Source organism: Dermochelys coriacea, chromosome 24 (genome assembly GCF_009764565.3).
Source record: "Dermochelys coriacea isolate rDerCor1 chromosome 24, rDerCor1.pri.v4, whole genome shotgun sequence".
Lineage (NCBI taxonomy): Eukaryota > Metazoa > Chordata > Testudines > Dermochelyidae > Dermochelys > Dermochelys coriacea.
This window is the reverse complement of record NC_050091.1, coordinates 15539557-15603125: the sequence shown is the minus strand read 5'-3', so window position 1 is coordinate 15603125 and position 63569 is coordinate 15539557. Positions and strand designations below refer to the sequence as shown.

Below are 63569 nucleotides of genomic sequence, written 5' to 3'. Positions count from 1 at the left end.
TCAGCAAATCAGTAGCCTAACCCTTGAGTGGTTCAAGAGACAGGAGATGGTCTGATTTGGACACATTCCTATTGAACTCAAGGAGCCTCTGGGTTTGGGCTTTGAGCACTCAGCCATCTGGCATGTTGACATCACTGGGAGATGGGGTTAGCTGATAACTGAATAGATGTAAGGCAATGCTGTTGTAGCCTTGTTGGTCCCAGGACATTAGCAAGATAAGGTGGGGGAGGTAATATCTTTTATTGGACCAACTTCTGCTGGTGGGAGCGACAAGCTTTTGAGCCACACAGAGCTCTTCTTCAGACCTAGGAAAGGTACTCCCAGCCTCACAGCTAAATGCAAGGTGGAACAGACTGTTTAGCATAAACAATGAGGAATACTTGTGGCATCATAGAGACTAACAAATTTATTTGAGCATAAGCTTTCGTGGGCTAAAGCCCACTTCATCAGATGCATGCAGTGGAAAATACAGTAGGAAGATATGTATATACAGAGAAAATGAAAAAATGGGGTTGCCATACCAACTCTAATGAGACTAATCGATTAAGGTGGGCTATTATCAGCATGAGTAGTTAGCACGTATTGAAGAGAGCATTCAAGGTAGAGTGGCCCATTAACACCCCTGCAGACATAGGACAAGAAGAGGGAGTTAGTGCAGGGGTTCTCAAACGGGGGGTCGGGACCCCTCAGGTGGTCCCGAGGTTATTACATGGGGGGGTTGTGAGCTATCAGCCTCCACCCCAAATCCCGTTTTGCCCCCAGAATTTATAATGGTGTTAAATATATTAAAAAGTGGTTTTTAATTTATAAGGTGGGGTCACACTCAGAGGCTTGCTGTGTGTGTGGTGGGGGGGGGTCACCAGTACAAAAGTTTGAGAACCACTGGGTTAGTGGGTTACAGATTGTTGGAATCCAGTGTTTCTGTTCAGGCCATGATTTTTAGTGTCTAGCAGAGTTATGAATTTAAGCTCGCAGGCTTGTCTTTTGAATGCATTGTGCAGGTTTCCTTTCAGGATGCGGACTGATGGGTCACATATAGAGTAATTGCTTTGTGAAAAGGGTTCACCCACAGGTAAGGTTGTTTTTGTCTTTTACCATTTTCCTGTGCGAGTTCATTCAAGAGTGTAGTGATTGTCTGGTTTCACTCACCTAGTTGTTATCGGGGCATTTAGTGCACTGGATGGGGTACCCCACATGTTGAGACAGGCAGGTGTAGATCCATGGATCTGGGCAGGTGTGTTGCGGGGGGTGTTGATCATTGTGGCAGTGGAGATATGTCTGCGGGTTTTACATCAGTAGCAAAATAATAAATATTGATAACACAAGAGGGGTGAGTTTTCACACCCAGCCATTGTAGGTGTGAAAAGGGGCCAACTGATGAATTCGCCAGGGTGCCAGTTAGATTTGAAAGCTGATACCGAACAAGGGTTGCCAATCTATGATGGACTCCAATAGGACAGACCCTTTGGATTGAGTCTAGGGCCATGGTTTTCAAACTTTTTTTCTGGGGACCCAGTTGAAGAAAATTGTTAATGGCTGCGACCCAACGGAGCTGGGGGTGAGGGGTTTGGGGTGTGGGAGGAGGTCAGGGCTCTGGATGAGGGGTTTAGGGTATAGGAGGGGCTCCAAATTTGGGGGGGGCTCAGGGCTGGGGCAGGGGATTGGGGTTCGGGGTTGGGGCCTGGACTTACCTCCAGCAGCTCCTGGTGAGCGGCGCAGCCAGGGTGCCCTGGAAGCAGCCAGCAGCGGGTCTGGCTCCAAGGTGGAGGCACGCAATGGGAGTGCGGAGCTGGTGCTCAAAGCAAGGGCAGCACATGGAGCCCCATGGGCCCCCTGCCTAGAAGCCGGATCCGCTGTTGGCTGCTTCTCAGGTGCAGCGCAGTGTCAGAACAGGAAGGCACTCGCCCGCCTTCACTGGGCGGCACCACCGATGGCACTTTTTAACATCCTGGTTGGAGGTGCTGACCAGAGCAAGGCAACCCAGCGCCTTACATGTCGCGACCCAGCACTGGATCGCGACCCACGGTTTGAAAAACACTGGTCTAGGGAGCATTAGTTTACTAGTTTAATGCTGGGTTCTTTTCGGGTCAACTTTTAACTTGAACAGTGTTCCTCAAATCAGGGTTTCCCTGATTGCTTGCTTATTCTTAACCAACCACCAATTTATTAATACACCCAGAGCCACATTAAGATATAATCAACTGTTCACTGCTCAAACGTAGACACAACCAACTGTATGTACTACACACACAATACAGTCTTGCCAGCAATTATCACAGACTAGAGTTGAGGCTCAGCAGTTATAGGAAAGAACAATGCAAATGACCAAGATTTCTGATTACATTTACTTACGATCACCAGTTCTCAATTCTTTAGTATCTAACACATTTATCACACTGCCCAGGGTGCCCTTGTCTCCAAGGCACTTTGAAAAGTGTGATCACTTCTCTTTGACTACATTGGTGCAAAAGGGATAAGTTTAGAATATTAAAAGCAATTTCTTAAAGCAATTCTCATAGGGCAATTTGCTTGGACTTATAAAGAAGTTAATCTAAAATACGGTTACTGAGGTCTCATGAGAGAGTGCGGACGCAGCAAGATAACCTATGGTTATTTGTATTTCCCCTCCTATTCTTTAATATAATCTATGAAATGAAATCTCACCGCTACTTGTTATCCTCTTAGCCCTGGGATGTGGGAGAGTCCTTGGCACATGGCTGGTCTGGGCATAGGTCACACTTAGGATTCTGCAGCTTCTTGTGTTGGGTTCAGTCAACTCACTCTCCTGAGCACCTGGTGACATCAGTTTATATAACCACGTTTCAGGGCTCACTGGAGAGAGCCACCTTCTAATTCTTATTGGACATGTGCCATGTGGGTGCTCGCATTTCAGCTCTCTTTCTCTCTGGCTTCCACTGGTATCCAATTGATAGCAATAGTGAACAGCAAATGTCTTCAATCCTTTTCTGACTGGAGGCTTTTAAGTTTGCTTAATTTCAATGATGGTGTTTCATAATTGTCCCCTTCGATCAGTTGGGATCCTCTCATTTCAAGCAATTTCTCTTAATATACCACAGTTATACCCTGGTTTATATATTTTAACATTTCTCCTTCCTTATGCCAGACAATTCCTATTACTTCTAGAGTGCAACAATTATTTACAATGGAAACCAAGAAAATCCTTATAATCTTCTCAATTTGGAGAACACACTCCATACAGTCTTTGATTATACTGAGCATTAGGGCTTACAACAGAACATGAGACATGTTCCACATATAGCAGGATGCAGATCTGACTCATGAGGCAAACAAATGTGCAGATTCTAATTTAGGGTGAAAAACAGATTATTCACAATATATTTGGTTTAGAAGGAAACAATGTATAGGTTATAATTTGGGGTGAAAGCACGTTGTTTGGATTTCTTGGGGTAACAGTTCACCCAACTGGACCTTCAGCCTTACAGCCACATTTCTAGTTTGTTTAACTTGCAGCTTCCCCACCCACCTCTTCTTGATCCACTCAATGTGCAATGGGCCACTTTGCACAGGAAAGCAGGGTCTGACTCTCTTCTTTAGCAACTTGGAGTTTTTTTAGCTAGGTTGGGTGGGAGCAAGAGGTTTATCCTTATGCAAATTATAAGAGATTCTTGCCTAGGTGATTAACAATATTCTAATTCAGCCATTTTAGTTTCTATAGTTGAGGAGGAGAACACCTGACCTTGGCTGATCTATGGGTCCTTAGACAAAGTGTCTCACATGATGTGAACCATTTTCTTACTGTCTTCATAGATGGATCCTATTTTGGGATAACAGAGATGAGGAGGTTTTCTAATTGTTGAGGGCCAGAAGGAATCATTAGTTATTAATCATTCCAGGCATATGCGGCCTATATATGCCTTATACTGTACACAGAACAAGAAGATAGTCCCTGCCCCAAAGAATTTACATTCTAGTAATTCACCTCCACTGCCATTTAGTGGTCAGACAATATGCCAATAGAACGAAGGCCAGGTGGTGTGGTGTCAGAAGATCAGATCATAGGCAGTCAGGCCTAGTGGTCTGAGTCTGAGTGCGAGAACCAACGGTCGAGAGAATCAGAACCAAGGCTGAAGGTCAAAACCGAGGTCAGAATCCTAAAGACAGAACCAAGAGTCAAGACATAGAACCAGGACCAAAGGTCAGAACCACAGACAGAGTCTGCATGCCAGAGCCAAGGATTGAGACAAAGTCAGACTCAGGAATAAGAACTGAGAATCGGAACCAGATTACCAGGGAAGGCAGGAGCAAGGCTGAGACAGGACTGCATCAAGACTGGGTGCAGAGCAGGATCTGTGCTGGAGTCACAGAGAAGCGAGCAGGGCTTGGAAAGAGACAACCACAGTGAGTTAGAGAGTCCATGGGCATATGCCCTGAGCAACCAGGACGCTGCTATTTCCTCAGCCAATCGGGCAGGATGGGCCATTTGGCAGCCTTGCTGACTTGTTAGGGCGTCCGGAGTATTGAGCTGGTAAAGCTGCAGGGCCTGCCGTATGGTGTGGTCTAGCTGACAGAATGTCATACTAGGCTGCAAGAGAACAGGGTGCTGGTCCCAGCAACTCCAGTGTGATCTGATTCAAGTCTCTTTACTATATCCTCATAGTCACATACTTTAAGATAAACAGGAGACTATCCAATAGGAGTAGGGAGGTTATATTACCTCTGCATGTGGCTCTGGTGTGACTGCTGCCAGGTCCAGTTCTAGAATCCAAAATTCAAGAAGGATGTTGATCAACTGGAGAGGGTTCAGAGAAGACCCATGAGAATGATTAAAGGATTGGAAAGCATGTTGTGTAGTGATAGACTCATGGAGCTCAATTTATTTAGTTTAACAAACAGATGGGTAGAATCATAGAAGATTAGGTTTGGAAGAGACCTCAGAGGTCATCTAGTCCAAGCCCCTGCACAAAGCAGGACCAGCCCCTGGTTTGGCTTGATCACACGGGTGGCTTACGTAGTGGCTTGATCACAGTCTATAAGTACGTACATGGGGAAGAAATATTTAATAATAGGTTCTTCAATCTAGCAAAGGTCTAACAATATCTAATGACTGGAAGTTGAAGCTAGACACATTCAGATTGTAAATCAGGAATACATGTTTAACAGGGAATGTAATTAACCGTTGGAACAACTTATGAAGGCCCAGGGTGGATTTTCCATCACTGGCAATTTTTAAACCAAGATCAGATATTTTTTTTTTTTTTAAAGTCTGCTCTAGTTCAAAGAGGAATTATTCTGGGGAAGTGCTATGGCCTCTCTTATGCAGGAGGTCAGACTAGATGATCACAGTGGTCCCTTCTGGCCTGAGAAACATTGAATATAATATGAAAGTCAAATCAAAATAAATCAAAAAGATAAAGTCAAAATGAAATATTTTTACCTTATTGAAATGATATAGTTCCACATTATCAAATCGAAATGTTTCAGAATGATCCCAAACTGATTTTCTTGAGAATTTCCATTTCACAGGAAATTAATTTGAATTAATTCCCCCCACTTTCCCTGTCCACTCAAAAGGTCGGAATTTCCTGGGGAACAGAAATCCTGTTTTCTGATCAGCTGTACTGGCTGCAGACAGGAGCACCTGTGACATCTTCAGTAACTCCAATCCCCAAAGTTAAAAAATCATGAAACAAACTCTGCCCCAAAGATGATGTGATTAGCCCCAAAATCATCAGGTTTTTTTTTTTAAATTAAGATGATAGTGTGGTTTTTTTATTTTTTTTCATTTTTGACACAAGGGTGTGTGTGTGAGACACTAACAATGCTGCTGGCTCTCACAGGTGTATCGTGACTTATGAGGTTTTGGTCCCTCCTGCAGAACTGCTTGCTGAAGAGCCCGACTGAAAGCAAGGCGTTCAGATCTGTATAAAGTACCACCAGACTGTGCCGAGCTCACAGATTCTCCCTGACCCCTCAAAATGCCCATTAACTAATGCTGTACCCCTCCTTTAGCCCCACATCTGCCATTCCACATCCTGTTTCAACAATTTAACAACAACAAAAATCTGTTTCTTTCATTTCAAAATGACCTTTCATTTTGAAAAGTAAATTAATTTATTCTAAAACTATGTAAAAAAAGAGATAAAAATTGGAACGAAATATTTTGAAATGATCAAATCAAAATATTTCAATTAATCCAAACTGAAATAAAGTCAGAGTTTCAGTCTGCAAAATTTTTCAGAATTTGTACTTTTCATCCCAATTTGGAATGGGAAAATTTTTAGAAATATTGAAAATTCTCATGGGTCAAGAATATCATTTCCTACTCAGCCCTTATCATCAGTAGATCTTGAAGTGCTTTACAAGCAGGTCATTATACCCATTTTACAGTTGGAGAAATTAAGGCACAGAAAGGGGAAGTGCTTTGCCTACAATCACGCAGCAAACCAGGGTCAGACTTGGGAACAGAACCTATGTCTTATGAAGCCCAGTGACTAGCTTTAGCTACTATACTACACTGCCCCTGAGCAGCAGTCAAAGCTGCACAGGTGGTGTCTTCAGAAGGTTTAATAGTCAAACTGGTTTCAGGTTTTTTAAATGGAAAGAATTCTCATTGAAAATGGCCTTTTTAAAATAACTTTTGCGAAACTGATGGATTTTTCCCCCCCTTGAAATTTTCTGGACTTCGAAAAATTTAAATAGAAACTGTAAACAACCTGTTGATTTTTCAGTTTCTTTGATTTTTTTCATCTTATTTTTTTAGCTTTCTTTGTGCTCAGTTATCTCTGTTTGGTCTTCTTCATTCATTCCTTTTTAATTTGATTTGCTTCTTTGTCTGGAATTCTTAATGCTTTTTTGTTCTTGCTCAATCGTCTTCAAGTTTGGATTTTTTCATATTCATTCTTCATCTTGTTCTGTCTTCTTCAGGCTCAGTCTTTTTCTTCCATGTTCTTTGTACTGAATATTCTTCTACAAATTTGGCTTTCTTCATGCTCATTCTTCTTATTCGATTGTCTTCATGCTCAATCTTCTTCAAATCTGCATTTCTTCATGCTCATTCTTCTTTTGTCTTCTTCACATTCAACATTATTCTTTAAGTTTGGATTTCTTCATGCTCATTCTTCTTATTCTGTCCTCTTCATGCTCCATCTTCTTCATGTTTGGATTTCTTTATGCTTCATCTTGTTCTGGCTTCTTTTTGTTCAGTCTTTTCTCTCATTGGTGCTCAGTCATTCTTCTCCATCATTTTCAAATTTCTTCATGTTGGTTCTTGTCCAGGTTCCTTCCCCACTCTGAACTCTAGGGTACAGATGTGGGGACCTGCATGAAAACCTCCTAAGCTTATTTTTACCAGCTTAGGTTAAAACTTCCCCAAGGTATTTTCCTTTTTCCCTTGGACTTTATTGCTGCCACCATCCAGCGTCTAACAAATATAACTGGGAAAGAGCCCACTTGGAAACATCTTTCCCCCAAAAATCCCCCCAAGCCCTACACCCCCTTCCTGGGGAAGGCTTGATAAAAATCCTCACCAATTTGCATAGGTGAACACAGACCCAAACCCTTGGATCTTAAGAACACTGAAAAAGCAATCAGGTTCTTAAAAGAAGAATTTTAATTGAAGAAAAAGTAAAAGAATCACCTCTGTAAAATCAGGATGGTAAATACCTTACAGGGTAATTAGATTCAAAACATAGAGAATCCTTCTAGGCAAAACCTTAAATTACAAAAAGACACAAAAACAGGAATCTACATTCCATTCTGCACAGCTATTTTATCCGCCATTTAAACAAAACAGAATCTAACGCATCTCTAACTAGATTGCTTACTAAGTTCTAAGACTCCATTCTTGTTCTGTTCCCGGCAAAAGCATCACACAGACAGACAGACAGCCTTTGTTTCTCCCCCCTCCAGCTTTGAAAGTATCTCATCTCCTCACTGTTCACTTTGGGTCAGATGCCAGTGAGGTTATCTTAGCTTCTTAACCCTTTACAGGTGAAAGGGTTTTTCCTCTGGCCAGGAGGGATTTTAAAGGTGTTTACCCTTCCCTTTATATTTATGACAGTTCTCATCTCCTTTGTTTTTTGTCTTCCTCACATTTGGTCTTCCTTGTCCCTGTGTTTGGTGGCACTTCTTTGTGTGTAGTCTTCTTTGTGTTCATATTCAGTTGTCCTTGTTTTTCATGTTCAGGGTTCTCTGCGATGGTTGATTTCCTTTCTTCATGTCTGGTCTCTTTTTTATATTTAAGCTTCTTCATATTTTTTTTTTCTTTTATTAAGTCATTCTCCTCATATTTGGTCGTCTTCAAGCTAGGTCTTCTTTTACATGTTCTCCCTTTTCTGGGAGGAGAGTGGCAGTCTAATGGTTAGAGCAGATGGGTCTGGGAGTCAGGCCTCCTTGTTTCTATTTTTAAGTCTGGAAGGAAAGTGGGGTTTAGGGTTGAACTAAGAGGGCCTAGGAGCCAGGACTCCAGCATTCGATTCCCACCTTGGGTAGGTGACTAGTATCTCTTGCTTATAGCAGTGAATCTGGCATTGGGACACTTGAGTTCTAGTCCCAGCTGTGAATTGGTGTGGGTTTTCTGACTCTCTTTCTTAACCCACAATCTGTTACTTTCAGGTCTTTGCAGAGCAAGTTTCCGTGGGAAAGAATTCATTACGGTCTTCATGCAAAACTATGTCCAAAGTGTCAGAGCAGATTGCAAGCTGTTTATCACTGGTTACCATGCCTCCACTACGGTTACTGTGACGGTGAACAAGGGTACGTTCCGGAGAATGACACCTGTTGGAGAAGGACAGACGGTGACCGTGCAGATCCCAGCCTCTGTAGAGATGTTTGGGAGCCAAACATTTGATAGCACCATCCTCATTCAGGCTGATAAAGACATCTCTGTCCTGTCTATTAACTCAAAGCCCAATTCTGTTGCTACCACTGTAGTGTATCCCATTGAGAAGCTGGGTACCATATATTACATTGTAACTCCACCTGGTACACATTTAGGAAGTTATAAAGAGTTTGCTGTCGTAGCAGGGCAGGCTCCTACTACAGTTGATATTAATGTAAAAGGGGCTGTAATGTTCAAACGCTGGATCTATGCTGCTGGGAGTAAACTCACTGTTGCCCTCGCTCCCTACCAAGCCTTGCAACTGCGAAGCTTAGTAGATTTATCTGGCACCAAAATTGAGTCTCGGGAACATGTGGCTGTCCTCACTGGTCACAGCTGTGCTGTCCAACACACCCATTGTGATCACGCTATCGAGCAGCTCCTGCCTGTCTCTAGCTGGGGAAGCACATACATCATCCCTCCTCTGTCCTTCCAAGCCAGGTTTGACATTGCATACATTGTCGCCTCCCAAAATACTCACATTGACTATCAGTCAGGGCCCACACGAGCTTCCCGCAACATATTGGCTGGGCAGGTTGTTGAATTTCAAGTCCGAGTCTCTCACCCACTTTACATCTCTGCTAGCGCCGGCATCCAGGTTCTTCTCTTCTTCACTGGTGCTAAAAAGGGGAAATCTACATATGACCCATTCCTCATCAACATCCCACCCGTCATGAACTACTGCCAGTCCTACCACATTGATGGGGTGAAGGAGTTTGAGAAGCATGTGCTGATCATAGTCAAGAGCTCAGAGTCCAGCAGGATCACGTCTGATCAGAGAGCCATAGGAAATATCCGATGGAGGCAGATTCCTGGCACGGAGTATTCTTGGGGAGAGTACAGCTTCGGCATAGGGATTAGTGCCCATTCCATACAGCACCCGAGCTCTCCCTTCGGTCTGCTGAGCTTTGGAGGGAATGATCACAGTGGATATGGCTCATCAGGTGTTTGTACATACAGTAAGTCAATTTTGGGTGTAAATAAAATCCAGCCCCCCCCCCCAAAATCCTCCATAGAATGGGATATGGAAACAAATATATACAAAGAGACTGCACACAGCTTGAAATCCAGCTTTGTCTCCTTTGTTTACCCATTCCCCTCACCCTGCACAGAGACACCTACTGGGTGAAAAAAGCAGTGCAAACAAACAGATTGTTTCAATGCCTGCCAGTACATGGCATAAGTGAGTTCTTGTATAACTGGCTGGTTGAATCTTTGTAGGTAACCCAACCCCATCCTGCAGCACTGTTCAATGCAGGAAGAAAGAGAGGTGTCAGATTGTAGATGGCAGCCCGGTGTGTGTGGCTGAGTCAGAATCCATCTGCTGGGCTCAGGGAGACCCACATTATCACACTTTCGATGGGTGGAATTTCGACTTCATGGGCACCTGCACCTACACCATCGCCAAGACCTGTGGCTCAGACTCAACTCTCCCGTCATTCAGTGTCAAGGCCAAGAACGACAACAGGGGCAACACGCATGTTTCCTATGTTGGTTATGTGACTGTCGAGGTCTATAATGTCACCATCTCAGTGGTCAGATATGAGACTGGGTTTGTGAGGGTAAGAGAGCAATGTGAATAAATACTGAGACTTTGTTTTCTGCTTATGTTTTAAGGGTACATTTGGTGATGCTAACAAAGTCACATTTGGCAGCTGCTGGAAAGGTTTACTACAGAGTTTTACTTCAGATTTGAACAACAGCTCGCTTGATATTCGAGCCCTGGGTTCCCCCTCTTCCCTCAGCTCTGCCGGTGCCCCTTAATCCTGACCCACAGCTCCCTGCTAGTCCAGCCCTGGGCTCCCCTTTTCCCTTCACCTCTGCCAATGCCCCTTAATCCTGACCTGGGATCCCCTCACCCCCAGCTCTGCCAGTGCCTCTCAATCTAGACTGACAGTCCTCTTGCAACTCCCGCCCTGGGCTCCCCACATACACATAGATGTGCTGGTGACCATCAATCCAGACCCACAGTCTCCCCCCCAACTATCCCAGCCCTAGGTACCCCCTACAGTCCCCACATACACATAGCACCACTAACCCAGCTCTGGAATCCCCCCCCCTTCCCCCAAGTTACTTATGCAATTCTCTACCTCTGTCTTCAGCGGAGCATGTCAAGCTACATGGTGGCTTTGTATAGAACAATCTGTGGCTGAGATTTCCAAGGATGACTTGGGTATGTAGCTACATTGCAATCAATGGAAGTTGTGTGGCTAAATCCCCTAGCTAACCTTGCAAATCTCAACTTATCATTATTTATTATGTATATGCCGTGGCACATAATAGCCTCAGTCCCTCACTGTGCCAGATTCCTTTGGGTAATGCACCCAAAAGAATGACCGTTTCTTGTGGTTCAATTTCCAGGTGAATGACCAGCGCTCCCGCCTCCCCGTTTCTGTTCTCGAGGGGAAGCTGAGGGTGTATCAGAGTGGGGGCTCTGTGGTCATTGAGACTGACTTCTCCCTGAGGGTCTCCTATGACTGGGGCAGCTCCCTGGTGGTGCGGCTCTCCAGCAGCTTCTGGGAGAGCATGTGTGGCCTGTGTGGCAACTACAACGGGGACCCTGGGGATGACTTTGCCACCCTGGCCGGGGTGCTGGCTGCCAGCCCCGTGGAGTTCGGGAAGAGCTGGAAGGTGGAGGACGGGGACAGGTTCTGCTGGGATGACTGCCATGGGGAGTGCAAGAGCTGCTCCCCAGAGCTGTTTGGCAGGTACAAAGCTGAGCCCTTCTGCGGCTGGATCAGCAAAGGGGTGGGCGGCCCCTTCAGCCGCTGTCACTCCATGATCGACCCCAAAATCTACCTGGACAACTGTGTCTACGACCTGTGCATGAACAATGGCCTCAAGGAGATGCTGTGCCAGGCACTGACAAGCTATGCTGATGCTTGCCGGAGAGAGGGCGTGGCCATCTCTGACTGGAGGACACCCACGGGGTGCTGTGAGTATATCCAGGGTGACAAAGAGATCATAAAAAGAAAAGGAGTACTTGTGGCACCTTAGAGACTAACAAATTTATTAGAGCATAAGCTTTCGTGAGCTACAGCTCACTTCATCGGATGCATCGAAAGCTTATGCGCTAATAAATTTGTTAGTCTCTAAGGTGCCAAAAGTACTCCTTTTCTTTTTGCGAATACAGACTAACATGGCTGCTACTCTGAAAAGAGATCATAGAAGATTAGGGTTGGGAGAGACGTCAAGAGGTCAACTAGTCCAACCCCCTGCTCAAAGCCAGACCAACTCCAACTAATTCATCCCATCCAGATGCTGGCTCATGAGCTAAAGGCAGCAGGTTTTAGTATCAGAGTTTGAAGTCATGGCGAAATGTGAATGGGAACAAGTCCTCAAGAGGCCTAAAGAGATTTGTAGAACTTAGTGTAAATATCATGAAGAAAAGGAGTACTTGTGGCACCTTAGAGACTAACAAATTTATTTCTCTAAGTCTCTAAGGTGCCACAAGTATTCCTTTTCTTTTTGCGAATACAGACTAACACAGCTGCTACTCTGAAACCTGTAAATATCATGGAGGCTCTGAGATATCATGGATGTGGTAGGACTGCACAGATAGACATTTAAGTGTCTTTGGAACATCACAATGAGACCCGATCTCTCTGTATCAAACCTCAGTGGTCCCCAGTTGGCTTCTGTTGAATAGCTCTGTCTTCCTTTAACACTTGTGCTGTTTGTTAGGCACCTCTAAACTAACAATAATGAGACAGTTCCTTCCCTGGTAGAAATTGGCATGACTTCTTTGACTTTAGCAGAGGTTCTGGCCTCAACCTTGGCTGTCAGGGGAATTTGAAAAATGGCCAATGCAAATAATTAAAGAGATGGGGTGACTAAATAATAAGGAAACAGTCAATGATCTGTCTGTGCCTAGTTTGGCTAACTGATTACTTAAGCCAGCTCTATACTAGAAATATTTACCAGCATAAGAATGGCAATTAGGGTTGTGATTCCTTGTGACAGTTTTATACTAGCAAACAACCCAAATGTAGACACAATTATACTGGCAACCATAGGAACACAGTACTGGAAGGGACCTCCTGGGTCATTGCATCCAGTCCCTCCAGTTGTAGCCATCCCATCATGCAGTCCCATTCAGAATTTTGTCAGCTCCATCTTCAAATCAGTGAAGTTCTTTACTCAACTGCTCCTATTGCAAATCTGTTTTTGTGACTCACGGTCAGTTTAGCCTCCTTTGTTCTTGTTCCAATGTTTTCCTTTTTTTTAAACATTTCTTTTCTCTCCTTGGTATTCCCCTCGATGTATTTATGGAAAGTAATCACATCCCCTTCTTTGCTAGGTTAAATAAGCAAAGCTCTTTTAGTCTATTCTCTTAAAGTAGGCCCTCCATTCCCCATATCATCCTACTAGCCCTTCTCTGCATCCACTCCACTCTGCTTTGATCTTTCTTCAACATGGGTGACCACAACAGGACACACCGAAGTCCTTTTGCCATCATTGCTTAATTCATCTGGGGAAATGGTATAAGCTATATCAGCATAAGGACTCTTTTGCTGGTATAAGTTCTATCCCCACTAGGAAAGTTTGCTGGTATTGCTATACCAGCATACCCTTTCTCGTGTAGAAGAGGCATAAGCGGTGGACGAAATAACCCTCTAAGAAGATCTGAGGTGAGGAAGTGGGTAGGGGAAATGTTCATGGTAGTCCCAGTGGGTATGTCTAAGAGTAATGGGACAGGATGGAGCAAGGAAAAATATATCAGGAAAAAATATCCTAATGGTGAGGTCTATCAGCCTACAGACATAGAATGGGTGGGAGCCTCATTGCTTCAGTCATTTAAAGCTAGACTGACAAAGCCATGGACTGAAGGTGATGGGGGCCGTGACATCTCTAGCTCTATGGGTCAGAGTTCACTGTAGGTTCAGGAGTATCATTAGGGGCTGCTATGATGCAGAATTTCCAGCTGGGCCCCCTCAGACCTGTGCCAAACTGTTTAATGCTACAGCGGAGCGATATCCTAGTGACCTCAGTGTCCTGTCCTTTTGACAGCTCTGCCCTGCCCGGTGAATAGCCAGTATAAGGCTTGCAGCTCTGCATGTCCTGCCACCTGCAATGATCGAGTGGCCCCTAACAACTGCTCCTTGCCCTGCGTGGAGACCTGCCAGTGCAATGAAGGCTTCGTGCTGGACGCTGGGAAATGTATCCCCAAGACTAGCTGTGGATGTGAGTTCCAGGGGCGTCTGTATGATCTTGGAGAGCAATTCTGGGGGGACAGCACCTGCACCAGACGCTGCCTTTGTGAACTGCAAACCAGGCAAGTGAGCTGTCAGGCCACTGGATGCAGGACTGGGGAGCAGTGCCGGGTAGAGAATGGCATCCAGAACTGCTACCCCATCAGCTACGGAACCTGCTCAGCTTCGGGGGATCCTCACTACATCAGCTTTGACAGGAAGAAGTTTGACTTCCAGGGCACCTGCCTGTATCAGTTTGCTGGGCTGTGCATCAAAAGCCAGGACCTGGTGGATTTCCAGGTCCTAGTTCAGAATGACCATCGGGGCAGCCAAGTCGTGTCCTTCACCAAAGTTGTGCAGGTCAAAGTCTATGAGGTCGACATTGTGATCAGCAGGGAAAACCCTGGCAGAGTCGTGGTGAGTTTATCAAATCTTTCTACCCTTTCCTGGTCAGTCATCAGACCTGTCTTCCTTTTGCCATGTTCAGTCACTGAACCTTTCTTTCTTTCCTGTGGTCAGCCATCATTCTTTTCTTCTTTCCTGAGTTCACTCATTTTACCTTTTTTTTTTTTTTTTTTTTTATTTTTCCTTTCCTTTTTCCAGGACTCTGTGATTAGGTGTTTAATTGAATCACATTTTCAGCACACTTAGGCAGTTGTGTTAATACACTGAAAATTCTGATGGATATCTGGACTTTAGCTGGCTGACAGTTTTCATACAAAACCTTTTTTGGTAAAAAAAAAAAATATGCAGGTTCCGCGACACTAAAATATTTGGCAAATTTGTGTTGGTTTCACCACATTGTTTCAATTAGAAAGAAACCCTAAAAAAACCAAACCCAAATCCAAAACAATCAAATGTTCCATTTTGACATTTAAAAAAAAAATCTGTTTGAAACTACTTTTAATTTCAAAATTTCCTTTAATTTTATTTTCAAAACTATCCAAAACACAAAACATGCTCAATATTCAACCAAAACATTTTGTTTTAGGTCAGATGAAAAGTTTAGTTTCACCCAATATATATGTATACACACACACAATTGATACACAAACACACACACAATTGCCAGCAATCTGAAAAACCCATTATTCAGCAACCTCTAATTTGGAGCTGCCTGGAATTGCATCCACATCTGCTTATGCCTCTCTCTCTGTTTTCCCAGTTCAGATGTAATTTCATGTAGATAATCAGCCAAATCTTACTTTCCACATTGCTGCTCTACAAATAAGGCCTTCTCCGTGCATGTCTGCATGGCAAAAGGAGCCGAGTGAAATATGAACTGCGAACCTCACAGGAAGTTTAGATATTTCCAAATTTTGTTTTCATCCCAAAATGTGGTAAAAAATTGAAATGTGAAAATATTATATTTTAATATGTTCAAGTGAACAAAACACTTCAAGCTGCTCAAACAGAAAGGTTCTGATCCAGCTTGTTGACCCATGTTTCAAGATTAAATCGTATTTCCCATTGCCTGATAGGAGCTGTAGGTCCTGACACCATTTTCTCCTGGGGGACTATATATCCCATAGTACAAACAGAGTCATGTGATACCCATGATGCTCCGAGCAGTAGAAATCTATGATAGGGAACTGTAGTCCTCCCCAGAGTCCAGCTCATAGGAGACAAGGAGACTGGAACTACAACACTTATAAGGCAATGTGCCATAGGGAAAAAACGCTTAATTTCTTTTTAACTGATTCAAAATGAAATGTTGTGGGTCAGCTAAGAAAATGAAATATTACAGTTCAGGTCAAATTGACCCAGAGTAAATATTTCATTTTGATTTTTCTGTCAGGAAAATAGAAAATTTCCAGCAAAATCAAAATTTTCTGCTAGTAAATTTCAAATTTTCAGAAACTGCATTTTCTGCTGCAAAAATCACTCTGATGGAGAATCCCAGCCAGCTCTAAATGCAAGTTATTTCTCCCCAGATTCATTAGCTTGCTTCGTTTTTTGTGTTCATTTGTCACTCTTTGTATGCATTTTCTCTTTTTGTGTTTACTGGCCATAATTTTCTTTCTTTCTTTGGCATTTTATCATTGTACTGCTATCTCTTATTCTTCTGTCTCCAGTCATCGGTCATTGTGCATTGTGTTTCATTTGGGAGGTTTGTATTGGCAATTTGAATCAGTCACCCTGAAGAAAAAATGGTGCGATTTTTTTTATGACTCAAAAACTTTCCCAAATTGAAAAGTTTTGGTTTTGAAATCAATAAAATTTCATTTTCAAAATGGAAACTTAGTTTAAAAACATTTTTAAAAAAGGAAAGTAAAAAATGAACAGAATGAAAATGAATTCAAAATTAACTATTTGGGTTTTCTTTTCAACCGGCTCTACCTGGAAAGTTCTTTAGATGGGCGGGGTTCTGCAGGTTCAAAGTTGCTTGCTCAGTGTCAGACCATTCTCACTGATCCCTTGGCATTGATCCTAGGTGAACAGCGTGCTGATCAACCTTCCATATAGCACCAACGACAGCAAGATCTCCATATACCGGAGGGGGAAGGAAGCCACGATCCAGACTGACTTTGGTCTCACCGTCACCTTTGACTGGCAGGGCCGGATCACTGTCACAGCTCCAAGCATCTATGCTGGAGCCGTGTGCGGTCTCTGTGGGAACTTCAACGGGGACAAGGAGATGAGTTGACCATGAGGGCGGCACATTGGCCCCGAACCCAACGGCCTTTGGGCAGAGCTGGAAGGTGAAGGATATCCCCGGCTGCGTGGAGGTTGCCAAGGACGAATGCTCAGATCTTGAAGCTGTTGAGACACGCCAACGAGGAATGAATGGGGAGTGCGGGATCCTCTTAGATAAGAGTGGCCCCTTCCGAGAGTGTCACAGCAAAGTCGACCCTGCGGGCTACTTCCAAGACTGCGTGTACGACTATTGCTTCTTCAAAGGCCAACAAGCTGTGATATGCCAGCTTATAACTAGCTATGCTGCAGCCTGCCAGGCCGCCGGGGTGACTATATATGCCTGGAGGACCAATTCCTTCTGCAGTAAGTGGAAGCAGCTTGGGACTGTCTTCTGGGATGAAAGTTAATGCACGAGGGAAAGAAAACAGGGTCTTTCCTCAAGGGCAAGACAAGTTGGTTGGTGTTCAGGGAAGGGGATATGAGCTGTTTCTACCCTAGCAGATCCGGGCTCTGATCTAGCCCCAAGGTGGGGGGACTGGCCAGCTCAGGGTGGGCATGGGAGAGAATATGGGGCTTTTCCCCTCTAGGGGGCACCAGCTCTGATCTGACCCCAAGACAGGGGAATGGACTGGCTCACGGGCAGGGAATTGGAATTTGGGGCCTGTATCCAGGAGGGTGCGAATTCCAATCCAGGCCCTGCCTGGGGGCGAGAAGTTGACTCAGTGTGGGTTGTCCAGGGAATGGGATATAGGGCCTGTATTTCACGAGCATGTGAATCTCATGCAGGTCCTTATTGTACAAATGAGCCTGTCACAGAGCTCACGGTAATAACTGGAAATAAATACACCTGAGCTGCCAGTGTTAGAAAAGGTCAAGAGCTGAACGGGCCATGGAGACTGAACTCTTCTCTCTCAAGGGGTCCTGCAACGACATACTGGCAAGGCACAGTATGAAGGAATTTTGCTCGGCAGCTTCCTATACTGCACCCAACAGACTCCATTCTCCAGGGCTGACATCAGGCTCCCTTCTCCAGCCCTTACATTGTTACATAGTTCAGAATCCATCTAGTCTTCTTTTTTGAAATGCTAACGTCTTGTTGTCTCAATGGCAGGTCTCTCCTGTGCCCAAAACAGCCACTACGAGGTCTGCGCCCACGGCTGCCAGTCGACCTGCAGCAGCCTCTATGCCCCAGTTCAGTGCTCGGCCCAGTGCTGGGAAGGTTGCGTGTGTGATGAGGGCTTTGTGCTCAGCGGTGATGAGTGTGTCCCTATATCCCAGTGTGGCTGTGTCTACCTGGGATTTTATTATAAGGCTGGGGAGACCTTCCACCCAACATGCCAGGAGCAGTGTGTGTGCCAGGCCAGCGGAGACGTGGTATGTAAGGGGTTGTCCTGCCGCCCTAATGAGGAGTGCAAGCTGGTGAATGGTATCCGGCAATGCCAGCCTGTCGGATCCGCAACGTGTTCTGCTGCTGGAGACCCCCACTACCTCTCCTTCGATGGGGTCGCCTTTGATTTCCAAGGCACCTGCACCTACATCCTGGCCAAGACCTGCACTGATGCCGGGAACCTGACATCCTTCTCCGTGAAGGTGGAGAACAAGCCCTGGGGCAATGGCAAGGTGTCTGTCACCAAGCTGGTGTCCGTGGAGGTCTACGGGCTCACGCTCACCCTGCTGCAGAACAAGAAGGGGCTCATCATGGTAAGTCCTGCTCAAGATATTCCCATGGGGCTGAACCCTGCAATGGGCAGCCCCACTAACGTGGCAAAGCAAGGGGCACTTGTCTCCTGGGTCACTCATTAGGAGCACACAGGCAGGAGGGGTCAGACATTCAGGTTCTGATCCTGACCTTACTGGCACCAGTGCAAGTCTAGAGGCATCCCACTGAAGAAAGCAGAATCGCTCTGGATTTTCTCTGGGACAAGTGAGATCATAATCCAGCCCTCAGCTCATTGTGCTCAGCGGATGATTGCAGAGTAAACCCAGGGATCTGAGATCAGAATCGGGCCCTGATGCCATTACACTGGAACAGGTGACCCTGGATTTCCCTTGGGGTCAGTGAGATCAGAAATGGTCATAAATTAGTTGAGTTCAGTGGAATCAGTACAGATTTGCTCAGGTGTCATTGAGACCCTATCTTGTGCCCATAGCCCACCCCTACAGCATCCAGTCCCCCAGTTCACAGGGAATACTCTGTGTCTTCCAGGTGGACGGGGTGTCCCACAACCTGCCTGTGGTCGTGGCCGATGGGCAGCTCCGAGCATATCAGCACGGCGGGAACGTCCTTGTGCAAACTGACTTCGGCCTCACCGTGAGCTATGACCTGGTTTACCATGCCAGAGTCACTGTCCCGGGGAACTACCAAGGCCAGACGTGCGGCCTGTGCGGGAACTACAACAGGCGTCAGGATGACGAGTTCCTGCTCCCCGATGGCAGCGCGGCCCCTAACGTGGCAGCCTTTGGTTCCGCCTGGAAAGTCCCGATCCCGGGGGCGGCCTGTGAGGACGGATGCGCCGGGAAGAGCTGCCCGGTCTGCAAGGAGACGAAGAAGGAGTTCTTCAAACAGCGCAACTACTGCGGGCTGCTCACGGCCCCCGATGGCCCCTTCGCCTCCTGCCACGACACGGTCAGCCCCAGCGTGTATTTCAACAACTGCCTGTATGATGTGTGCTTAGGCAATGGGGACTCCCAGGTCCTGTGCCAGAGCATCCACAGCTACGTGACGGCCTGCCAAGAGGCCGGGGCCACCATCCAGCCCTGGAGGAGCGCCTCCTTCTGCCGTAAGTGCTGCAACGCTGGTGTACAACAAGGGCCTGTCTCACTCGCTCCCTTAGCTCTGAGGGGCGGGGACAGCGATTCTAGGTATCCCATTCCAGTCCTCTGGGCTTCTTCAGAGCTCCTTTGTGGGAACCAACAACTTCATGTTCCCTTATAAAGGTGACCTGGTTCTCGTCCCTATCAGATTCTCCTCTCCTTCATGTCAGTCCTTCTGAGCCAGAGGTGGGAAAACTACGGCCCATGGGCCACACCAGGCCACGGGACCTGCCCGGCCCCTGAGCTCCTGGCCCGGGAGGCTTGCCCGGCGCCTTGCTCTGGGCGGCAGGGGGGTGAGTTCCTGGGGCAGTGTAGCTGCAGATCCCGGCCTGACCCGGAGCTCTGTGCTGTGTGGTGTGTGGCTGGCTCCAGCCAGACAGCGTGGCTGTAGCGCCACCAGCCACCGGTGCTCCAGGCAGCGCGGGGGTTGGATAGAGGGCAGGGGAGTTCGAGGTGGTGGTCTGGGGTTGCGGTGTGGATATGGGTCAGGGCGGTCAGAGGGCAGGGAACAGGGGGGTTCAATGGGGGCAGTCATGAAGGGGGGGGTTGGATGGGAAGGCGGAGGTCAGTCAGGGATGGGAGATCCAGGGGCAGTCAGGGGACAGGGAGAAGGGGTGGTTGGATGGGGCAGGAGTCGCAAGGGGGCTGTCAGGGAACAGGGGAGGTTGGATGGGGCAGGAGTCCGGGGGGCAGAGGGCCAGGGGCCAGAAGCAGGGGGGCATGGATAGCGGGTGTCAGCCGGGTCAAGCCCCCCTCCCCTAACCGGCCCTCCATACGATTTCCAAAACCCGATGCGGCCCTCAGGCCAAAAAGTTTGCCCGCCCCTGCTCTAAGTTGTGGGGTGAGATCTCTCCAGCCATCAGTTACTTCTTTCTCTGCTTTAGCTCTGCGCTGCCCGGCCAACAGTCACTACGAGGTGTGTGCTGACCTCTGCACCACCACCTGTGCCAGGATCACCGATGCCAGGAAGTGCCCAGACACCTGCGCCGAAGGCTGCCAGTGCGACGATGGCTTCCTCTTCGATGGCCAGGGCTGCGTGGCTCTGCAGAGCTGTGGGTGCTACAAGAAGGGGATATATTACAAGGTACCGCCCCCTGCTGGGGTATTAACTCCTATCCATTCACTTCCTTCACGCCCCGCTCTCCTCAGCCATGTTGGATCCGACCATTGTCAGCTGCCAGTGGCCAATACATGAATCTCTGTCCAAAGGCACTAATGGCACAATACTGGTTCCATGAACCGTGTCTCTGGAAGGGCAGTGGAGTCTAGTGGTTAGAGCAGGGAGCTGGAAGTCAGGACCCTCGGTTCTCCCCCCAGCTCTGGGAAGGCAGTCGTGCCAAGTGGAGTAGAGCGGGTGCGGACTGGGAGATAAGACACGCAGTTCTAGTCCCAGATATGGCCTCCATGTAAATGAACATCTCCGCACTGAAAAAGTACATTTGCCCGGGCTACATTGTGTTCTTTTCCCTTTTTTCAAACAGCCTAATGAGACGGTTCTGACCAACAAGTGCCAGCAAAACTGCACCTGCACTCCTGCCCAAGGGGTGACCTGTGAAGCCCACAGCTGCGCCAGCGATGAAAGCTGTCAGATCAGAGACGGAGTCATGCAATGCATCAACAGAGGTGAAAGAGAGTGCAAGAGTTAAACAAGAAGAGAGGCGAACGTAGAGATAGAGAGTCATTAGAGCAGGCCAGGGGAGTCAGGACAGCTGAGGAGCTGGCGCAGAGTAGAGTTTCCATCCTTAGATCTAGGAAGCGAGTGGGGACTATTGGTTAGAGCAGGGAGGTTTGTGAGCCAGGACTCCTGGGTTCTATTCACAGCTCTGGGAGGGGTGGGGGTAGGTTACCTGGTGTGTTCTCTGGGTTGGAGCTGATGGGCTGGGAGGCAGGATATGTCAAATCAAGTCATTGATTCTCTCCTGGGCTTTGGACCAGGCACTTGACTGTCAAGAGGTAAAGAAAAGTATCCTCTGGGCCTGCCGCTTTGGTCAAAGGTTGAGGTCCTTACTCGAGCTATTAACTTAATCCTACTCAGGCAGAGCTTTTACAGGAAACCATCTCTCATTGACTCCTATCTGGTTGCCCCTCTTCCGAATGGCTTTGGGTGGGTAACGTGGCCTGTGCTGAACCCAGCTCCCCTGCCCCCCGAGCCCTCACTCACGGATTGCTGGGATTTCTCTCCTTTCAGATCCCTGCAAAGTCCTGACATGTCGGGCCAAGGAGACGTGCAAGGTCAAGAACGGCCGTGCGATGTGTGTTCCCAACTTCATTGGAACCTGCTGGGGCTGGGGGGACCCGCACTATCACACTTTCGATGGGCTGAACTTCAACTTCCAGGGCACCTGCACCTATACCCTGGCCAAGTACTGCGGCAGCGACAACACCCTGGTGCCCTTCACCATCGATGAGAAGAACGACAACAGGGGGGGCAACCAGGCTGTCTCCTACGTGCGCCTGACCAACATCTACGTCTATGGCTACAACATCTCCATCTACAAGAAGGAAGTTGGGAAAATCAGAGTGAGTATAAAGTGCAAAAATGATTGGAGAACTTACATTTGGAATAAAAATATCTCCCTATTTGTACATCCATGCCAATACACATCTATCTATCCATCCATCCATCCGCATACCCATCTGTCTATATCTCTGTCTATCCTTCCCCATACATATGCATCCATGCTACCATCCATTCCAAGATAAATCTGTCAATCCATCGGTCAGGATACACATCTATCCGTCCCTCTGTTTGTCCCAATACACATCTCTCTTTCTCTCCACCCAGCCCATACACATCAATCCATTTCTCAATCTATCACTATACACATCTGCTTTTTTTCCATCGATCCATCCCCATACACAGCTATCTATCTCTCTATGCTGGTTGAAGACCAATTTTCTTTTGGAAAATGTCAACCTCTCTTTTCTTCCATTCGTACAAATGGGCCAGTACTTTTGTTTGTTTCTTTTTCAAGAATTTCAGCTGAATCAGGTCCTTCATTTTGAAATAGGTATTTTTTTTAAAAAAGAGTGATACTTTGAAATTTTAAAATAGAAATTTTTCCAGATTATCATGAAGAAAATCCCCTTTTTGTGATCTCAAAAGTGGCCATGAAAAGAAACAAGATAAAAAATGACAGCATTCCAAAAGAGAACTGAATAAGCGAGAAATGAACCGATTTAATATGATCTGCTGGGCCCTCCCAAATCACCTGGGCGATCTTGCCTCCATGGACCACATAGGATCCCCCCAGTCAGCCTAGGTCCCCCAGAACTCTTGTTCTACCAGTCTCCCCATGTCACGGGGTCCCTCCAGGCCACACAGGCTAAGTAGTTCCTGTCCTCCTTCCACAACTCTCTCTCTAGCTCTTTGGTTTTGTACTGCCGCCCATCACCGTAGGAGCGAATCATCCTCTGTATAACATGTACTGATCAGAGTAAACTCCCTGCTCCAATCCATGGAGCTTCTGGCTTTTCTCCTTTTTGGAGTAGAAAAATCTCTACTTGATGTAGGATTTTGTGGTGAGTTGGGCTGGTTTCAAGCTGTGAATATCATTGTTGTTATTGTCGGGAAGCTTTATTAAAGGGGAGTCCAGGTCAGACTCTGGATTTATCTAATCTGCACTGGGAATTCATTCCACAGCCAGATCCCCTGGACAGAGAACATTTGATCTTCTCTGAGGACTCAAGTGCTTAATTCGAGCTTTCTAATGCTTCTTGTCCCAGAGGAGCAGAACTCTTGTAAGAGGTGAGATGAAAAGAGAAATAACCGTTGGTTCTTTCCTCCTATCTCTAGATCAATGACGTGACCACCAACTTGCCGGTGACCCTAGAAGACGGTAAAATCAAGCTCTACCAGAGCGGTCTCAGTGCTATCCTGCAGACAGACTTTGGTCTGCAGGTGTCGTATGACTGGAATTGGCACCTGATCATCACCCTCCCCAGCAGCTATTATAGGGCCCTGGGCGGTCTTTGTGGGAACTTCAACCAAAACCGTGGAGATGACATGACGTCACCCAACGGGACCCGAGTCTCTTCCATCGTGGAGTGGGCCAGGAGCTGGAAAGTCAAAGACCGGGACCCCTTCTGCTGGGATGATTGCCAAGGGAACTGCCCAACATGTGATGAGAGCAGGAAAGAGATCTACGGGGGCAACGAATACTGTGGTTTGATCAGCAAAGCACCGGGAGGGCCCTTCAGAGAGTGTCACCCCAAAGTGAGCCCCGAGGACATTTTTGACAGCTGCATCTATGACGTGTGTCTGAACGGGGGAGCCAAGAACATCCTGTGCCAGGCGCTGGAGGCCTACGCAGCCATCTGCAAGAAACAAGGCATCACCGTCTATGACTGGAGGACTCCATCTGGCTGTGGTGAGCTTGGTGGTTTGTTTTTTTATTGAGAAAAGCAGCAATTAGACTAGAGATACTCTGCTGCTTGAGGAGAGTGGGCCTCTGGCGGAGTGTCAGGGCAGACCCCAGGCCTAGATACTGCACCTTGACAACCAGACACCATGGGGATGTGGGCTTGAGAAGTCCCTATAAGAGACTAGCTAGATTGAGAATAGATGGACACATGGTTTTCATAGATTGGATTAGATTAGAGAAAGGAAGAGTCTCAATATATTGTTAGGAGGATGGATTAGATGGATAGGGAGATTAAACAGGTTTAATGGATTGGTCGATCGATTAGATGGATTGGGGGATTAAATAGATTCAATGGAGGATAGGTGGATAAAATGAATGGAGAGATGAAATGGGTGTAATAGATGGATAGGTGGTTTCGATGGCTAGAGAGATAAGGAGATTTAACGGTTGGATAAATGGATTAGGTGCACGGGGAGACAAAGTCAATTAGAGGTAAAGATTGGTAGATTAGATGCTGAGACAGAGGGACTGATGGATCCATGAAATGGATTAGGTTCTAGATTAGACAGAAATGGATATTCCTGGATGTACACGTCAATTAGCTGGAGGCAATGACAAAGATTTATTACAATCTAAAGTAAAGAAAATCTCACTTCCTCACTTCAAAGAAGGGGTGGTCAGCATTGTGTAAGAGGGATGTAAGTGAAGAATAGAAAAGCGGGATGGGTTTGGTGGGTGGACCGGCTGGAAGAGAGGGATGGATCAGAAAGCGATGGAAAGAGGAGACCCGTCCGAAATACTACCTGAAAATACAGTAGGATCTCCTGAGCCTTTCCACTTCCACGGGACGTGTGCTGAGTCCGATCCCTTCTGGCGTAGGTGGGGCTCCAGAGGAGGCCTTGAGAAGTGAGGTCTCATCTGCTCAGGGTGCACTTTGCAGATCTTCTTGGATTTTCTGTACCAAGAGAGCATTTCCCTGCTCTCCCAGCTAGCAAACTCCCTTGCCCAACGGGGCTGTTCCCTGTGCTGTACTCCAGAGTGGCCTTAGTGTGGCTGCTTGTACATCGGGCCTGTGATATAGAGGATGCCGATTGCACATTAGAATTTCTCCCTGGCTCTTGCTGCATCTAAGCAGGTGTTTTTAGTTCATTTCCTGTGATGTTAAATCTCTCCCTCTCTGACCCCCTCCAGTCCCAATCTGCCCTGAGAACAGCCACTACGAGGCCTGTGGGAACGCCTGCCCAGCCAGCTGCTCCGACCAAACCGCCAACTCCTCCTGCCGGGAGCCCTGCGTGGAGAGCTGCCAGTGTGACAACGGTTACGTCCTGAGTGCCGGCCAGTGTGTCCCGGTGGGGAGCTGTGGCTGTGACTACAATGGCCGCTACTACAAACCCAACGAGGAGTTCTGGGCCGATGAGAACTGCCGCTCTCGGTGCAGATGTGATCCCAGCTTGGGCATGGTGCTTTGCCAGGAGACCAACTGCAAGGCTGGCGAGAGATGCGCCGTGATCAACGGGATCCGTGGCTGCTCCCCAATCAGCTACTCCACCTGCACGGCCTCCGGGGACCCTCACTACACCACCTTTGACGGGAAAAAGTACGATTTCATGGGCACCTGCACCTACCTGCTGGCTGGGGTCTGCTCAGAGGACCCCACTCTCACCCCATTTAACATCAAGGTGGAGAATAACAATCGCGGCAGCAAGGCCGTGTCCTACACCAAAGCGGTGACCTTGGAGGTCTACGGCAGAAACATCACTGTCAGCCAGCAATATCCCCGCAAGATCAAGGTAGGGACGGAGAGCCACAGGACTACTCGGGGAGCTGTGAGCAGGAATTCTTGCTGTTGATACATTAACCATTATTTCTCTCCCTGTTGCAGAAATGAGACTTGCGTCCATTGTACACTGAGCTGGTGGTGGGTGTGTGGGAAGTAACTGAGTGCCTCTTTGTGAATATATACGGCAGGATTTTCTCCTCCCAATAAGGGCCGTTATGCCACTGTAACTGCTGTGCATTCAGTTGACTCACTCATTTAGCTGGGAATCGGGTCCCATTCCCTCCACAGGAGCTATGGCCAATTCACACCAGCTGGGGATCTGGCCCCATTGACTCCAGAGGAGTCAACACCCTAAAAGCTTCCTCCACTAAAGTACTTGATCTTGACTTCCGTTGCGCTAAGGCCCTTTCCAGGTATCTGACAGCAGAAAGTTGGAGTCAATTGCATTTACGCTGCCCAAGGGCTGTTTACAAATAAACGGCTAATGTGGCACAATGGAATTGCCGTAGCTACAGCACTGATGTGCTTCAGTGAAGATGCTCCCAATGCCAATGGCAGGAGTTCTCCCACTGGGGTAGGTAAGACACCTTCACAGGAGGCACTAGCTAGGTTGACAGGAGAATTGTCCCGTTGACCTAGCAATGTCTACAGCAGGGGTTAGGTCAGTTTAACTGCATGGGTCAGGAGTGTGGACTTTTCACACCCCGGAGCAATAGTGATACTGAGCACTAATTTACTAGTGTAAAGTAATTGGGAATTCAGACCATCCCCAAGACGTGTGTTCCAGATAGACAGCTGGGGATAGAACCCAGGAGTCCTGGCTCCCAGCCGCCGTGCTCCAACTACTGCCCTCCCAGAGTTGAGGATAGGAGCCAGGAATCCTGATTCCCATCCCCCTCGCTCTAACCCACCAGATCTCACTCCTCTCCCAAAACTGGGGATAGAACCCAGGAGTCCTGGCTCCCAGCCTCCCCTGCTCAAAGCTACTAGGCCCCACCCCATTTCTTCCCTTCCCTTCCCCAGCCCTCCCCGAGCCAGGAATAAAACCCAGGAGTCCTGGGTCCCCACCTTCTTCCTACAGTATTCATTCAAAATGAACCCCCGGCCCTGCCGCGTCTGTTCCAGGTGGACGGAGTCTTTGTGGCCCTGCCTTTCTACCATGAGGAGAAGCTACAGGCCTACATCAGCGGAGCCCAAGTCCTCATGAAGACCGCCTTCGCGCTGAGGGTGTCCTTCGACGGGAGCCTGGTCCGGGTCACTGTGCCCAACACCTACGCCAACGCCCTTTGTGGCCTGTGCGGTGACAACAACCAAACTGCCAGTGACGACCTGACCATGAGAGACGGGAGACGGGCAGCCAACGCCATCCGGTTTGCAGAGAGCTGGAAGGTGGGGGAGGTCCCGGGCTGCTCAGACAGCTGCACCGGGAAGTGCCTGGTCTGCAGTGAGGCTCAGAGACAACCCTACAAGGGAGATCGGTACTGCGGGGTCATCACCAGAGGGGACGGACCGTTCAGAGAGTGCCACGGAGTCATCGACCCAGCCCCTTTCTTCAACGACTGCGTCTTTGACACCTGCCAGTACAAGGGCCTCCGGGATGCTCTCTGCAGTGCGATCAGCGCCTACGTGACAGCCTGCCAGGCCAGGGGCATCCGGATAGGGCAGTGGAGATCGGCCTCATTCTGCAGTGAGTGTCGCCTACTAGAATCTGCTTTAAGGACTGGTTAGTCTCCATGTGCAGCACCCTCTGCAGGCGGCTCAGAAGGGCTTAGCCGTGTGTCTCTGGCCTTACACACTTATCAGCTTGCAGTAGTGTTGCCAAACGTAAAGGTCACCTACTCAGCTTTGCTTTATCTTTGTGCTATAGCAACGTAATGCTGTCCCCTTGCTGGCACCTGTCTCCCAGGGGTTGGAAATACTTTGCAAACACTAGAATCATAAAACCATAGAATATCAGCGTTGGAAGGGACCTCAGTAGGTCATCTAGTCCAACCCACTAGTCGTCCTTCCTGTCAGGGTGCAGGAAAACGGACGCAGAAAGAACTAAAGCAAGTAACTCAGAGTCACCCGGGAAGCCAGTGGCAAAACCCACTTATCCTGACTCTCAGTCCTCCATCACTAAACAATACACAGCAGCCCACTCCACAATTTGGGACTCAACTTGGAACACGTCCCCTTGTCTGCAGCTCTTACCACTAGACCAAACGCCCCTCCAAGAGTCAGAAAGAAAACCCCGGGGTCCTGACTCTCAGCCGTTCTGTGACTAAGCTAGTAGATCCTAATCCCTTCCCAGAGCTGGCAATAGAACCCAGGAAACCTGATGGCAAGCCCTCCAGCTCTGATTTGCTAGATCCCTTTGGCTGCTCACAGCAAGGAATAGAACCCAGGAGTCCTGAGTTCTAAACTCCCCTGCTTTTAACCACTAGATGCCACTTTCCCCCCAGAGCCAGTGATAGAGCCTAGCAGTCCTGGCTCCCAGCTCTCCCTGCTCTAACGCAGGGAATCCCACTTCCCTCCCTGAACCATGACTAGAACCCAGGAGTTTTGGCTCCCGGTTCCCGCGAACAACACTATCGTAAGTGATACCGGCACATTTTCTTCTGGTGGTGCATTAATTTAAGAAGCTTCCTCTCACGGCCATCTGCACGTTCCCTCTGCCCTTCTCCTACAGGTCCCACCTGCCCCAGTAACTTCCACTACGAGCTCTGTGGGAGCGGCTGCCCTGCCACCTGCCACGGGCTCTCGGCGCCGGACGGCTGCGATGCCCCCTGTGCCGAAGGGTGTTTCTGCGATGCCGGGTTCCTCCTGAGCGGAGACAGGTGTGTCCCCGTTGCGCAGTGCGGCTGTGTGCACCAGGGCACGTACTACAGGAAGGGAGAGGTGTTCTTCGCCAGCGCCTCCTGTCGGGAGCAGTGCTGGTGCCAAGACAACGGGGTCGTCCGGTGTCGCGAGGCCTCCTGTGGAGCCAACGAGCAGTGCAAGGTGGCGGACGGCATCCGGAAATGCCACCCTGTCGGATCTGCAACGTGTTCTGCTGCCGGAGACCCCCACTACCTCTCCTTCGATGGAGTCGCCTTCGATTTCCAAGGCACCTGCACCTACATCCTGGCCAAGACCTGCGCTGATGCCGGGAACCTGACATCCTTCTCCGTGAAGGTGGAGAACAAGCCCTGGGGCAATGGCAAGGTGTCTGTCACCAAGCTGGTGTCCGTGGAGGTCTACGGGCTCACGCTCACCCTGCTGCAGAACAGAAAGGGGCTCGTCATGGTAAGTCCTGCTCAAGATGTTCCTGCAATGGGGCAGCCCCACTGATGTGGCAATGCAAGGGGCACTTGTCTCCTGGGTCACTCATTAGGAGCACACAGGCAGGAGGGGTCAGACATTCAGGTTCTGATCCTGACCTTACTAGCACCAGTGCCAGTCTAGAGGCATCCCACTGAAGAAAGCAGAATCGCTCTGGATTTTCTCTGGCACAAGTGAGATCATAATCCATCCCTCAGCATATTACGCTCAGTGGATGATTGCAGAGTAAACCCAGGGATCTGAGAGCAGAATTGGGCCCTGATGCCATTACACTGGAACAGGTGACCCTGGGTTTCCCTTGGGGTCAGTGAGATCAGAAATGGCCATAATTTAATTGAGTTCAGTGGAGTCGCAACAGATTTGCCCAGGTGTCATTGAGACCCTATCTTGTGCCCATAGCCCACCCCTACAGCATCCAGTCCCCCAGTTCACAGGGAATACTCTGTGTCTTCCAGGTGGACGGGGTGTCCCACAACCTGCCTGTGGTCGTGGCCGATGGGCAGCTCCGAGCATATCAGCACGGCGGGAACGTCCTTGTGCAAACTGACTTCGGCCTCACCGTGAGCTATGACCTGGTTTACCATGCCAGAGTCACTGTCCCGGGGAACTACCAAGGCCAGACGTGCGGCCTGTGCGGGAACTACAACAGGCGTCGGGATGACGAGTTCCTGCTCCCCGATGGCAGCGCGGCCCCTAACGTGGCAGCCTTTGGTTCCGCCTGGAAAGTCCCGATCCCGGGGGCGGCCTGTGAGGACGGATGCGCCGGGAAGAGCTGCCCGGTCTGCAAGGAGACGAAGAAGGAGTTCTTCAAACAGCGCAACTACTGCGGGCTGCTCACGGCCCCCGATGGCCCCTTCGCCTCCTGCCACGACACGGTCAGCCCCAGCGTGTATTTCAACAACTGCCTGTATGATGTGTGCTTAGGCAATGGGGACTCCCAGGTCCTGTGCCAGAGCATCCACAGCTACGTGACGGCCTGCCAAGAGGCCGGGGCCACCATCCAGCCCTGGAGGAGCGCCTCCTTCTGCCGTAAGTGCCGCAATGCTGGTGTAGCACAAGGGCCTGTCCCACTCGCTCCCCTCCCTCTGGGGGGCAGGAACAGCGATTCTAGGTATCTCATTCCAGAGTAGATCATTCTAGGTAGCTCATCTCTGGGCTTCTTCAGAGACTCCTTTGTGTGGGAACCAACAACGTCATGTTCCCTTATAAATGTGACCTGGTCTTCTCGTCCCTGTCAGATTCTCCTCTCCTTCATGTCTGTTCTTCTGAGCCAGAGGTGGGAAAACTACGGCCCGTGTGCCACACCTGGGCCGCGGGACCCTCCTGCCTGGCCCCTGAGCTCCTGGCCCGGGAGGCTTGCCCGGCGCCTTGCTCTGGGCGGCAGGGGGGTGAGTTCCTGGGGCAGTGTAGCTGCAGATCCCGGCCTGACCCGGAGCTCTGTGCTGTGTGGTGTGTGGCTGGCTCCAGCCAGACAGCGTGACTGTAGCGCCACCAGCCACCGGTGCTCCAGGCAGCGTGGGGGTTGGATAGAGGGCAGGGGAGTTCGAGGTGGTGGTCGGGGGTGGCGGTGTGGATATGGGTCAGGGCGGTCAGAGGGCAGGGAACAGGGGGGTTCAATGGGGGCAGTCATGAAGGGGGGGGGTTGGATGGGAAGGCGGAGGTCAGTCAGGGATGGGAGATCCAGGGGCAGTCAGGGGACAGGGAGAAGGGGTGGTTGGATGGGGCAGGAGTCGCAAGGGGGCTGTCAGGGAACAGGGGAGGTTGGATGGGGCAGGAGTCCGGGGGGCAGAGGGCCAGGGGCCAGAAGCAGGGGGGCATGGATAGCGGGTGTCAGCCGGGTCAAGCCCCCCTCCCCTAACCGGCCCTCCATACGATTTCCAAAACCCGATGCGGCCCTCAGGCCAAAAAGTTTGCCCGCCCCTGCTCTAAGTTGTGGGGTGAGATCTCTCCAGCCATCAGTTACTTCTTTCTCTGCTTTAGCTCTGCGCTGCCCGGTCAACAGTCACTACGAGGTGTGTGCTGACCTCTGCACCACCACCTGTGCCAGGATCACCGATGCCAGGAAGTGCCCAGACACCTGCGCCGAAGGCTGCCAGTGCGACGATGGCTTCCTCTTCGATGGCCAGGGCTGCGTGGCTCTGCAGAGCTGTGGGTGCTACAAGAAGGGGATATATTACAAGGTACCGCCCCCTGCTGGGGTATTAACTCCTATCCATTCACTTCCTTCACGCCCCGCTCTCCTCAGCCATGTTGGATCCGACCATTGTCAGCTGCCAGTGGCCAATACATGAATCTCTGTCCAAAGGCACTAATGGCACAATACTGGTTCCATGAACCGTGTCTCTGGAAGGGCAGTGGAGTCTAGTGGTTAGAGCAGGGAGCTGGAAGTCAGGACCCTCGGTTCTCCCCCCAGCTCTGGGAAGGCAGTCGTGCCAAGTGGAGTAGAGCGGGTGCGGACTGGGAGATAAGACACGCAGTTCTAGTCCCAGATATGGCCTCCATGTAAATGAACATCTCCGCACTGAAAAAGTACATTTGCCCGGGCTACATTGTGTTCTTTTCCCTTTTTTCAAACAGCCTAATGAGACGGTTCTGACCAACAAGTGCCAGCAAAACTGCACCTGCACTCCTGCCCAAGGGGTGACCTGTGAAGCCCACAGCTGCGCCAGCGATGAAAGCTGTCAGATCAGAGACGGAGTCATGCAATGCATCAACAGAGGTGAAAGAGAGTGCAAGAGTTAAACAAGAAGAGAGGCGAACGTAGAGATAGAGAGTCATTAGAGCAGGCTCAGGGGAGTCAGGACAGCTGAGGAGCTGGCGCAGAGTAGAGTTTCCATCCTTAGATCTAGGAAGCGAGTGGGGACTATTGGTTAGAGCAGGGAGGTTTGTGAGCCAGGACTCCTGGGTTCTATTCACAGCTCTGGGAGGGGTGGGGGTAGGTTACCTGGTGTGTTCTCTGGGTTGGAGCTGATGGGCTGGGAGGCAGGGTATGTCAAATCAAGTCATTGATTCTCTCCTGGGCTTTGGACCAGGCACTTGACTGTCAAGAGGTAAAGAAAAGTATCCTCTGGGCCTGCCGCTTTGGTCAAAGGTTGAGGTCCTTACTCGAGCTATTAACTTAATCCCTACTCAGGCAGAGCTTTTACAGGAAACCATCTCTCATTGACTCCTATCTGGTTGGCCCCTCTTCCGAATGGCTTTGGGTGGGTAACGTGGCCTGTGCTGAACCCAGCTCCCCTGCCCCCCGAGCCCTCACTCACGGATTGCTGGGATTTCTCTCCTTTCAGATCCCTGCAAAGTCCTGACATGTCGGGCCAAGGAGACGTGCAAGGTCAAGAACGGCCGTGCGATGTGTGTTCCCAACTTCATTGGAACCTGCTGGGGCTGGGGGGACCCGCACTATCACACTTTCGATGGGCTGAACTTCAACTTCCAGGGCACCTGCACCTATACCCTGGCCAAGTACTGCGGCAGCGACAACACCCTGGTGCCCTTCACCATCGATGAGAAGAACGACAACAGGGGGGGCAACCAGGCTGTCTCCTACGTGCGCCTGACCAACATCTACGTCTATGGCTACAACATCTCCATCTACAAGAAGGAAGTTGGGAAAATCAGAGTGAGTATAAAGTGCAAAAATGATTGGAGAACTTACATTTGGAATAAAAATATCTCCCTATTTGTACATCCATGCCAATACACTATCTATCTATCTATCCATCCATCCATCCATCCATCCATGCATCCATCCGCATACCCATCTGTCTATATCTCTGTCTATCCTTCCCCATACATATGCATCCATGCTACCATCCATTCCAAGATAAATCTGTCAATCCATCGGTCAGGATACACATCTATCCGTCCCTCTGTTTGTCCCAATACACATCTCTCTTTCTCTCCACCCAGCCCATACACATCAATCCATTTCTCAATCTATCACTATACACATCTGCTTTTTTTCCATCGATCCATCCCCATACACAGCTATCTATCTCTCTATGCTGGTTGAAGACCAATTTTCTTTTGGAAAATGTCAACCTCTCTTTTCTTCCATTCATACAAATGGGCCAGTACTTTTGTTTGTTTCTTTTTCAAGAATTTCAGCTGAATCAGGTCCTTCATTTTGAAATAGGTATTTTTTTTTAAAAAAGAGTGATACTTTGAAATTTTAAAATAGAAATTTTTCCAGATTATCATGAAGAAAATCCCCTTTTTGTGATCTCAAAAGTGGCCATGAAAAGAAACAAGATCAAAAATGACAGCATTCCAAAAGAGAACTGAATAAGCGAGAAATGAACCGATTTAATATGATCTGCTGGGCCCTCCCAAATCACCTGGGCGATCTTGCCTCCATGGACCACATAGGATCCCCCCAGTCAGCCTAGGTCCCCCAGAACTCTTGTTCTACCAGTCTCCCCATGTCACGGGGTCCCTCCAGGCCACACAGGCTAAGTGGTTCCTGTCCTCCTTCCACAACTCTCTCTCTAGCTCTTTGGTTTTGTACTGCCGCCCATCACCGTAGGAGCGAATCATCCTCTGTATAACATGTACTGATCAGAGTAAACTCCCTGCTCCAATCCATGGAGCTTCTGGCTTTTCTCCTTTTTGGAGTAGAAAAATCTCTACTTGATGTAGGATTTTGTGGTGAGTTGGGCTGGTTTCAAGCTGTGAATATCATTGTTGTTATTGTCGGGAAGCTTTATTAAAGGGGAGTCCAGGTCACACTCTGGATTTATCTAATCTGCACTGGGAATTCATTCCACAGCCAGATCCCCTGGACAGAGAACATTTGATCTTCTCTGAGGACTCAAGTGCTTAATTCGAGCTTTCTAATGCTTCTTGTCCCAGAGGAGCAGAACTCTTGTAAGAGGTGAGATGAAAAGAGAAATAACCGTTGGTTCTTTCCTCCTATCTCTAGATCAATGACGTGACCACCAACTTGCCGGTGACCCTAGAAGACGGTAAAATCAAGCTCTACCAGAGCGGTCTCAGTGCTATCCTGCAGACAGACTTTGGTCTGCAGGTGTCGTATGACTGGAATTGGCACCTGATCATCACCCTCCCCAGCAGCTATTATAGGGCCCTGGGCGGTCTTTGTGGGAACTTCAACCAAAACCGTGGAGATGACATGACGTCACCCAACGGGACCCGAGTCTCTTCCATCGTGGAGTGGGCCAGGAGCTGGAAAGTCAAAGACCGGGACCCCTTCTGCTGGGATGATTGCCAAGGGAACTGCCCAACATGTGATGAGAGCAGGAAAGAGATCTACGGGGGCAACGAATACTGTGGTTTGATCAGCAAAGCACCGGGAGGGCCCTTCAGAGAGTGTCACCCCAAAGTGAGCCCCGAGGACATTTTTGACAGCTGCATCTATGACGTGTGTCTGAACGGGGGAGCCAAGAACATCCTGTGCCAGGCGCTGGAGGCCTACGCAGCCATCTGCAAGAAACAAGGCATCACCGTCTATGACTGGAGGACTCCATCTGGCTGTGGTGAGCTTGGTGGTTTGTTTTTTTTATTGAGAAAAGCAGCAATTAGACTAGAGATACTCTGCTGCTTGAGGAGAGTGGGCCTCTGGCGGAGTGTCAGGGCAGACCCCAGGCCTAGATACTGCACCTTGACAACCAGACACCATGGGGATGTGGGCTTGAGAAGTCCCTATAAGAGACTAGCTAGATTGAGAATAGATGGACACATGGTTTTCATAGATTGGATTAGATTAGAGAAAGGAAGAGTCTCAATATATTGTTAGGAGGATGGATTAGATGGATAGGGAGATTAAACAGGTTTAATGGATTGGTCGATCGATTAGATGGATTGGGGGATTAAATAGATTCAATGGAGGATAGGTGGATAAAATGAATGGAGAGATGAAATGGGTGTAATAGATGGATAGGTGGTTTCGATGGCTAGAGAGATAAGGAGATTTAACGGTTGGATAAATGGATTAGGTGCACGGGGAGACAAAGTCAATTAGAGGTAAAGATTGGTAGATTAGATGCTGAGACAGAGGGACTGATGGATCCATGAAATGGATTAGGTTCTAGATTAGACAGAAATGGATATTCCTGGATGTACACGTCAATTAGCTGGAGGCAATGACAAAGATTTATTACAATCTAAAGTAAAGAAAATCTCACTTCCTCACTTCAAAGAAGGGGTGGTCAGCATTGTGTAAGAGGGATGTAAGTGAAGAATAGAAAAGCGGGATGGGTTTGGTGGGTGGACCGGCTGGAAGAGAGGGATGGATCAGAAAGCGATGGAAAGAGGAGACCCGTCCGAAATACTACCTGAAAATACAGTAGGATCTCCTGAGCCTTTCCACTTCCACGGGACGTGTGCTGAGTCCGATCCCTTCTGGCGTAGGTGGGGCTCCAGAGGAGGCCTTGAGAAGTGAGGTCTCATCTGCTCAGGGTGCACTTTGCAGATCTTCTTGGATTTTCTGTACCAAGAGAGCATTTCCCTGCTCTCCCAGCTAGCAAACTCCCTTGCCCAACGGGGCTGTTCCCTGTGCTGTACTCCAGAGGTGGCCTTAGTGTGGCTGCTTGTACATCGGGCCTGTGATATAGAGGATGCCGATTGCACATTAGAATTTCTCCCTGGCTCTTGCTGCATCTAAGCAGGTGTTTTTAGTTCATTTCCTGTGATGTTAAATCTCTCCCTCTCTGACCCCCTCCAGTCCCAATCTGCCCTGAGAACAGCCACTACGAGGCCTGTGGGAACGCCTGCCCAGCCAGCTGCTCCGACCAAACCGCCAACTCCTCCTGCCGGGAGCCCTGCGTGGAGAGCTGCCAGTGTGACAACGGTTACGTCCTGAGTGCCGGCCAGTGTGTCCCGGTGGGGAGCTGTGGCTGTGACTACAATGGCCGCTACTACAAACCCAATGAGGAGTTCTGGGCCGATGAGAACTGCCGCTCTCGGTGCAGATGTGATCCCAGCTTGGGCATGGTGCTTTGCCAGGAGACCAACTGCAAGGCTGGCGAGAGATGCGCCGTGATCAACGGGATCCGTGGCTGCTCCCCAATCAGCTACTCCACCTGCACGGCCTCCGGGGACCCTCACTACACCACCTTTGACGGGAAAAAGTACGATTTCATGGGCACCTGCATCTACCTGCTGGCTGGGGTCTGCTCAGAGGACCCCACTCTCACCCCATTTAACATCAAGGTGGAGAATAACAATCGCGGCAGCAAGGCCGTGTCCTACACCAAAGCGGTGACCTTGGAGGTCTACGGCAGAAACATCACTGTCAGCCAGCAATATCCCCGCAAGATCAAGGTAGGGACGGAGAGCCACAGGACTACTCGGGGAGCTGTGAGCAGGAATTCTTGCTGTTGATACATTAACCATTATTTCTCTCCCAGTTACAGAAATGAGACCTGCGTCCATTGTACACTGAGCTGGTGGTGGGTGTGTGGGAAGTAACTGAGTGCCTCTTTGTGAATATATACGGCAGGATTTTCTTCTCACAATCAGTGTAGTTATGCCATTGTAACTGCTGGTGCATTCAGCTGACTCGTTCATTTAGCTGGGGATCTGGCCTCATTAACTTCAATGGAGTTATTTTTGATTGAAACCAGTTGGGGAGCTAGCCCTGTTAATTAACATCCCTAAAAGCTTCCTCTACTAAGATATTTGACCCTGAATTCTGTTGCGCTAAGGCCCTTTAAACTGCTCTGACAGTGCAGAGTTGGAGTAAATTGCATTTACACTGTCAAGGGGCATGAAAGAATCTTAGTGTAACTGGGAATTCAGACCTTGACTATCCCTGACACATCTGCTCCAGATAGACCCATCCTTCTACGCTGCTCTAAGCACTAGACTCCCCTCCCCTCCCAGAACGAGGAGTATAACCCAAGAGTCCTGACTCTCAGCCCCCCTGCTCTCACCTATTCCACTGCCCTTGCAGAGCCATGACTAGGACAGAGGAGTCCGGACTCCCAGCCCTGCCATTTCTACCCCTGTAGACACCACTACTTTCTCAGAGCTGGGGATAGAATCCACAAGTCCTGCATCCCGATCCTCTGCCCCCTCCTGGTGGTGTTCATTCAAAATTAAGCCCCAGTCCTGCCACATCTGTTCCAGGTGGATGGAGTCTTCATGGACCTGCCGTTCTACCAAGAGGAGAAGCTACAGGCCTACATCAGCGGAGCCCACATCCTCATCAAGACCGCCTTCGCCCTGAGGGTGACCTTCGATGGGAGCAGCCTGGTCCGGGTCACAGTGCCCAACACCTACGCCAACGCCCTCTGCGGTCTGTGCGGTGACAACAACCAAATGGCCGGGGACGACCTGACCATGAGGAATGGGAGACGGACGTCCAGTGCCGTCCTGTTCGCAGAGAGCTGGAAGGTGGGAGAGGTCCCGGGGTGTTTACACGGTTGCACCAAGAACTGCCCAGTCTGCAGTGAGGCTCAGAAAAAACCCTACAAGGAAAACCGGTACTGCGGGGTCCTCACCAGAGGGGACGGACCATTCAGAGAGTGCCACAGGGCCATTGACCCAGCCCCCTTTTTCGATGACTGCATCTTTGACACCTGCCAGTACAAGGGTCACCGTGACGCTCTCTGCAATGCGATTGGTGCCTACGTGACGGCCTGCCAGGCCAGGGGCATCCGGATAGGGCAGTGGAGATCGGCCTCATTCTGCAGTGAGTGTTGCTAATTGAATCTAATTTATGCACTGGCTATTGTGCATGTGCAGCGCCCTCTACAGGGTGGGCTCAGAACAGCTCAGCCATATGTCAATGGCTCTATAGAGTTATCTTGCAGTAGTTTTCCTCCAGTGTCACTGACAGTAAGGGTCACTCCTTGGCTCTGCTTTAACTTTATGTAGTAACGTAATCCTGTCCCCTTGCCAGCACCTTTCTCCCAGGAGTTGGAAACACTTTGCAAACACAATTCATCCTTCCCATCAGGGTGCAGGAAAACGGAGGCAGAGAGAACTAAAGTGATTTACTCAGAGTGACACGAGAAGCCAGTAGCAGAACCCAGGAGTCCTGACTCCCAGTCCTCTGTCCCTAAACAATACACAGCAGCCCACTGCCAGAATTTGGGATTCAACTTGGAACACATCCCCTTGTCTGCAGCTTTTACCACTAGACCAAACGCCCCTCCAAGTGTCGGAAAGAAAACCCAGGAATCCTGGCTCCCAGTCCGCACTGCTTTAACCCTCTTGACCTGACCGCCCTTCCACATCTGGGATACAACCCAGGAGTCCTGACTCCCACCCCCCCAACTCCCCTCCCAGAAATAGGAATAGAACCCAAGAGTCCTGGCTCCCAACCTCCCAGAACAATCCTATTGTAAGTGATAGGAATATAGAGAGATTTCTTTCCACTTACCTGCACATTTCTTCTTTCTCTCACCCACATCTGCATGTTCCCTCTGATCTTCTCCTGCAGGCCCCACCTGCCCCCGTAACTCCCACTACGAGCTCTGTGGGAGCGGCTGCCCTGCCACCTGCCACGGGCTCTCGGCGCCGGACGGCTGCGATGCCCCCTGTGCCGAAGGGTGTTTCTGCGATGCCGGGTTCCTCCTGAGCGGAGACGGGTGCGTCCCCGTCGCGCAGTGCGGCTGCGTGCACCAGGGCACGTACTACAGGAAGGGAGAGGAGTTCTACGCCAGCGCCTCCTGCCGGGAGAGGTGCCGGTGCCAAGACAACGGGATCGTTGAGTGCCAGGAAGCCTCCTGTGGAGCCAACGAACAGTGCAGGGTAGAGAACGGAGTCTTGGGTTGCCACGCCACAGGCTTTGGCAAATGTGTAGCATCTGGTGACCCTCACTATCTGACCTTTGATGGACGGGCCTTTGATTTCCAGGGCACTTGCACTTATAGCTTAGCCAGAGTTTGCAGCAGTGTTGCTGGGCTGGCAAACTTCTCCGTGGTGGTAGAAAATGAGAGCTATGGTAATGGCCAAGTGTCAGTGGCACGGATGGTGGTGGTCTCCATTAATGGTCACACCATCACCATGGAGAGGGGAAGGAAGTGGAAAGTCAAGGTAAGTCTATGACATTATTCTCATTGTAGCCTATAGTGTGTGTGTGTAACCAGGACACAGCTGCTGAGTCCCCACTAGTGACGGGTGAATTTCCCTCTCATTGGCACAGGTGGACGGGGAACTCTGCACTCTCCCACTGGCTATGGACAATGGGAAACTTCAGATCAACCAGGAGGGGAACAACCTCATTGTCCAATCTGCCTCTGGCCTCCAAGTCCTTTATGACACCTCCTATTATGTCCTAGTCTCCATCCCCAGCTCCTACAAGGGACACGTGTGCGGCTTGTGCGGCAACTTCAACAGTGACAAGAACGATGACTTCCTGCTGCCCAGTGGGAAGAGCGCCCAGAACGTGGATGAGCTTGGGGCCTCCTGGAAGGTGCCCATTGATGGTGCCATGTGCGCCGATGGCTGTGGTGAGAGGTGCCCTGTCTGCAATGCAGATCAGACGAAGCCGTACCAGGTCGAGAACTCCTGCGGGTTGATCAAAGCTACATCAGGTCCCTTCAGAGGCTGTCACTCGCTGGTCAGCCCCGCCGAGTATTTCACCCATTGTCTCTATGACATGTGTGCTGCCAATGGGGCGAGAGAGACCCTCTGCCAGAGCCTCCAGGCCTACGCGGCCGCGTGCCAGGCAGCAGGAGGCACAGTCAGTGCCTGGAGAACGGCCTCCTTCTGCCGTAAGTCTACAGAACAATCTACAGCCTGCTCTTATCTTCAGCTGTATTTGCAGTTAGTGATGTGGTATCACAATCTCTCTGCTCGTCAGATACCTTTGTGAGGGGTCAGTAGCTGGTGGGTTGCATGCTGCAGGGGATGGGATGGAGTATAGCTTCAGTGTGGTAGCTATGCTGCTGTAGCTGCTGTAGTGCAGATATAGCCTCAGTACTAGACAGTCTCCCCTCAAGTCAGTGCTGACGCCGGTACCCCAGAGCAGTACTAGGAAGTGCTGCCATGTGAATGATTTAGCAGAAGGCAACTCTTCCACAGGAGACAATGTTTGCCCCAATACTCCATTGCTGGGCGAGAGGGGCTGTGTCACTGGGGGGCAGAAAGTACAGCATACCAGTCAGTATATAAACCCAGCCTCCAGTGTGCAGTCAGAAAAATGACTCTCCTAGTGGTCAAATGAGATCTAAACCAGAAAATCACATCAGGATGAGATGTTTCACATAAATCTTTTTTTCACCAAAAATGCGTATTTAGATTGACTGAAACGTTTGGAGAATTTCTGTCAAATTTGCTGAATTCTTATGGTTAAAAAAAATTCTGGAAAAATTGAAATGATCTGATTTTTTTTATTTGAAATGACTTTTTAAATTTTACTCTGATTTGTAAAGGTTAAAAGTACCCTGAAAAAGAGAAAGAAATAAAAATCCTTATGTTTCGATTTCAACACAGCCAGAGAACAAACAATCACTACAGGGCAGCAACTCACAGATTGTTTTGTTCAGAGGCTGAGCTGGACAATCCCTCCTAAAAACCTGTGTTGGCGAAAAACACGGTTCTTACTCTCTGGTTGAGTTCAGGAAATTAGATAGACTTTATTATATCAAGCAATTGCAGAGGGAGAAAGTGCACTAGGACACAGGGTTTCCCCCACCTAGGCAGGTCTCTTACATCTATTGTGGCGCCATGGGGTTCGAAGGGGAACGGTCCACAGCGGCTGCCGTTGTCTGTGCAGGCGTTGCCATCCCAGACGAGCCCCCAAATTGTCAGAGAAAAACACAGTTCTTACTCTCTGGTTGGGTGCAGCAAATCAGATGCACTTTATTATCTCAAGCAATTGCACAGAGGGAGAGAGTACACTAGGACACAGGGTTTCCCCCACCTAAGCAGGTCTCTCCCAGATAAACAATTAGAGCAAGTATTTATACCTTTATTACAGACAATAATAAGCAACAACTGCATATTGTTTATACATATTTCTTCATGATATCTTATTTTTCTTACCATTTCTCTTATAGTCGGCATTCTAAGTCTTATCTAATACAAGGTCACAACAGCCTCTTTCACAGTTCTTTTCCACTTGCTTCGCACTATCCCCGCTTCTACAAATCTCGCATTATTAAAGCTAAAGTTAGCCTGACTCCTGCTCATTTCAGAGGCCTGCATCCAAATTCCCTTTATCTACTTCCACACCTGGGTTGGCTGGAACTGAAACCATTTTTTTTCTAATATTTTCTTTTCACTGAAAAACTTGACGAAAAAGAATAATTTTGAATTGACTGAAACATTTTGGGTTGACTTGAAACAATTTTTCGGCCAAGTTTTTCGTTTCAACTCCACCATTTTGGTATGGCTTTCACGTGCGTGTGCGTGTGCGTGTGTGTGTGTGATTTTGTTTTTAATTGGCCAGATTTGGAGACAAAATTCTGTTTTGAAATGAAAAGTTGAAAAAAAAAATCCCATCTTAACTATTTATAAAAAAAACAACAACATGCTTTTTCCATCTGAAAATATTCATTGAATTTGACCCAAATGAAAAATGCATTTTTCTGCAAAAATTCTGTCTCACCCAAACATTTTGCCTAGCTCTGTTATTCGCACAGGTCTAATAACTATGCCCGTGGTGGAATCAGTTTTTCATCCCTCATTATCCTTTACTTCTCTCTCTCCAGCTCTGGCCTGCCCGGCAAACAGCCACTACGAGCTGTGCACTAGATCCTGTGATTTCACCTGCGCTGGCTTGTTCTCCCCTGCCCAGTGCACTGCAAAATGCTTTGAAGGCTGCCAGTGTGAAGCTGGCTACGCATTCAATGGGGAAACGTGCACGTCCATGGAAGGATGCGGCTGTGTGCGCGATGGACGCTACATCAAGGTGGGTGCTGGGATGTGAGTCGGCTGTCGTCCTGGATGCTGTCATTTTGCATCGAATGCCCTTGTAGGTGTGGGATTGTCCCAGCTTCCCACTGGGAGTTACAGTGACTGTGTGTCTGTGCCCTTCAGTGCAGCGACACACAAAACCTACAACTAGGTCCTTCCTTCAGTCACCCGTGTGACTTCTGCTGCAGTCAGCAGCATTTGGTTAGATGAGCATCCAAACACCTGCCCTGTGTGATCCATGCACGTGGAAATGAAACTATGCCATGAACTAGGGATTCATTACAGGAAAACCAAGGGATTGGATGGAAAATGGGATATGGAGCCCTTCCTCACTAGAGGGTGCTGGCTCTGATCTGTCCCAGCATGGGACACTGGCTGGCTTGGGGGGGGTAGGGAATGGGACATACTGCCTTTCCTCTCTCGGGGGCTGCAGGTCTAATCCTGACCCCAGTTAGGGTAAGTGGCTGGCTTGGAGGCTGGGGAATGGGATAGAGGTCCTTTGCTGTCTAGGAAGTTCATGAACTTATCATTTTCCATCTTCAACCCAGTCAGGTTGCTTGCTCCCATTCCTCCTGGCTATTCCAGAACCTCTCTCCTCCTATGGTTGGCAACTTTTGTCTGATTTCCGGCCTTAATTGAGTCATGTCCCTTTGTCTCTGTTGAAATCACAGGTAAAGGAAGAGTGTTAGCCTGCTGAGTGAACTTGGACGAGACACTGCCCCTCTTTGTGCCTCAGTTTCCCCGTCTTAGAACGAGACTGATCTCCTTTGTAAAGCACTTTGAGGTGCACTGATGCAAAGAGCTATAGAAGAGTTGGGTGGTGGTGTTATTATTACTGCCCATTTCTTATCAAAGGCAACAATTGCAGGGTAATTGGAGCACTGGGCTAGGAATTAAACTTGGCTTCAGTTCCTGGCTCTGCAATGATCTCGGAGAAATCAGGTCACCTCTTTGGCCACAGTTTCCCCTCTCCCCCTTGTAAACTCTTTGGGGTTCTCTGCTCTCCAGTTGAGGTTTGGTCCTCTGGGGGACATCTTCACTACAGAGTAAACTCAGGCGCTTCCCTGAATGTTGTCCCTTCTTCTCACCCCTATCCACCCAAACTTCTCAGAAAAGCGAACAGAATATTAGGAGCCATTAGGAAAGGGATGGGGGGGATGTGACAGAGATCTATACAAGCCTGAGTGGTGCAGAGCAAGGGACTGGGGAAGTGTTATTGACCCCTTCACGCAACACAAGAACCAGGGTCACCTGATGAAATTAATAGGCAGCAGGTTTAAAACAAACAAAAGGAAGCACTTCACACAACGCACAGTCAACCTGTGGAAGTCGTTGCCAGGGAATGTTCTGAAGGCCAAAACTATAACTGGATTCAAAAAAGATTTAGATAAATTCATGAAGGATAGGGCCATCTGTGGCTATTAGCCAAGATTGTCAAGGTCCCAACCCCATGCTCCGGGTGTCCCTAAACTTCCGACTGCCAGAAGCTGGGAGTGGATGACAGGGGATGGATCACACACCAATTGCCCTGTTCTGTTCATTCTCTCTCAAGCATCTGGCACTGGTCACTGCCAGAAACAGGATATTGGGCTAGATGTACATTAGTCTGACCCACTATGGCCATTCTGATTTTCTCACCTGGAGTTCAGTGGTTCTTTCAGCCTAGGCTGGCTGGCCTAACCGGTGGGTGGGAGTGAGGATGGGGTTGGCCCCCAGTACTGTTTACACTCAGACTGGTAACAGCCACTTTGCCATGAAGACATAGGCTAAATCACTGATAGCCCTCCTGTGCCCAGAAGGACAGACGCCTTCTCCCACAATTCACTGGGGAAGAATTCCCGTGTCATGGATTCACAGGGGCTGGTCCATGCCCCAGCCTGTAAATAGTCCCTTGGGGTGACCTCTTTAGTGTGCTGGGCCCCAAGGACCCACACAGCTCCACAGGGACAGGCTCATGACCCCATGAGTTCGCAACTGGCGTTTTGGGTACCAGTGATCCCTTGTCTCTCCATGGCTCCCTGCAGAGAGTTCAGCCAAGCTGGATTCCTGTGGGAGTTTTTGTTCCTACCTCTTCAGGGTGCAAAGCCCTCAGTGAGACTTTGCAGCGACACCAGGCCATCTTTTCAAGGTAACCGCTTGTTAATCCCCTGGCTACAGCATCTGAAAGGCCTTGGGTTAGCCCAGAGAAGCAAAGGTGATGACAGAGTTCAGACTGGCTAACGCCTGGGCTCCCTTGAGCCATGCTGCTGGAGGAACCATGTCACTTCCTCTCTTTGTCTCCATCCCAGGAGAGAGCCCCTGTGAGCTAAGCTCTGCACCCAGCCACCTGTCACCTTTTCCCTTCATTCTCCTGATCAGGAATTTGCTCTGCTTCATTGCAGCTAAATTCCTGTCTCTTGGTAATTGGTCAGAGCAGGTGAATGTCCCAGCCTTTGGGGTTTCCATTGTCTCTTCCAGACCCTCCGTTCATATGCCTAGGCTTTATTTCATTTGTTAATGACTCTGGCCTCCAACAGGGTGTCTACGTGAGTCCAACACCTCACCCCTTCCCTTTACACTCAGTGCACAGCAGTACAAAGATTTGAGGGAAACTGAGGCACACACAGACCTCACAAAATATTTCCAAAATTCCCAAATTTGGCACACCTAGAGCTGTTCAGCTTATTGCAGCACAAAGTACCACAGGATATGCCTGCAGAGCTCCCAGCGGCACACACGGTGGAGCTCAGCGCCGGGGGGACAGAATAATTTGGGTAGCGTTTTGCACTGTGGCTGCTTACACCTGGTCAAAGCTACCCCAGAGAAAGAAAGATCTCCCAAGTAAAGACATACCATTTAGGGCAGGGACTGTGTCTTACTATGTCTATGTACAGCATCCAGCGCAATGGGATGTCAGCATGCTACTGTAATTTAGATAATGAAAGGGAGCTTTGAGTTGATTCCATCCTGGGAATTTTCTCCTGCTGCTTTGCTGTGACAAAGTTGTTTGGGAATTTCCCTGCAGGCCGGGGAGAGCATCATCTCCAGCGCTTGCTCCGAGAAGTGCACCTGCCAGGCCTCAGGCGGGCTCGTCTGCGAGCCACACAGCTGCCCCAACAAAGAGATCTGTGCGCTCCAGGATGGGGTGCGTGGCTGCGTGAAGCAGGAAGGCTGGTGCACGCTGCTCCCCGGAGCCCAGCTCACCTCCTTCGACGGCGCCTCTGGAGGAGATCTCCACAGTGGAGCTTACGAGCTGGCCTCTCTCTGCAATGACAGCGCCCCCTCCTGGTTCAGGGTGGTGGTGGACGTCAGGGCATGCAGCGACGGGGCAGTGATGGCTGGGACAACCGCCTACATTTTCTTCCAAGATGCTTTCATAACTGTGAAAAGGAACAAGGAGACCTGGGTAAGAGGGGGCCACGTTAGAACAGCCTGAGGCAAAGGGGCAGGAAGCTCATTCAGCTGCCACCAAAATGATGAAAAGTCTAAAAATTACAGTTATGTTGATCCGTAACTGAGGCCAATCTGGACATCTCAAAGATCAATTCATTCAGCCTCATGAACGCCCTGTGTTGACAGGATGTGGTGTACAGGGGATGCATGAGTTACAGATAAACAATTATTCAGTAGCAAAGACTGAATTAGAACCCAGGAGTCCGGACTTCCCCCCTGTTCTAACCCACTAGAGCCCACTCCCCTCCCAGAGGTGGGGATGCAATCCAGGAGTCCTGCCTCCCAGCCACCCCTTCACCCCTGTTGTGTCCCACCTCTGGTGTTGGAGGAGAGGCAGGGAACTGTTTTAGGAAGGGTCTCTGTGACCCAGTAGGGTCCCTGGGAGAGATCCCTCCTTTCACTGGGGCACCTGGACATTGGGGGAAAGACCACCCCATCCTGGGGGGCCCTGTCCACTAGGGGAGCAAGATTGCCCCCATGGGACAGAGAGAGGAATCCGAGGCAGTATCATGATGTCACATTCGGAACTCAGTAACCTGAACAGCTGTTTGCAGTGTTGTTGTAGACGTGTTGGTCCCAGGATATTAGAGGGACAAGGTGGACAAGGTGATCATTTGTATTGGACCAACATCTGTTGGTGGAAGGAACAAGCTTGCAAGCTACACCATTGTGAAGAAGAACTCTGTGTAGTATGAAAACTTGTCCTTTCCACCAAGAGTAGTTGGTGCAATAAAAGATATCACCTCATCTGCCTTTTTTCTCTCTTAGAATCATAGATGGAAGGGACCTCAGGAGATCATCTAGTCCAACTCCCTGCTCAAAGCAGGGCCAATCCCCAATTTTTTTTGCTGTAGATCCCTAAATGGCCCCATCAAGGATTGAACTCACAATCCTGGGTTTAGCAGGCCAATGCTCAAACCTCTGAGCTATCCCTCCCCCTAGGGTTGTGGTAATTTATTCAAATAAGTGAATTCACCAAATATTCAAATGAGGGAATTAAATCATTTCCATAAAGTCTCCAGAGTTCTTGACTTTTCCCTCTAAGAGACACAATTGCTCACAAGTCAATAACACTGAAGGCAGGAGGGACGTTTGCCAATCAAGTTGCCTATGCAAATCAGAGCACCTTCATTGGGTGTTGAGAGAATCAGAACTATTTTGCTCTCCAGAGCACTGTTTATTGATTGACTTCTCCGTCAGTCATAGTGTTTTCTGCACCTCTCAGTCTAAGTCTATTGCCTTATAATGTGGCCCGAAGACTCTAGTCCCCATTGCCAGTTACTGTGGCCTCTAGACTCTAGATCTTGTTGGCCGGTGGACTGTAGCTCAGTCCCTGCCATTCACCCCCACGTTTCCCAGTTCTCCTCTGGTCTAAGTCTGTGTGTTTCAGGTGAATGGGCGCCCAGTGCCTCTCCCGGCAAAGATCTCTGATGCTGTCTCTGTGTACGAGTCTCAGGGTGGTGTGGCTGTGGTCCAGGCCTCGGGGATGATGGTTCTGTTCAGCCCCAGTGAGGAGGTGACAGTGAGGGTCAGCGAGAGCCTGGCTAACAAGCTGTGCGCACCTTGCGGGAACTTCAATGGCGACGTCTCTGACGACTTGCGGCTGCCCAGTGGGGGGGTCGCAGGGAACATCACTGAGGTCATCAATGCCTGGAAGGCCAGAGACTTCTCCGGGTGGTGAGTGGCTCTGCAGATGCAGCCCTTTCCTCTGATCTTTCTCTTATGGTCTATAGGTACCTCCATGGGGAGGAGATTTCTGATAGCAGAGGGCTCCTTAATCTAGCAGACAAAGGCAGAGCAGGTCCCAGTGTCTGGAAGATGATGTTAGAAAGGTTCAGATCAGAAATAAGATGCAACTTTTTCCACAGAGAGAATAATTAACCATTGGAGCACCTCACCCAGGGGTGAGGTAGATTCTCCATCGCTTGCTAGTCTTTATGTCTCAACAGACTAGCCATCTAAAAGATACACTGCAGTCCAGCCACAAGCTACTGATCATGAAAGCATCCCCTTACATGGCAGCCTAGTGTAGTTCTTTCCACACTGCAGGCAATTCCCTGGCCTGTGCTGACTACATGACCTAATGGTCCCTTCTGGCCTTAAAATCTATGAATTAATTGCAAAGGAATCTTACTGAGACATCTTCCCAGTCCTGAAGCAGGCTGACTCATTCCTCTCCTGTTTTTGTCTTCTAGTGACGTCTAAACAAAATCCTGGCTGCTGAAGCATCTTCCCTCCCTGGAGTGGACCCTGCTGCCATCTTAACTAGGAATTGCTTATAGTGCCATAACTGTAGCCCTCATGACTTTCTGTGTCCTCTACGGTATTTAATGAGAAAAAGACTTTGTTCTGATTGTCAAAAAAAACATAAAACCTGCAGATACGATTGTGAAGCAATAAACACATTTTTGCAAACTTCATCCAGTGATTTTATTATCACAGCCTGTTTCTTTCTATTTAAAGTAATTTCCTGACACAGTGGAAGAGAACAAGAGAACTTTGTTCCACGTCTGTACAACGCCGAGCACAATGGAGTGACGGTCCATGACAAGGGCTCCCAGATGCAACCACAATACAAAGAGGATATAATAATAATAATAATAATGCATTCTGTTAATAAAACTCATGAGTACGGATGAAGTTCAGCCCAAGAGGTAGAAAAGTCTGTTTCTCAAATGGAATGTCTTCATTTATATTCCCCATGGTAGCTCATATGTCTGTGTAAATCAATTAACTTGGGTGCTACATGGGCCTTGGGAGAGAAGAAAGATAACAGATGTGCAGGAGTTAACAAGCTGGCTACATCATTGAGGGCAGAGTTAGAGAGGCTTCAGCAAAGAGCTACAAGGATGTCTGAAGAAGAGGGCCAATAGAGCAAGACTTAAGGAGCTCAATCTTCATCAAAGAGAAGGTTAAGAGATTATTTTACCTCTTTATTTGGCACTGATGGAACCACAGCTGGAATACTGTCTCCAGTTCTGGTGTCTACAGTTCAGGAAAGATGTTGATAAATTGGAGAGGGTTCAGAAGAGCGATAGGAGAATGAATAAAGGAATAGAAAACACGCCTTTATAATGAGAGACTCCAGCAGCTGTCTATGTAGTAGAACAAAGAGAAGATTAAGGGGTGACTAGACCCCAGCCTATAAGTATCTACATGAGGAAAAATATTTAATAATGGACTCTTCAATCTAGCAGAGAAAGGTCCAACACAATCCACTACCAGGAAGTTGAAGCTAGACAATTTTATATTGGAAAAAGAATCATAGAATATCAGGGTTGGAAGGGATCTCAGGAAGTCATCTAGTCCAACTCCCTACTCAAAGCAGGACCAATCCCCAACTAAATCATCCCAGCCAGGGCTTTGTCAAGCCTGACCTTAAAAACCTCAAAGGAAGGAGATTCCAACACCTCCCTAGGTAACGCGTTCCAGTGCTTCACCACCCTCCTAGTGAAAAAGTTTTTCCTAATATCCAACCTAAACCTCCAACCTAAGGTGTAAAATTTTAACAGTGAGAGTAATTAGCCATTGGAACAATTTATCAAGAATTACAGTGAATTTTCCATCACTGGCAATTTTTAAATCAAGATTGGATATTTTTCTAACAGATCTGCTCCAGGAATTATTTTGGGGAAGATCTCTGGGCTGTGTTATAGAGGAGGTCAGACTATATGATCACAATGATGTCTTCTATCTTTGAAAGTTATGAATCTAAAAGATGTCTGGACTAGGGCCTGTAAACTGGAGCAGTGTGAATAATGAATGTTTCAGTTTGCTGGCACTTCAGAGGAATAAAAAAAAAATTTGTGTGTTTCTTTCCATTTCTGGTATTTTAAAATATCTGTGTTTGAAGCATGTTTTGAAACAAAAAGTCATTTTAACCCCCAAAATCAAAAATGTTTCATTTAGAAATTGTCATGGACTCACAGGTCATGCCCACTCTTAGCCCCATGTGATCCCTGGGGGGAACCCCTTCAGTGCAACAGCCCTTGTCATAAACATACAGAGAAGGGTAGCATAAAATCTCTCCTGGTCAGCTGTACTGTATCTTTACCCGTAAGGGGTTAAGAAGCCCAAATAACCTGGTTGGCACCTGACCAAAAGGACCAATAAGGAACAAAAATACCTTCAAATCTTTCAAACCCTTCTCGGGACTCCACTCTCTCTCAGGGCTTAAGCCTCTCCACCTCCTGGAACCACACTTCTCTGAGCCTTAGCACACCTGTCTCTCACCGTGGGCCCCCTGAGGGAGTCCACTCGCTCTGGACCCCCAGGACTCCCCACGCCCAGAGAGAATAATGCCCCCCGATCTCTAGACCGGAGCGACTCTCAGCCAGCGTAACACAGGAGGGTTTATTGAGCGTCTGAACCCAGCACAGGAAACTCTTACGGCCCTCAGACCTGGCCTCCCTCAGCACAACACATCCAAGACTCCCCTGCATTGAGGGGGACTCTGCCTGCTCTCTCTTTCCAGTCCTGAGCCCCTCTGCATGCAAATCATTGGAAAAAACAAGGAAAAACCAAGAAAAACTCCCACTTCATCACATCTCTTCCCCTTTCAAGTTTAAACTGAGTGGGGTCACTTAGCCTCAAGCTAAAACTGCTATAAAACATGAGATCCAGGATATGTTACAGCTGGGTGTAATCCACCCCTCTGGCAATGCATAGGCATCTCCAGTGGTTCTAGTTCCCAAAGCAGATGGGGAGATACGTTTTTGCATGGACTACCGTAAGCTAAATGCTGTAATTCGCCCAGACAACTATCCAATGCCACACACAGATGAACTATTGGAGAAACTCTGATGGGCCCAGTTCATCTCTACCTTGGACTTAATCAAGGGGTACTGGCAGGTATCGCTAGATGAATCCACCAAGGAAAGGTGAGCCTTCATCACACATGTTGGGCTGTATGAATTTAATGTGCTCCCTTTCGGGCTGCAGAATGCATCTGCCACCTTCCAAAAACTTATAGATGGTCTCCTAGCGGGATTGGGAGAATGTGCAGTCGCCTACCTTGATGATGTGGCCATATTTTCAGATTCCTGAGCAGAACATCTGGAACATCTACGAAAAGTCTTCAAGCACATAAGGGAGGCAGAAATAACTGTTAAGGCTAAGAAGTGCCAAATAGGCCTAAACAGAATGATTTACCTTGGACACCAGGCGGGTCAAGGAACTATCCACCCCCTACAGGCCAAAGTGGATGCTATCCAAAAGTGGCCTGGCCCAAATTCAAAGAAACAGGTCCAACCCTTCTTAGGAAAGTGAGCTGTAGCTCACGAAAGCTTATGCTCAAATAAATTTGTTAGTCTCTAAGGTGCCATAAGTACTCCTTTTCTTTTTTCCAGATATTACAGGCGATTTGTACCGCAATACAACCAAATCGCCACCCCACTGACAGACCTAACCAAAAAGAAACAGCCAAATGCAGTTCAGTGGACTGAAGAGTGTCAGAAGGCCTTTAACCAGCTTAAAGCGACACTCATGTCTGACCCTGTGTTAAGGGCCCCAGACTTTGACAAACCGTTCCTAATAACCACAGATGCATCCGAGCGTGGTGTGGGAGCAGTCTTAATACAGGAAGGACCGAATCAAGAGTTCCATCCTGTCGTGTTTCTCAGCAAAAAGCTGTCTGAGAGGGAAAGCCACTGGTCAATCAGTGGAAAGGAATGTTACGCCATTGTCTATGCTCTGGAAAAGCTACGCCCATATGTTTGGAGACGGTGTTTCCACCTGCAAACCGACCATGCTGCGCTACAGTGGCTTCATACCTCCAAGGGAAACAACAAAAAGCTTATTTGGTGGAGTTTAGCTCTCCAAGATTTTGATTTCGACATACAACACATTTCAGGAGCTTCTAACGAAGTGGCTGATGCACTCTCCCATGAAAGTTTCCCAGAATCAACTGGTTAAAATTGTCCTTGAGATGTGGAAAATATTGTTAATCTTTATACAGTTAGTATTATATTTAGAGATCCATGTGTCTTATTAACTCTGTTTTCTCCTAGAGTTCCAGGAAGAAATCACAGCCAGTGTTTCACCCTATATGTGATTTGGGGGGCATGTCATAAATATAAAGGGAAGGATAACCACCTTTCTGTATACAGTGCTATAAAATCTCTCCTGGCCAGAGGCAATATCCTCTCACCTGTAAAGGGTTAAGAAGCTAAGGTAACCTAGCTGTCACCTGACCCAAAATGGCCAATGAGGGGACAAGATTCTTTCAAATCTGGAGGGGGGGACAAAGGGTTTTGTCTGTCTGTGTGATACCTGTGCCGGGAACAGATCAAGGATGCAAGGTGTCCAACTCCTGTAAAGTTAGTAAGTAATCTAGCTAGAAAATGCGTTAGATTTTCTTTTGTTTTTTTTGGCTTGTGAAATTCGCTGTGCTGGAGGGAATGTGTATTCCTGTTTTTGTGTCTTTTTGCAACTTAAGGTTTTGCCTAGAGGGATTCTCTATGTTTTAAATCTGATTACCCTGTAAAGTATTTACCATCCTGATTTTACAGAGGTGATTCTTTTACTTTTTCTTTAAATAAAATTCTTCTTTTTAGAACCTGATTGATTTTTCATTGTTCTTAAGATCCAAGGGTTTGGGTCTGTGTTCACCTGTACCAATTGATGAGGATATCATTATCAAGCCTTCCCCAGGAAAGGGGGGTGTAGGGTTTGGGGGCATATTTTGGGGGAAGATGTCTCCAAGGGGTCTCTTTCCCTATTCTTTGTTTAAATCGATTGGTGGTGGCAGTGTATCAGGTTTTTAACCTAAGCTGGTTCCCAAGGCAAGAAAGAAATCTGTGCCTTGGGGAAGTTTTAACCTAAGCTGGTAAGAATAAGCTTAGAGGGTCTTTTATGCTGGTCCCCACATCTGTACCCTAGAGTTCAGAGTGGGGAAGGAACCTTGACAACAGTGGTGAATATGAAGGTTCATATATAAAATATAATATAATATATTAATATTAATATAATTATAATAACTATATAATATAATATTATTTATTAATATTATATAAGATATTATCAATATCTTTTATTGGACCAGCTTCCGAAGATGAGAGACAAACTTTCCAACTAACACAGAGCTCTTCCTCAGGTTCCTCCCACTTCACAGAGGCTTTGACTGATACATGTTTGGCCATCAGGAGGCCAGCTGTAATTAATTAAGGGGAGAGACATGAGTTTGTTGACTTCTGAAATTCCAAAGAACCGGCCACTCCCACCACACAACCCATGCCAGTAATTTGATCATTAATAGGCCTCTTGCAGCTGATGAGTTATTTATTGGGTTTGCAGTGTTCTTGTAGCCATGTTGGTCCCAGGATATTACAGAGACAAGGTGGGCGAGAGGTTTCAGAGTAGCAGGCGTGTTAGTCTGTATTCGCAAAAAGAAAAGTACTTGTGGCACCTTAGAGACTAACAAATTTATTTGAGCATAAGCTTTCGTGAGCTACAGCCGGGTGAGAGAATATCTATTAGTGCACCAGCGTGTGTTGGTGAAAGAGATAGGCTTTTGAGCTTACACAGAGCTTTTCTTCAGGTCTGAGATGGCTTGTTTCTTTCACTAGCAGAAGTTGGTCCAATAAAATATATTACCTCACTGTAGCGAGGTGAAGACTCACTGGCGCAGCACCTCCTGCTGGTTGTCTAGGAATTAACTCTTTCCAGCCTTCGGAGCACCCTCTGTTACCAGGTGTCTCACCTGCCTCAGGCCCAGTATCCCTCCTGGACCCTGGTGCCTCTTTACCTCAGGGTTCTGCCCCCAGCAGTACCCCCTTACTGTGGGTTTCCCCTCCCAGTGGAACCCTCAACTCTCTAAACCCACCTTGCCTCAGTGGCTACTGCCAGTCATCATCTAGCCTCGCTCACTGGGGCAGACTGCATTCTGCAATGGCCACTCATCATTGGCAAGGGGTTAGGACCTGCTGCCTCTGCCTAACCCTGGGCTGCACCTCTGCAACCCCAGTACCTGCTTTGGCCTTTAACAAGGCCTGCAGCCTGGGGGTTTACCAGGCTGGAGCTCCCGAGTTCCCTTTGCCCTTCCCCAGCACTGCTCCGTTTCAGGAACCTTGCTTATAGGCAGCTAGCCCTTCCCACTCCAGGACTAGAATTATACTCTTCAGTTCCTGGCCCCCAGCCCTCTTATAAGGGCCAGCTGGGCCCTAATTAAGCTGGCCACACTTGTGGTCAGCTACTCCCTCAGCTGCTTTCACTCCTTTTCCCAGCCACAGCCCTCTCCAGGGCTGCTTTAACCCCTGTTCTGCAGGAGTGGGGCAGCTGTCCCACTACATTCACCCACCTCTCCTCTCTCATTTATTGGGTGCCAGGACACAGAATTAACTAGCCCAGCGCTGGCCAAGCTTGTGAATTTCAGACGCACTAACAGAGCTGTCTGGTTTCTTAGATCCAAAACAAGTTAGGAGTTTAGGGGCCAGGGAATCGAGCGGTTAGTTTGCTAAGGAGCCAGCCAGACATTCGGGAATCTGCGCAGGAGGAAGAGCTCTGTGTAAACTCCAAAGCTTGTCTCCCCCTCGCTCTCCCCAGCTGCTCACCGCACCCGGCTCCAGACAGCTGCAGCCCCAGCCCCAGCCCCACCACTCTGCCTCAGCACGGCTGCTGCTGCTCTGCCTCCAGCCCCCTGGGCTTCTCTGGCTGCAGTTGCTGCAGCTCTCCCCCTCCCATCACAGGTCTGCTCTGCATTTCCAGCCTTCGGAGCACACTCTGCCACCGGGTGTCTCGCCTGCCTCAGGCCCCGAGTCGTTCCCTCCCCCGGCATTATGACTCCCCTCCCAATGAGGCCGGCTAGGCCTCTTGGCTGGGGACATTTTCCTGCACTGGGCCCACTGCCCAGGGTCCTCCCTTGCTCACCGCACCCGGCACCGGACAGCTCCATCCCCAGCTCTGCTCCCAGCACAGACCTGCTCCTCTGGCTCGGCCCGGCACAGCTCTGCTGCTGCTCTGGCCAGCTAGGGTTGCCAGGTGTCCAGTTTTTGTCTGGAACGCACCATCGAAAAGGGACCCTGGCGGCTCCGGTCAGCACCATTGACTGGGCCATTAAAAGTCCAGTCACCAGTGCAGCGGGGCTAAGGCAGGCTAGTCCATACCTGTCCTGGCTCTGCGCTGCACCCCGAAAGCGGCCAGCAGGTCTGTCTCCTAGGCCGGGGGTCCACGGGGCTCTGCACGCTGCCCCCTCCCTGAGCACTGGCTCTGCACTACCATTGGCTGGGAGCCGCCGCCCCCCCCCCCCCAGCCTAGGAGCCAGACCTGCAGACCACTTCTGGGACGCAGCACGGAGCCAGGACGGACCGGGAGCCTGCCTTAGCCCTGCTGCACCGCTGACCGGAGCTGTCCGAGGTAAGCCCGTGCCCCAACCCTCTACCCCAGCCCTGAAACCCCGCAAACCTGAAGCCCCCTCCTGCACCTCAAAACCCTCCTCCCCAGCCCCACCCTGGAGCTCGCACCCACAGCCTGTACCCGCTCCTGCACCCCAACTCCCTGCCTCAACTCACCGCCCCCACCACACTCCGACTCCTTTGGCCCCATCCCCCAGCCTGGAGCCCTCTCCTGCACCACAAATCCCTCATTCCTGGCCCCACCCCAGAGCCTGCACCACCAGCCAGAGCTCTCACCCCCCCTCCTGCATCCCAACTCCTTGGCCCAGCCAGAGCTCCCTCCAACACTCTGAACCCCACATTTCTAGCCCCACCCCAGAGCCCACTCCCCCAGTTAGAGCCCTGCCCCAGCCCAGTGAAAGTGAGGGAGGGTGGGGGAATGCAGTGGGCGGGGCCTCGGGGAAGGGGTGGGGCTAGGGTGTTCGGCTTTGTGCAATTAGAAAGTTGGCAACCCTCTGGCCGGCGCGGCTTCACTCCCCAGCTCAGCTCCGGCTCCGGCTCTCTCCTGACCTGGCTTGCTCTGGCCCCTGGCAGCTCCAGCTCACAGGGAGGACAGGACCCTGCACTCCTGACTCCCTCATTGGCCTGCCTGGCCTGTCAATCAGGCTGACATGGAGCATTGGCCTCTCCCCCCTTGCCCCTGGAGACCATCAGTCTCAGGGTCCTGATTTCCCATCAACCCTTCCTCTTTCTTTTGGTCCTGGGAGAGGGCCAACCACAGACCCCTTAAGGGTCAGTGAGGGGCCAGCAGTCCCCTGACACTAGCAACCAAGGCCCCACCGGGAGGTGGATTTCCCCACCTCTCGGCAGGGAAGCTGAGTGCTGACCCCAGCGGGAGACCAAGGGATTGGGAGGTGTGGGGAGAGAGGGCTGGGGAAGCAGCTAGGGGACACGTGGGGGCTGACCCAGGAGGTCAGCCGGAGACAGAAGCAGAATGGTCCATGCTTTAACCTTTATTTCCCTGTGCTGACCTAAGGCCGTTCAGCTTCTGTAGCCAGGCAGCTAACCAAGAGTGAACTTGTTTTGCAAAGGCTGCTGGTGCCACTGTAAATGCTCCCTGAGAGGCTTGCTCCATGAAGGGCCCATACGCGGTTGCCGCAGGGATCTGGCGTGGCTGGATTCGCTGCAGGGGCCATGGAGAGAGACGGGTCGCTGGTGCCAAAGGTCCAGACTTGGAGCCAGGGAGGCCACGGGCCTGTCCCTGTGGGGCTGTTAGAAAGGTGATCCAATCTATCACCTCCAGAGAAAGGGAAGCACCTAGAAGATGTAAAAGGAAATTTAGTTTGATAGTTTGGTAAGAACTCACTTATCAATAGACACAGCTGGGAAACCCTTATGTCTTTATAGATGTAGTTGTAAAATCCTTACTTCTGTATTGTTTTGTTATTATAGTTCCCACTTTGTTATAGTTTATTTGCATGGTCTTTGTCTGGTTCTGTGATTGTTTCTGTCTGCTGTATAATTAATTTTGCTGGGTGTAAACTAATTAAGGGGGTGGGATATAATTAGTTAGCTAATCATGTTACAATATGTTAGGATTGGTTAGGTAAATTTCAGTAGAATGATTGGTTAAGGTATAGCTAAGAATATGATTATATAAATTAGGGGGCAAACAGGAAGTAAGCTGGGATTTGAAAATAAGGAAAAAGGAACTTGGATTTAAGCTTGCTGGAAGTTCAACCCAACAAACATTGAATTGTTTTCACCTTTGGACTTCGGGTATTGTTGCTCTCTGTTCATGCAAGAAGGACTAGGGAAGTGAGAGGGTAAAGAAATAAGCCCCGTAACACCAGTGGTAATTTACCAGGCCAGCGAAAATACGTTATTTTCTTCTCCGGGGGTTCCAAAGAACTCAGTATCTCTGGGATTCAACTGGTGAAATGTCTTTTGTAGTTGTTTGGCAAGGGGGGAGGGGGTTCAAGCAGGGGCGTGTTGACTAATCAGGACTTGGCAGCCTGTGGGATATTTACAGAATTTACCAGAAATTAGTCAATATCTGAGAAGTCATTGACCTCAATTCAAACAGTGTTGCAATTTAGCTGGGTTTGCTAATGCTTCAGATTAGAGTTCAAACATGCAAATATCTGCGAAGAGGAAGATCTGGGATCACCTTTTTTGTCTCTTTGGGTATGTCTACACTGTAACAGAACACCCGTGGCTGGCCCGTCTCAGCTGACGCGAGTTCGTGGGGCTACCAAATTGCAGTGTAGACATTTGGGCTCTGGGTCCCCATGAGTGGGGAGGGTCCCAGAGCCCAGGCTGCATCCCATGCTGGAATGTATACACTGCAGTTGTAAAGCCCTGCAGTCCAAACCCAAGTCAGCTGACCGTGGGTCTTTTATTGCCATGTAGACATGCCCTTTGAGAGAACCAAGGCCTGGCTCTGTCATTAATTAACCGGAGAGCCAAATGCACTCATAGCTTGGCAGGATGGCATGGGGTCTGAATGGAAACTTTTTCTGAAAACTTCAGTGAGAAAAGCAATCACCAGCGTCTACAGCCTTGCAGTTGCTCTTGATATAAAGGAAAGAAGCAAAGACAGAGAGAGGGAAATTGGAAATATCTCTCTCTCGCTGCTTCTTAGAGGGTAATTTGGAAGCACTGAGGGGCAGAAGACAGATTTTGGGTTGTTCTCTGGCATTTCAGTACCTGCTGTTGTTTAATAGCTGGAGTAATGTAATTGTTTCACTGGATCAGAAACATGGTCCATAGAATATAGTGGTGCCACCAAGGTTCAATCACCAGCGCTAATTCTTTCCGAGCCCCATCTGAGGACTTGCTCTGGCTAATCTAGTTTTGGGGCAGAGAGGGGACATTTACAGTTGTCTGTGCAGAATATGGGAAGGAGGGTAGTGTGCCTTTAAATGGCTGGCTAGCCCCATAACAGTGCTCACCGTGTTGTATGATTTGGAAGCTAGCAAAAACCATATGGAGAAGCCACATAGGCATGGCTAGAGCTCAGATACTGATGTTCGCTAAATGCAAGGCCAAGCTACAGGCACATTGCCGCTGTGGCTGGTTTCTGGCGGCTTCAAAACCCTAGAACGTGGTGAGCACTGCTGGAACTATTTCAAGGGCTGCCACCCTATTCCAATTCACTACAGGAGGGAAGGATTGGTTTGTTGTTCTCTTGTTTGTTGTTCTCTTTGGATTTGTTTGTTGTTCTCTTGTTTGTTGTTCTCTTTGGATTTGTTTGTTGTTCTCTTTGTTTGTTCCCTCTCCCAATGGAGAGAGAACCCAATCAGGTACAACATCTCCTGAAAATATGCCTGGAATATGCCATCTAAAATCACAGAAGTTGTAAACAAGGCAAGGAAATGTGTTAGGTTATTTTTTTTGTTTTAGCTTGTGAATTTTCCTATGCTATAAAAGTAGTTTTATTCCTGTTTTTGTAGCTATGAATCTGAGCCAGAGGGGAATCCTCTGTGTTTAAAATCTTTTTATTTACCGTGTAAAGTTACCTTCCATCCTGATTTTGCAGGTGTGATTCTTTTACTTTTTCTTTATAAATAAAGTTCTTCTTTTAAGAACCTGATTGATTTTCAGTGTCCTGAAGACGAAGAGCCTGGTCTGTGCTCACATTGCTAACCAATTGGTTGGTATATTATTCTTAAGCCTCCCCAGGAAAGGGGTGTATGGGCCTGGGGGGATATTTTGGGGGGATAGGGATTCCAAGTGACCCTTCCCTGAAATTTTGTGTAAATCACTTGCTGGTGGCAGCAATACCTTCCAAGGATAAGGAAAGGAATTTGTGCCTTGGGGAACTTTTTAACCTAAGCTGGTAGAATATAAGCTTAGGTGGTCTTTCTTTCATGGGGGTTCCCACATCTGTACTCCAGAGTCCAGAGTTGGGGGAGGGAACCCTGACAGGGCACATGACTTACAAGGAGAGGCTGAGGGAACTGGTCTTGTTTAGTCTGCAGAAGAGAAGAGTGAGGGGGGATTTGATAGCAGCCTTCAGCTACCTGAACGGGGGGGGGGGGGGGGTCAAAAGAGGATAGAGCTAGACTGTTCTCAATGGTGGCAGATGACAGAGTGAGGAGCAATGGTCTCAAGTTGCAGTGTGGGAGGTCTAGGTTGAATATTAGGAAAAATTATTTCACTAGGAGGGTGGTGAAGCACTGGAATGGGTTTCCTAGGGAAGTGGTGGAATCTCCATCCTTAGAGGTTTTTAAGGCCTGGCTTGACAAAGCCCTGGCTGGGTTGATTTAGTTGGTGTTGGTCCTGCTTTGAGCAGGGGATTGGACTAGATGACCTCCTGAGGTCTCTTCCAACCCTAATCTTCTATGATATCTAATGGAGGACCTTGAGAGGTCATCTAGTTCATCCCGCTGTGCTGAGGCAGGACCAGGAGTCAAATCAATTTTCAAAAAATGTGACAGAACAATTTAAAACCCCTCAGCTGTACCTTTCCCTCTGGAGCATACTGTGGCTACATCTACACTACATGCCACTTTCGGCGGCATGTTGCACATGTGTAGCTAAACACCACAGTGAAAAGCATGCTGCGTGTGTCACTACATGTGTCAGTGAAAGACTTTGGCAGAGGGGAGGCAGCAGGGAAAGGTCGAGCTTCTTTCCCTCTGCCTGCCAGCACCGCTGGGCTCTTCCCATGCAGCGGGGAAAGGCTCCGGCAGTGCAGTGCAGACAGGATGGCATGACCTGGGCCAGTAGCGAACATGTAGGGTCTGGGGATGCACACCCACACCCTTCAGGTGTGTCTTTACTCCACAGGCTTATTCCTTGCCTCACTGCCTACGCTGCAATCTATACCCATGCTGGGATGGGGAAGAGCTGAGGGTATGTAAACTACGTGCCACCGAAAAAACCATGCAGTGTAGACGCACCCTATCAGGGCACACATGGGGAGTTTTTCAGGTGCCTCTGCCCTCCCTTGTCACCCCCAAATCTTTGGGTTTAACCCTGTTATATCATTTCCCAATAATCAATCGAAACGAATACCCTCCAATACTCCCATGATCAGCATCCCAGAGCCTTCGGTGGTGTCCCTAATGACAATGGGGCTCATCATCGGCAAACTTCCGCCATGTGTGTTTCCTGTCAGCCCCTGATGTGGACACATGGCTTGGTCGAGGGCTTGCAGTTCAGTGTCCTGTCGTGCCGCGGATTCGCACCTCCTGCTCCTGTTGGGCGTCTGGCTGTTTACTACTCTCAGCTACAGCAAGGCATATGCACAGAGGGGTGGGTCTGCACCCATAGGGACAGTTTGTTTCCCCTATGAAGCAGTGTTCCAGCACTCTCTGGACAGGCTAACACAAAGATAACCTGCGACAGTGCATAGCCAGCTTCCTGGTGTAAGGCCACAGAGCACTTTGCATATTGATTTCCCCTCCCCTGGCACGGGTAACGCTGCCAATCCCTGTAATCTTTCCTCAGTCATTGGCATGGGACTGCCACAACCTTTGGTTTAGGGCATGGCCACACTTGCAGATGTAGAGCGCTTTGAGTTAAACCCGCCTTCGGAGAGCGCAGTCAGGAACGCGCGGCAGTCTGTCCACACTGACAGCTTCAAGCGCACTGGCGTGGCCATATTTGAGGCACTTGCAGCGGCATTGGGAGCGGTGCATTATGGGCAGCTATTCCAGCATGCAAATGACTGCAACGTGCTTTTCAAATGGAAGGGCTGGGGTGGAGTGTGGCAGGGAGTGTGTTGTGTGTATGTGGGGGGAGAGAGAGTGGGTTTTGTGGGGGCTGGGAGCATGTCAGCATGCTGTCTTGTAAGTTCAAACAGCAGCAGACCCCCCCACCTCTTTCTCTCACACACAGCATTCCACAGTAATGGTGGCTTTGTCTCGGAGCAGATAAGCAGCCAGCTGTCAGAAATGGAGCTTTCAAAGGGCATATCCGCATTCCTGCAGTGATTCAAAAGCAATGACCAGAGTGGCCACTTGACTTAAGGGGATTATGGGATGTTTCCAGAGGCTGACCAGAGCACGGTAATGCAACACCTCGTTCACACTGGCGCCGCAGCGCTCCAGCGGGGCGCAGCAACCGTTAGTCCTCTCGCCGAGGTGGAGTACCAGCAGCGTTATAGCCGCAGAGTCAGAGCGCTCTACGTGCCTTGCCAGTGCGCCCGGGATTCCTTTATTGCGCTGTAACTCACAAGTGTAGCCAAGCCCTACCACCAGCCTCCTGATTGCTGTGCTCATGGCCCGCACACACAGATGTTAGCTAAAAGCACAAATGCTCTTGGTGAAAGGTTGCAATGTAACACAACTTTCTCTCTTAGAATTCAGAATGATAGCAGACAAGAAATCAACATCAGAGAGAGAAAAAGCAGGCTGCCCCCTAAAGCAGAGAGGCCCAGCTCCCCACACCTTCTTAAAGCTATCTGTCTGGAGACTGATTGCTGCTCCCAGGCACTTCAGAGCCCCATACCGGGCAAGTAGTATCAGGAAAGTGAGAATTTGCAGTTCTAGCACTGTCCTCCACCCCCACACTGATGAATGGATGTTGCCCAATAGGACCTTCCCCACAACCTTTGAGATAAGAGTTGATACTAGCGATGACAGTGCAGAGTTTTGAGATATTGATTCCACCTGTGACATTGTTTGGATCTTGGATGTTAGGAGCTCAAACTTTGATCAGTGGGAGTTTTGCCAGTGAGTTCTGTGGAACGGGGGCTTGCCAATTGCTCTCTGTATAAAGAGGAGAGGCAGAGACAGTGAAAGACAGAGAGAGGGAGATGCAAAGGACAAATCTCTCTCTTGCTGCTTCTCAGAGATAAATCAGCAGCACTGAGAGGGGCTGAAGGTAAGAGATTTTTGGGCTGTTCTCCAGTGTTTCAATAGCTGCTACTTATTTAAAGGCCAGAGGAATGAAGGAATTGCTGCACTGAATCAGAATCATAGTCCATCTTCTGCCCCATGATGGACAAATATGCATACTCGCCCCAGTTAGAGAGTAGCTTCCCAATGCTATGACCAATAAGGTGCCGGTATCCTTTATATAATTTTGATCCCAACTAGTTTGACTGTGGAAGGTCTTATTGATATCCAGTACTACTCAATACTTCCCCTTACTGATCTGTCTGTCTTAGGTACATATGTGGCCCCCATTACTACAGTATTGGAGCAGCTCATAATGTATTTCTCTTCATGACACACCTAGGAGGTGGGAAACTGGTATTAGCCCCATTTTACAGATGCCAAACTACAATCCAGAGAGATTAAGCAGCTGGGCAGTGTGATTTCCCCAGTTGGGTTGATACATCTGCCCTCGCTCTGCTTGACCCATATCATAAAAATAAAGGGAAGGGTAACCACCTTTCTGTATACAGTGCTATAAAATCCCTCCTGACCAGAGGGAAAACCCTTTCACCCCTAAAAGGTTAAGAAGCTAAAATAATCTCACTGGCACCTGACCAAAATGACCAATGGGGAGACAAGATACTTTCAAATCTGGAGGGGAGGGGGAAACAAAGCGTTTGTGTGTCTGTGTGATGCTTTTGCCGGGAACAGATCAGGAATGCAGACTCAGAACTTCTGTTAAGTTAGTAAGTAATCTAGTTAGAAATGCGTTAGATTTCCTTTTGTTTAATGGCTGGTAAAATAAGCTATGCAGGATGGAATTTATATTCCTGTTTTTCAGTCTTTTTGTAATTTAAGGTTTTGCCTAGAGGGATTCTCTATGTTTTGAATCTGATTACCCTGTAAGGTATTTACCATCCTGATTTTACAGAGGTGATTCTTTTACCTTTTCTTTAATTAAAATTCTTCTTTTAAGAACCTGATTGATTTTTCATTGTTCTTAAGATCCAAGGGTTTGGGTCTGTGTTCACCTGTACAAATTGGTGAGGATTTTTATCAAGCCTTCCCCAGGAAAAGGGGTGTAGGGCTTGGGGGGGGGATGTTTTGGGGAAGACGTCTCCAAGTGGTCTCTTTCCCTGTTCTTTGTTTAACACGCTTGGTGGTGGCAGCATATGGTTCAAGGACAAGGCAAAGTTTGTACCTTGGGGAAGTTTTTAACCTAAGCTGGTAAGAATAAGCTTGGGGGTATTTCATGCAGGTCTCCACATCTGTGCCCTAGAATTCAGAGTGTGGAAGGAACCTTGACATGGTGGCAGAGCGGTGGGATCATTTTGAACCAGAAACACAGCAAGATTTTAAAAGGTTGTGTAAAAGAGGATTGCAGCTGTAGTTTCTGTCTCTCTGCCTGGAGGACAGAGCAGCAGGCATAACAAAAGGATTTTTCTGTAGGCTGAGAAGAGCTATCAGAAAACAAAACAAAACATAGATATCGGGTTACAGCACAGCAAAATTTTACAAGCCAGGTTTTTTTTTCTTTTGTTGTTTTCTTTCAAACTCTCGGTGTAAAGTTAGTTAAAAACAGAGAGGCTAGGATGACAGAAAGCAAGGCCCAACATAAACTAGAGTTAACCAGACTATAAGCAAAAGAGAAAGAAAAGAAACTCCAGAGAGCTATGGAGGCAGTGAAAAAGGCAGAAAAAGCCCAGGAGGCTGCCCACAGGAGAGCTATGGAGGCAAGGGAAAAAGAAATGGAGGAGATGGGTAAAGAGAGGAAGCATGCACTGGAGATAGAGAAGGCAAAGGCTCAGCAGAATATAACAGATAACCCTAAAAAGAAAAGGAGTACTTGTGGCACCTTAGAGACTAACAAATTTATTAGAGCATAAACTTTCATGAGCTACAGCTCACTTCATCAGATGCATTTGGTGGAAAATACAGTGGGGAGATTGATATACACAGACAGAGAACATGAAACAATGCGTTTATCATACACACTGTAAGGAGAGTGATCACTTAAGATAAACCATCACCAGCAGCAGGGGGGGGAAAGGAGGAAAACCTTTCATGGTGACAAGCAAGGTAGGCTAATTCCAGCAGTTAACAAGAATATCAGAGGAACAGTGGGGGGTGGGGTGGGAGGGAGAAATACCATGGGGAAATAGTTTTACTTTGTGTAATGACTCATCCATTCCCAGTCTCT

At 48.8% G+C, this 63569-nt stretch overlaps 2 protein-coding genes across 2 annotated transcripts; both read left to right on the top strand.

The window, feature by feature from the left end:
• Positions 1-16835: 16835 nt before the first annotated feature.
• LOC122457435 (IgGFc-binding protein-like) lies at positions 16836-39733 on the top strand. Its single transcript, XM_043502310.1, has 19 exons — positions 16836-17052; positions 17801-18390; positions 18896-19469; positions 20388-20587; positions 20985-21126; positions 21692-22023; positions 23300-23873; positions 25059-25657; positions 26773-27334; positions 28319-28914; positions 29406-29979; positions 30931-31130; positions 31528-31669; positions 32238-32569; positions 33872-34445; positions 35633-36231; positions 37039-37603; positions 38357-38952; positions 39062-39733. Exons 1-19 carry the CDS (start codon positions 16836-16838, stop codon positions 39731-39733), a joined length of 8640 nt encoding a protein of 2879 aa, XP_043358245.1.
• An 854-nt stretch (positions 39734-40587) lies between these two features.
• Positions 40588-47629, top strand: LOC122457434 (IgGFc-binding protein-like). Its single transcript, XM_043502309.1, has 5 exons — positions 40588-40666; positions 41574-41773; positions 44783-45163; positions 46601-46887; positions 47406-47629. The coding sequence occupies exons 1-5, from the start codon at positions 40588-40590 to the stop codon at positions 47413-47415; spliced, it is 957 nt and encodes a 318-aa protein (XP_043358244.1). The 3' UTR covers positions 47416-47629.
• The last annotated feature ends 15940 nt before the right edge of the window (positions 47630-63569 follow it).

Excerpts from the sequence above, each read along its gene's own strand:
- LOC122457435 (XM_043502310.1), top strand. The coding sequence starts at position 16,836 with ATGAATGGGGAGTGCGGGATCCTCTTAGATAAGAGTGGCCCCTTCCGA. Across the intron at positions 18,391-18,895 it reads ACAAGAAGGGGCTCATCATG|GTGGACGGGGTGTCCCACAA; the intron begins GTAAGTCCTGCT and ends TGTGTCTTCCAG. Across the intron at positions 25,658-26,772 it reads AATATCCCCGCAAGATCAAG|GTGGACGGAGTCTTTGTGGC; the intron begins GTAGGGACGGAG and ends CGTCTGTTCCAG.
- LOC122457434 (XM_043502309.1), top strand. The coding sequence starts at position 40,588 with ATGGGGTTCGAAGGGGAACGGTCCACAGCGGCTGCCGTTGTCTGTGCA. Across the intron at positions 40,667-41,573 it reads CCCAGACGAGCCCCCAAATT|CTCTGGCCTGCCCGGCAAAC; the intron begins GTCAGAGAAAAA and ends CTCTCTCTCCAG. Across the intron at positions 41,774-44,782 it reads GCGATGGACGCTACATCAAG|GCCGGGGAGAGCATCATCTC; the intron begins GTGGGTGCTGGG and ends ATTTCCCTGCAG.